The sequence below is a fragment of the Antennarius striatus genome, chromosome 5 (assembly GCF_040054535.1).
Source record: "Antennarius striatus isolate MH-2024 chromosome 5, ASM4005453v1, whole genome shotgun sequence".
Taxonomy (NCBI): domain Eukaryota; kingdom Metazoa; phylum Chordata; class Actinopteri; order Lophiiformes; family Antennariidae; genus Antennarius; species Antennarius striatus.
Window position 1 is genome coordinate 7,890,164 of NC_090780.1, and position 66,238 is coordinate 7,956,401.

At 41.7% G+C, this 66,238-nt stretch overlaps 2 protein-coding genes across 3 annotated transcripts; one reads left to right on the top strand and one right to left on the bottom strand.

Annotated features, from left to right (window-relative positions):
- The first annotated feature begins 374 nt into the window (after nt 1–374).
- Nucleotides 375–19,372, top strand: soat2 (sterol O-acyltransferase 2). Of its 2 annotated transcripts, none has more exons than XM_068315724.1 (16): nt 375–486; nt 1,705–1,829; nt 2,811–2,863; nt 3,081–3,220; nt 3,316–3,369; nt 4,334–4,441; nt 5,074–5,356; nt 6,415–6,490; nt 9,899–9,983; nt 10,450–10,495; nt 10,794–10,923; nt 11,329–11,426; nt 11,897–11,995; nt 15,978–16,113; nt 16,481–16,626; nt 17,497–19,372. In XM_068315724.1, the coding sequence occupies exons 2-16, from the start codon at nt 1,760–1,762 to the stop codon at nt 17,545–17,547; spliced, it is 1,575 nt and encodes a 524-aa protein (XP_068171825.1). In that variant the 5' UTR covers nt 375–486; nt 1,705–1,759; the 3' UTR covers nt 17,548–19,372. The 2 variants fall into 2 exon arrangements, with proteins under 2 accessions (XP_068171825.1, XP_068171826.1); XM_068315725.1 differs by having other exon boundaries at nt 17,500–19,372.
- Nucleotides 19,373–20,859: 1,487 nt separating this feature from the next.
- Nucleotides 20,860–32,478, bottom strand: igsf8 (immunoglobulin superfamily, member 8). The gene is made up of 8 exons (XM_068315722.1): nt 32,344–32,478; nt 32,038–32,191; nt 27,689–28,069; nt 25,838–26,299; nt 24,359–24,537; nt 23,415–23,667; nt 22,852–23,298; nt 20,860–21,997 (listed from the first exon to the last, which is right to left on the bottom strand). The coding sequence occupies exons 2-8, from the start codon at nt 32,090–32,092 to the stop codon at nt 21,870–21,872; spliced, it is 1,905 nt and encodes a 634-aa protein (XP_068171823.1). The 5' UTR covers nt 32,093–32,191; nt 32,344–32,478; the 3' UTR covers nt 20,860–21,869.
- Between the last annotated feature and the right edge of the window lie 33,760 nt (nt 32,479–66,238).

Sequence of the window (66,238 nt, forward strand, 5' to 3'; positions counted from 1 at the left end):
GAATTATGAATGCTGCATGTCTTCAGCAAGAAATTGTGATAATAGTTAACTACCTGTAATTTAAAAATTTGCACAAAATGTACACTATTCTGACATGGTAGTTATGAATAACCTTTTGACATTTAAAACCAAATAATATTTCTAACTGTATGAAGTAGAAGGTGTTTAAAAATCAATAGCTGAACTCAAGCTATGAATACAGTTTGCAGGAGCAGCCCCTCTCCCTGAGAGGACTTGAAAGCAAACTCTATGTTTTGCTGCAGAAGAAGAAAAACGGGTGTGGATAATTCAGGGCCTGTCCTCCCCAGGAGCAAGAGCCAAAAGGGCAAAGTGTAAAATACCAACTGATAAAAGGAGAGACCAGAGAGAAGGAGAACGGAGTCACAGTCACACTCATCCACTCCAACAACTCTCTATCAGTGGGACTCATTAATTAAAACATCTCCTGTCCCCCTGTGGACCATCAGTACCTGAGACGAGGAGACCGTGAGTATTATACGAGACAGTGTTTAGAATGCACGTCACGTCTGCTTCACACATCTGTGTCTGACATGTGTCATCCAGATTGTCCCAGTTTTGTCCAGATGCAGCTTTAAAAACGGCTCAAATGCAGCATTAACACTATGATGGATGGATTATGTTGTTCTCTAATTTTGTAAACACAAAGAAATAAATCAAAAGCAAGAGATACAACTGCTGATAACAGAGGGATTATGTACATTTCATATGTTGTTAAAAGAAATTGTAATTTAATAAACGAACGCTTGAAACAGTGTACAAACTCTAAATTTGGGATATTTTTTTTTTCAACTCCCAAATAATTTTATTACCAGGCTAAAGGTGGTCAAGTGATAAAACATTATCTCTCACTTTCAACTTAAACCAAAAGTGAATGAAAACTTTAGGTTAATCAGCTCAGAATATTATAAACAACAAATAAACAAACCCTTTGACCTATGAACTTCTGCATGGTACAGGCAGACCAGCTTTACCACGTGTTTGTATTTTTTAGTTTAACTTACTATGACTGGTGATAACACCCTGCCTGTGGAAGAAGGCAGCAGGTAACCACAGTTCAAACCTCCTGACCCTCGTCTGTATTCATCCTGGTTCGTGCACTCCAGTTTAGGATTCAGGCGATTCTCTCCCCTCCTTGGGAACTCATTGGGAATATTAATACTTTGCATGAGGCAACCTGCCAGCAATGGGCATGTGACCTCATTTAATCTCTCAATTTGTAGTTCAAGATTCTCAAGTCTGCATTGTCAAACTTTGACAAAGGGTATGTTTGATCAAACTATGTGAAAGTTCCTGTAAAGGCCTGTAAGGTTTATGGTTGAAGCATGTTGTCCATCTGTTGACTGGACTCACTCATAACACCTGTCACTGAGGCGTCTCAGCCTATCAAAGGAAAAGCATCTGAATGTTCCTGCTGTAAATGATGAAGCATGGATTTACCAGGAGCGGAGCCGAATCTCCATCCAAACTGTTGAAAGCTAAAATGGGTCACATGGGGTTGTGTGCTCTCCTGTTTGAGTTCAAAGGGATCATAAAAAACTCTTGATTGTTCAGCGCCATTCTACGGTTGTCGTGACCTGGATAATAAACAACCTCCTATCATTCACTTATCACCAGATACCAAATCAGCTTCTAATACTGCCATTTATCACGAGCGTGAGACTAACCTACTCTGTATACGCGCAGGCGTGTTTGTGTGAATCCCAGCAGAAAACTGTTGCAGTTTGGTCCAGAGGGAGCCATGAGGTCCACAGAGGGACTGCATCACCGGAACATTAATCCCCTCGAATCAGACGAGAGCTCCAGTCCTGGTATAATGTGTTTTTGGTGGAGATGTTTGTATAATTACTGACAGGCATGAATACATTTCCGTTGGTTTTTAATTGGAATTCCATCATAATGAAGGATTTCATATCTTGAAGGATTCCTGCGTTTCTTATGAAGCACAACGTGAACAGATTAGAAAGATTTGAATGTGGTGTTGGGCCTGAACAGTGAGCAGAGCTTTCTCTCTCTTGATTTATCTAACCAGGAAGAAAAAGGTTGAAGGCTCGTCTGACTGCAGTGCAGAAGTCATTTCACAAAGAACGTGTCAAACAAGAATCAGAATCGATTTCAACTATTTCAGAGCTATGAATGATTTCGATACTTACTTACGAACCTATGGTGTGTCAAGGGTGTCTTACGTATGAGGGGCCGTCAAGGGCATAATTCAGAATAAATGCTTTCACAAACACTACAGCAATGTTATACTCTCACAAACACAACTGAAAAGCTCTCTCACACACAACTGAAATGTTCTCATACAGACTACTGAACATTTCAGTAGTGTGTGCGGACTTTTCAATTTCAAAAGTGTGTGTGCGGACTTCTCAGTAGTGTATTTATTCGGAATTATGTTCTTGACGGCCCCTCATGAATAAATGTGCTTTTAAATCAAATCTCTCTCTCTCTCTCTCTCTCTCTCTCTCTCTCTCTCTCTCTCTCTCTCTCTCTCTCTCTCTCTCTCTCTCTCTCTCTCTCTCTCTCTCTCTCTCACCCTTTTGTACTTTGCTCCACCCATGTTATTATTGGACATGCACCCACTAGTCTACTCTTATAAAGCACAAGATGAAAATATTTTAGCTTTTTTTTTTAATTCCTGTTTTTGCAGAAGTTGAGCCAAATGTGAAATTACCATTTATGTCAACTAAGTCTTGTCTTACATATTCCTTGCTTTTTTACTTCATACAAACAATTGTAAATACAGTGTGATGTAGTGGTGATGCCATTGTTACTCTTCTCTTCTACAGTCTGGGCCCATGTGCAAGAAGATGATCAAAGACAGTGGCAGAATAAAGCACAGGTAATTCATATTGTCCCACCTCTTCCTCATTCAGTGGAAAGAGTGAATAAAGACACTGAGGTCTTACTGGGTAAACAGGATACAGCTCAAAATGACTTCTTTAAAGTATGCACTTGTGCTTTCCTTTATGTGTGCAGTATGTATTATATGAACAAACAGAGAAAGTCATAACCCAAAGAGGCTAAAACAAACATCGTTTCTGTGTTTCCTGCTGCAGAAAGTGAAGGTGAAAATCCTGGACCAGGTCCAGGGTCAACTAAGTCATTTACTGGATGAAGCTCTGACTGAGTCCGTCCAGCTTTTCACCCAAATCCAGCCAGCAGTAAATGGAAAGGTGACAAAAAATCTCCCATCCAGGTGAGGAGGAGAAGGAGACAGACATACTAGTCACTGAACCAGGAGACATGTTGTTCCTTTGTAAGTGAATGCATTCTTGGTGCCATTTGTTTCAGATCTCATAGAATGAATGACGGCAAAGTTTTCATGGCCAGACCATCATTGTTGGAGTAAGTCTGAAAATCTGCCTCTATTTCTGCTTCAGAAAATATAATTCATGTGAGGTGCAGACCAGCATAGGCTTATATGAAGGGGGAGCAAATAACCACTGATAAGGATCTTCAAATGATTTTCCTGATTAATTTACTTTGGTTCATAAAATGTCAGCAGACAGAGAAAAACAACAATTGCGGTTTGTCAAGGGGACATGTTCAAATGGGTTCATTATTCATTATTATGTAGAACAAAGAAGAGCTGCAAATACTGGCCTTTTTGTTCAAAATACTTGATAATTACAGTGAATAAGTTTGATTTCCTCACATTAATTAATTAGATTAATTAATTTCTCTGATGGAACTTCCTTAAGGGATAAATAAAGTTATACTCTATTAAATTAACTGATCAGTCAACTAATATGGATGGATTTCCTAACTAATGTGATTCCAATGTAATACACTTCATCCTCCATGCTGACTGACCAGGAGCTATCTATACATCCATCCGTCTTCAACCGCTTATCCGGGGCCGGGTCGCCGGGGCAACAATCTCAGGAGGGATGGCCATACTTTCCTCTCCCCAGACACCTCTGTCAGCTCCTCCAGGGGGATCTTGAGGCGTTCTCAGGCCAGCCAAGAGACATAGTCCCTCCAGCATGTCCTAGGTCTTCCCCGAGGCCTCCTCCCTGTAGGACATTTCTGGAACACCTCCCCAGGGAGGCGTCCAGGAGGCATCCGGAACAGATGCCTGACCCACCTCAGCTGGCTCCGCTCAAGGCAGAGGAGCAGCGGCTCTACTCCGAGCTCCTCCCTGGTGTCTGAGATCCTCACCCTATCCCTAAGGGTGCACCCAGCCACTCTACAGAGGAAACTCAATTCAAGATAGCAGGATAGCAGAGATGCACCTGAACACAATGCAGAGATGTTTTATGGTAGCATTAATTCAATGTCCGTTTCTGTGTCTGCTCCTCCTCTTCAGTGAACTGTTTGAGATCAGCCACATCAGGACTATCTACCACATGTTTGTCGCCGTCTTCCTCGTCTTCTGTTTGAGCACGCTGACAGTCGACTACATCGACCAGGGCAGGTCTGTGACTCTGACATTATACCCCAAGACACTTCTGACTCCTCTTATCTTCTGATTTCTCCTCCTTTCCCTCACTCTCTACTCGTCTGGCAGCAGAAAGATAGAGCAATCAATCCCGTGGAGTATTTCTCGATTTGGCTGCTGTTGAAAAGCAGGGTTTAACCCTTGTGTTTCTCCTTGAGAGAGCCAGCAGGCATAAGCTCATCATGAGTAAATTAAACAGCACAGTCACCTCTCCTGGGAATTGATTTTAACAAGAATAAATCAATGATATGAAAAATAAGGAAGTCACACTTGCTGTTTTGATTTAACAAATCCTTTGGCATCCCTCTGGCTATTTAAAATCTATTATTATTGCCAGTGGGGTATTTTACGATGACCGAAAGCAATGGCGCAATTCTACTCCTCACAGTTCTACGATGTCTGTCATGTCATACTTTAACATTATTAAAATGGTTATGCAAAACCCTGTGTGCAGGAGAAATAGACAACAATGAAAAAAGCTCAGAATTACTCACTTGCCGTATTTAATGTTACATTTTGCATTATTCTTAAGTTAACATGTATTGGTTGACAATACATGTATCATATCTAACATTATGATCATATCTGACATTTGTATGCAACCTTAGGTTGGTCTTGGAGTTTGACTTGCTGTGGTTTGCCTTTGGGAAGCTGGGGACGGTCACCTGGGCCTGGGTGGTGATGTTTGCCTACACCTTGCTGGTTCCCTACTACACTCTGCGGTTCTGGGGATCTTTGTACCACAGAGTCTCTTACAAGATCGGGCTGTCCCTCAGCATGGGACTCATGCTGTCTGCTGTGCAGACCTACGTCCTGGGGCAGTTCCCCATATATCTGGTGGTGCACTACCAGCTGCCGCCGGCCTCACGGTTCATTGTGATCCTGGAGCAGGTGAGTGTGTGTGTTTCAAGAGTCAATTGTTTTAATTGATGCATAAGTGCAAATGTTTTGTGAATGTCACGGAGCATATTACCTATCCTCCATCAAAGAGAATGAACTTGTTGCACAACTACACAACTGACTTCTGACTTTGACTGTCTCAACGCTGCTGGGTGAAAATGTTATCTTTGTTATACAACAAAATCTGCTACGTTATAGAAATGTTCTGCGAAGGATGCGCTGGTCTCAACTCTTAGTCATAGTCATAGTCAACTTTATTGTCAAATGTACCATATATGCACGATATACAGCACATATCTTAGTAGGGATTTTAAGATTCATTTTGTTTGTTTGTTAGATAATATTTTTACCGCAGCGGTATCAGTATTTACTAGGCCCAGATTTACTAGATCTTTCCTTAAAATTGTATATATGTACAGTGAGTTTACAACACATTCATCAGTGAGTCTGATGTTATACCAATGAATAAAATCAGTACACACTGCATGCATTGACACATGGGAGTAACCTTGCTTGATTTATCATTATTCAGTAAAGATGAATTAATTATTTTGGTGACTCTCATGGACGCCTTCAGTCTTTTGCAGTTCTCAGATGTATCAAAAGTATTGCAGCATATAATATTATCTGATATATTTCTGCACTACTGCTCCATGTAGCAAAGGGAATAAGACAGTTCAGACAGCTTATCTAGATTCCAACAACATACACATTAAACTTCTCTTTGTGGAACATACAGAATATCACTTATATCCTGTTAAATATGACACTATCAACTTTATAGGAAAAACTAAGACCCTTTAACTTCATCGTACAGAATCATAGCTGTACAGACACAACAGTATCAAACCTAAAATTTTCATTTAGTAATGAGTGAAAATTCTCAAAAATGACTAAAAAAATTATACTCTACTTAACTCCTTTATGTTGTGAGAGACAAGAAAAAGAGACGTACATTAGTGACACAGACAGTGGTTGTTCACATCTTGACTGGTACCGTTGTTCTACAGTCGTCCGCCACACACAATAACTACATCAATTTTCCCCAGATTCGATTCCTGATGAAGAGCTACTCGTTCATCAGAGAGACTACCCCTGTAGTTATGAAGAATACCCCAAAGGAAGGTACTGTATTGTTTTCATGTCAGGTGGATTTATTCCTCAGGCAGTATAATTACTCAATGGGACACTCTGAGACAGCAGAGAAAAATGGCTGAAACACACCTCCCTGTGTTAGTAGAAAATGATTCATGCTGAAGTTAGCACCAACCACAAATACACACACGCATACGGATATTATGGGAGCACAAAGTGTCACCACCTGTTTTCAACAAAACAGGTTCTAGAGAAGGAGGTGAGGCAGCTAAACCGCTCTACCTTTCAAAATAAGTTTAGTGGTGCTGCAGTTGGGTTTTCAAATTTTTGTATTTGTTTGTCAGTCAGTCAGTCATCTTCAGATTACCACCGCAGCGGGTCACGGGGAGCCGCAGCCTATCTCGGCAGCATAGGGAGTGAGGCGGGGGACACTCCGGGCACGACGCCAGTGCACCGCTGAGCCACACACAAAGACATACAACCACGCACACACACACTCATTCCTACGGACAATTTGGAACGTCCAATCAACCTGAAGCGCATGCTTTTGGAGGTGGGAGGAAGCCGGAGAGAGAACCCACGCAGACACGGGGAGAGCATGCAAACTCCGCACAGTACGGGACTCGAACCCGGGTCCACAGTGTTGTGAGGCAGCAGCGCTAACCACTGTGCCACCGTGCCGCCTGGTGTATTTTACTGTATTTTTCAACATTAATTTATTTTTTTTGGACATGTTAATAAAACAATTTCACACCTTCATCACATTTACAACATCAACTACAACATCCGAAAAAAAAGGGCTGACGGGTAGAAGCCAATAGGCTTGTGAAATTCCATCCCCCAGAATCAACAAACATCGCTCTCATTACAATATGTTGTCTACAAGCTCAGACATTAAATGTTTTCAACCAGTTCATTCATTGAATTTTGACAGACGTTCATACTCTTATCCACTTACAGATATTAGCTGTGGTGGGGTTTCGTTTTTCTTAAGGACAGGAGACAGTGTAAAATACAAGATATTTATTTGTCAATTCAAATCATGTATAGGTTGAGTAGCAGTACAATAATATCATCAAAAGGTTGAGTATGAGTCCAATAACATCATCGATGATATTGACAGACAGACAGGTTCAACAAACAGACAAGTTCAACAAATACTTATCTAAGCATGATGAGAGTTCTGGGGACAATGAAAAAATCCTCCAGTGTGTTGTTGCAGAGTACTCTGGGTACAGGAAAAACTTCAAGTACAAACTAAAAAATGGATCACATCTCTTTTTATACTCTAAAGGCGTAACTATTGGAGGTGCGAATCAGTTGTTTAACTTCATTCCCTCTGCTCTCCACTAATCTTTCCCCCAGTTTCAGTAGGTACATCATGACCTCAAGAAGTTAGCAGAGACATCTAGTCGACAGTTTCACATGGCTGATGACATAACCTAATCAGTCACGCGGACATTTAGTGCATAAAAATTATTAAAAGATACTGACATTTACGCAAACACTTCTAAAAACAGATTACATTCTTGCAGAATCTTTCATGACCTCGAGACTTTCTCCCAAGTGCTGAAAGATTTGACACACACACTCTACATTTTTGGGTCAAGAAATGATATTATTTTATTATATTATTATATTATTTTATTGTATTATTTTATTGTATTAAAAACTTTCCACCACATAGCCTTTGTCCCAGATACAACCTAGAGCACAACCGTGTTTACATTCTTCCTAGGAACACAAGGTTTGTTAACATTATGGATAGTCAAAGCAAGAAGGTGACCTTGCCAGTGTTCTCCACAGGAATATAATGATCATAGTAACCTCATAGTAACCTTTCAGCGGACAAACAGTGTTTATCAAAGAATTAGCCAGTTTGTCACAGACACTTAAACAGTTTCATATTCCATTATATTGTCTACAGATATCAACATACTCTTTAAAGTCTCAAACTTAAAGGGACAGTAAAGTTTATTTTAAGTGACATATATGTTATTCATCATTATGAAAAATGGTTTTTCAACTGTTATATGGAATCCTTGACATGGCCATGGTGTAGAGCTCCCACTATTGAAGTTATTCTGTTGTACTGATCATTGGTATAATAACAACTATTGTCCATCTTTATTGCTCGTATGTCCCCAACTCCTCTGCACTCCTGATCATCATTGTTTTCTTCTGCTCCAGAGAAAGCCCCTTTGTTTTGATGAAGATCCTGCAGTTGTTCATCCAGGCTTTGTCGATCAGCCCATTCTTCTTTAGTTGTCAAGCTTTTTTAGCGACATCAGCATTCTCCTTTGTGAGATTCTCATTTATGTCGACATTTTTTCTCTTCAGTTTGAAGCCTTGTTTTGGAAGAGCAATTCTGTGTTTATGATTTCGGAATTTTATCAGCACTGCAGGTGGTCTCCTACCTCCAGATGGTAATGGGTAACATGTCTCAATCTGGTTCGGATCTATAGTTATCTCCAGATCCCTCAGTTGAGAAATCACTTGTTGCTCCACAGTCTTGATGTCAGCACTGTGCTCAGTTCCCTCTCCTCTTCCTCTGACCACAGCATGTGCGTAATTCCTCAGCTTGATTTTGATGCCAATGATGATCACATCATTTATACTGATGCTTTGTTCCAAATCATCCATTCTTTGTTGTCCCTGTTCTAAGACAACAATTCTTCAGTCTTTTTCATTTATGTCTTTCCGCACTTTCTTCATTTCGTCCTTCATTACTTCCATGGCGTCCAGCACTGGTTTAAGCTTTTCTTCCAACCTTTTATCAAAGTCACTCCTTAACTTATGAAAGTCGCTTTTTAACTGTTAAACTCTTTCATAGAAGAGACCATCGGGTCTAGTGTATCCTTCATATTTTTTCCCCTCCAATTTTCCTCTTCCTCTCGTCATTTTGCAGAGTTAGTATGAGTATAACATAGCCTGACTTTGACTCTACCAAACTCATAATCACAGGTGAAAGCCGTCTTTCTCACCATCGTCAGTGTTATGATAAAAATATGTAGTGTTGGATCCACAGCCAGGGGCTGCTAAGATATTGGTAATTCTAATCATGGTGTGAATGCAGTTTTCACAAATCAGGACTGAATTATTATTAAGCGTCACTTGTATTCATGAGAGAGTATTAAAGCTCCTCTGAAGTGCAGCTATTTTTGTCAAATCGATTAAAGCTCAGATACAGACAAGAACATAATGGCTTAACAATTTCATCATAAACTTATTGCTATTTAATGTGAAAAACAACCATTTGTAAATAGGACTCTGGAATGGCACAGGAAATCTCTACAGCTAGAAAGTAAATGTTGCTTCAAATGGTGATGAAAGAAATCACTTTTTATCAGAACTTTAGACATTTGATCATCTATTACAGTATTTTGAACCAAAAGTTTTCTTTAAAATTAATTGCGCTAAATTGTGTTTGCTTTTCAGGACTAAGTCCCACATTCCCAACGTTATCCAGTTATCTGTACTTCCTCTTCTGTCCAACGCTCATCTACAGGGAATCATATCCGAGGTGAAACACACCCCTCTGGCCTGGAACCCATCTTTCACTCGCATGATAATTACTGTATAGTCCATCAACATGCTATCCCTGTGAAAATCACCATAAACTAAATCATCCAAGGATTTGAAGAAAATCATTTGCATTTAATGCAGCTCCCGATCCCTTACAAAGCATCCTACCAAACAGAAATATGAATTTAGGTTAAATGGTCCAAGGCATCTTCATGTTGAAGCAAGGAGCTAGCTTCATGTTGAAGTGTTAGTGAAGCAGCATGGACTGTTACAGTCCATGCTGCTTCACTAACACACTATCATTCTAGAACATTTAAACACAACATAGATATTTTCAGTCAAAAAAGCTAGTGTCACATCATGCATGATTGTGTAGATATGTTAAACTACTACAGTGTTTCACATTCTTTACAGTTCACACCCCATGTTTATTAGTGTTGACATATTTTGTCAATTCTCCACAGGAACTCCCACATAAGATGGAGATATGTTGGCGTCACAGTTGGTATGGTGAGATGAGACTCTATTTGGTTTGTTGAGTTCATTTTCATTATCTTTATCTCTGTGTTAACAAAGTCGATTGAATTTGAAGCTTGAAGACGTATCGCCTCTCACCGAAGAGCCTCCGTCTCTGGGTTTTGGTGGGATGACAGAGGACACTAACAATCCCATTGCTGATTTTTCTAAAGTCCAGTGACTCCTTTCAACATAGAAATCTACTAGGACCCAGAGGACTAACAATGCCAGTGTAATTTTATTTATATGTGCTTTATATTTATTCATTTACATGTTACTGGTCATTCTGTAGATCTTGGGATGTCTGTTTTACGGCTACTTTATCCTGGTCCGTCTTTGCGTGCCCATTATCAGACCAGAGACCAACCAGCCTTTCACCAAACGAGCATTTGTTCTGACAGTGTTCAACTCAATTCTACCAGGTAGTGTAAACTTTGTTCTCCAACTATTTAAAACATGTTTTCCGGAAGCTATGAAGGGAATATTAAGAGGAAGTTGTGTGCAAAACAAGCCTAGAAATCTGGACAACATCTCCAATATTTCTGCTTTTATAACCTCTATTATCTTGTCACTAGTTAATGTATCACTTAATGTGGTAAAAGAGGCCTCCAGAGATTGTAAGTGTGATAAGATTGAAGAAGTTAGTATGCAATCAGATGCTCCTTTCAAGACGGATGTGTTTATAACTCTCCTTATGTGAATAGCTTATTAAGTAAGAAGCGATATGAGGGCATCAGTGTCAAGTTTCCCTGATGTGAAGCTGGAGCAATGCCCAGAATAAAAGTCTTCGTCCTCCCCTCCTCCTCCTCTCTTTGTCTGTCCTACAGGTATAATGCTCCTGCTGCTGTGTTTCTTTGCATTCCTGCACTGCTGGCTCAACCTCTTTGGGGAGCTGCTGCGTTTTGCTGACAGGATGTTTTACAAGGTGAATGTTGCAAATGATTCTGAATGCCATCAACATGAATGTTACAAATTATTCTGAATGCCATAAACCCTCCTGTAAGCACATTATTTCAGACATGCTCACCTGGGATGGTAAAACGGCTGATAAATGATTGAAGCCAGGGGGCAGGATGATCCCAGAGTCGTTTGATCCAGTTTTCTATGCAACAATTCTGTACAAGAGACAAACACATGAGGCTCCTGGCCAATTCTCCTCACATTTGGTGTTCACGGGACTGCTTGACTAGAAATATTTTTAAATAAAGTTTAATATTTTTTTGATTTTGTGTAGAAATAGTCAAACAAAATTTTAAGCACATTTTCTTTTCCTGAAATTTTTTTGAAAGTAGATTATGATCTGATTGGCAAAAATATTTATTCTATAACTCCGGTCTAGTCTCCACTCTGTTCCCATGTTTATCCACACATTCATTATGCCTTATTGATTTCTAGGACTGGTGGAATTCAACATCTTTCACCAACTACTACCGAACCTGGAATGTGGTGGTTCATGACTGGCTCTATTACTATGGATACAGGGATTTCCTCTGGGTGAGAACAGTGATGCCATCCCTCCAACCACTTTCTTGTAGACGAGTCGATTGCAATCGTCTCCTCTACAGCTTCTTAGCCAGCTAACGGTTCACAGATCTGTTGGAGCCTATCTCTGCTGGCTAAAGGCAAAAGACGCAGTACACCCCGGACAAGACGCCAGGTCATTGTGGCGCCACACATAAGACAAACAACCACTCACGAACACATCTACAGACAATTTTGCAGTGACCAATTCACCAAAGCTGCATGTTTTTGGAGGTGGGTGGAAGCCAGAGAACCCAGAGAGAACCCAGGCAGACATGGGTAGAACACACACACTCCATAAAGAAACGGATGGAACATGCGACCTTCTTGCCCTGAGGGAACAAAGCTATCCACTGTGTCTCTATGAAGAGTGAGCCCAATATAGTAAACAGACATTAATATCTCTTATTCTTTTCCTTTCGGCTTTTCCCTTCAGGGGTCGCCACAGCAAATCAATTGCCTCCATCTAGCCCTGTCCTTTGCATCCTCTTCTCTCACACCAACTACCTTCATGTCCTCCCTCATTACATCCATAAACCTCCTCTTTGGTCTTCCTCTAGGCCTCCTGCTTGGCAGTTCAAAACTCAGCATCCTTCTACCAATATATTCACTATCTCTCCTCTGGACATGTCCAAACCATCTCAATCTGGCCTCTCTGACTTTATCTCCAAACCTCTCACATGTGCTGTCCCTCTGATGTACTCATTCCTGATCCTATCCTTCCTGGTCACTCCCAAAGAGAACCTTAGCATCTTCATCTCTGCTACCTCCAGCTCTGCCTCCTGTCTTTTCCTCAGTGATGCTGTCTCTAGACCAAACAACGTTTCTGGTCTATCCACAGTTTTGTACACCTTTCCTTTCATTTTAGCTGAAACTCTTCTATCACACATCACACCTGACACTTTTCTCCACCCGTTCCATCCTGCCTGTACACGCTTCTTCACCTCTTTTCCACACTCTCCATTGCTCTGGACTGTTGACCCTAAGTACTTAAAATCCTCCACCTTCTTGATCTCTTCTCCCTGTAACCTCACTCTTCCACTTGGGTCCCTCTCATTCACACACATGTACTCTGTCTTACTGCGGCTAACCTTCATTCCTCTCCTTTCCAGGACAAACCTCCACTTCTCTAGCTTCTCCTCCACCTGTTCCCTGCTCTCACTACAGATCACAATGTAATCTGCAAACATCATAGTCCATGGAGATTCCTGTCTAACCTCGTCTGTCAGCCTGTCCATCACCATAGCGTACAAGAAGGGGCTCAGAGCTGATCCCTGATGCAGTCCCACCTCCACCTTGAACTCCTCTGTCACACCTACAGCACACCTCACCACTGTCTTACAGTCCTCATACATGTCCTGTACCGCTCTAACATACTCCAGACTTCCTCATACAATACCACAGTTCCTCTCTGAGCATCATGTCATAAGCTTTCTCCAGATTTGCAAAAGCACAATGCAGCTCCCTCAGGCCTTCTCTGTACTTCTTTATCAACATCCTCAAAGCAAACATGGCATCTGTAGTACTCTATTTGGCATGAAACCACACTGCTGCTCACAAATGTTCACTTCTGTCCTTAGTCTAGCTTCAACTACTCTTTCCCATAACTTCATCGTATGGCTCATCAGCTTTATTCCTCTGTAGTTACCACAACTCTGCACATCTCCCTTGTTCTTAAAAATGGGCACCAGCACACTTCTCCTCCATTCCTCAGGCATCTTCTCACTATCTAAGATCCTGTTGAACAACCCAGTCAGAAACTCTACTGCCACCTCTCCTAGACACTTCCAAACCTCTACAGGTATGTCATCAGAACCGACTGCCTTTCCACTCTTCATCCTCTTCAATGCCCTCCTCACTTCCTCCTGACTAATCTTTGCTACATCCTGGTCCACAACAGTCACCTCTTCTAGTCTTTGTTCTCTCTCATTTTCCACGTTCATCCACTCTTCAAAGTACTCTTTCCATCTTCCCATCACACTACTGGCACCTGTCAATAGACTTCCGTCCCTATCCTTAATCACCCTAACCTGCTGCACGTCCTTCCCATCTCTATCTCTCTGTCTTGCCAACCGGTATAGATCAGTCTGTCCCTCCTTACTGTCCAACCTAGCATACAAGTCATCATAAGCCCCTTGTTTGGCCTTTGCTCCCTCTACCTTCACCTTACGCTGCATCTCCCTGTACTCCTGTCTACTCTCCTCAGTCCTCTCAGTGTCCCACTTCTTCTTAGCTAACCTCTTTCTCTGTATACACTCCTGTACCTCCTCATTCCACCACCAAGTCTTCTTATCTACTTTCTTTCCAGATGACACACCAAGTACTCTCCTACCTGTCTCCCTAATCACATTAGCTGTAGTTGTCCAGTCATCTGGAAGCACCTCCTGACCACCCAGAGCCTGTCTTAACTCCTTCCTAAAAGTCATGCAACACTCTTCCTTTTTTACCTTCCACCATTTCGTCTGCTGCTCTGCCTTTTCCCTCTTCATCTTCCTCACCACCAGAATCATCCTACACACCACCATCCTATGCTGTTTGGCTACACTCTCGCCTACCACTACTTTGTGGTCACTGATCTCCTTCAGATTACACCGTCTACACAAGATGTAGTCTACCTGTGTGCTCCTACCACCACTCTTATAGGTCACCCTATGTTCCTTGCCTCTTCTGGAAGAAAGTATTCACAACAGCCATTTCCATCCTTTTTGCAAAGTCAACCACCATCTGTCCTTCTGTGTTCCTCTCCTGGATACCAAACCTGCCCATCACTTCCTCAACACCTCTGTTACCTGCACCAACATGTCCATTGAAGTCTGCACCAATGACAACTCTCTCACTTCTATGCATGCTCTGCATCACTTCATCAAAGTCCGACCAGAATTTCTCCTTCTCCTTCAGCTCACATCCTACCTGTGGAGCATACCCATTAACAACATTGAACATCACACCTTCTATTTCTAGCTTCAGACTCATCACTCTATCCGACACTCTTTTTACCTCCAGGACATTCCTAACAAACTCCTCCTTCAAGATAACTCCTACTCCATTTCTCTTCCTATCTACACCATGATAGAACAACTTGAACCCTGCTCCTAAACTTCTAGTCTTGCTACCTTTCCACCTGGTCTCCTGGACACACAGTATGTCTACCTTCCTTCTCTGCATCATGTCAACTAACTCTCTACCTTTTCCTGTCATAGTTCCAACATTCAACGTCCCTACTCTTAGTCCTATACCCTTGGCGCTTCCCTTCTCTTTCTTCGTGCGAACGCACTTTCCTCCTCTCTTTCTTCGACAGACAGTAATGTCTCACTAGACTTTATACCTCCTCTAAAACCCAGGAATCCACTTTGATTCAATTAAGACAAACAGAAACTCCTTTTAACCAAAATCTATAGGAGAAGAAGACGAATTATACTTTAATCATCCCTGTAGGCGAACTATCACACACACACACACACACACACACACACACACACACACACACACACACACACACACACACACAAGTGGCAGCCACATAGTTCCCAGGGAATAGCTTTGGGGGGGGGGGGGGTTTGCTCAAGGGCACCTCTGCAGTGCTCAGGAGGTGAACTTGCCCCTATTTGGATTCACACCAAATGATGCTCTCATGAAAAATATCCTGGATTCATTGCTGTATTTGGATCAGTACCACAATTTAATGAAGTCTCTATTGGCCCCAGTCCTCCATCCTCCCATCAAGATTAATTTAATTTGTTCAGTAGGTTTTTTTTTTGCTGCTTACAAGAAACAGACCCATTTGAAAACAATATGCCTGTGGGTTTAACCTGTGTTTCCACTGCAGCATGTCACCCGATGAAGTGCGTGTGGTAGTTTAACAGTTGTCCTGCAATTGCGACCCGTATTTCCCGCTGAGCTGACCCGGCCTCTGAACTCTGATCCAAGCTATCCCTCTTCTTTCTGATCCTTGCAGCTGTCGAAGAGGAGATTCCGAACAGCTGCAATGCTCTCCGTGTTTATCGTCTCTGCTGTTGTCCATGAGTACGCCTTGTCCATGGGCTTTGGCTTCTTCTGTCCCATCATGTTCTTTCTCTTTGCCTTCTTTGGAGGTGAGAGTTATGTTCATTATCTGGGGAACAATCTCCACAGAAAAAATACTGGCATCGGATTCTTTGACCTTGCTTTTAAAATAATGATGTGCCACAGAAATGCTATGTCTGAATTTTCTGTTCATTGCTTAAATATACAGAAATCCTCTCTTCCCCACTGCTTTCAAGTCTTCAGAGTTAAATCTGTAATTGTTCCCTTTCACAAGCAGTTTTAATAGGATCGACTCATTATATTTACAGAAAGTAGACTTGTGTATTATGTCCTTTTCCTCTGAGCTTCATCTGGCAATTATTCACAGCAGCTCACGCCTCAAAATTGGGCACACAAACCCCAGTTATAACATTCCCTTGTGTCTTCCTTCCTCAGTGGTGTTCAACTTCACCATGAATGACAAGCGGAAGAGCCCTGTGTTCAACGTTATCATGTGGATGTGTCTCTTCATCGGTCAGGGAGTCCAGGTGTGTCTGTATTGCCAGGAGTGGTACGCAAAGACACGATGCCCTCGGACAGGGGTACGTAACCTGCAGGCACTTTTCTTATTTTAGTTTGACTTAGTTAGTTTTCTGGCCTTTACCTGTAACATGAGTTTGATTTGATTGCAATAAAATCATAAAATGTGATTAAATTAAAATTAAGAAAATGAATTGTGTTTTCGCTCAGCTGGGCTGCACAACTCAAAATCTTTTATACAGACATAAGGCTGTACCATATGGAACAGCTTGAATGGGTTGTATTTATTACAGTGACATCATTGGAAGGGACTTTGACCACTGCGTCAAAGGAAAACTGTCCCATAGGTGACCGAACTTGATATATAAATAATATTATATCTCCAGGTTAAAAGAGTTTAACGTCAGGGACCTATGTCCAGATGAAGCTAAGATTTTTTTATGCATCCCAGCTTTGTGGTGTGTTCTCATTGCTGTTACCACACAGTGTCAACACACACAAGCGCAGAAACTTGTGTCAGAAGACAAAGCACATGACATACATTGAAGTGGGACAATCACATGCTGTAAGAGATGTACAAGAAATCTGACATGTATTTGACCCCTTATATAAAAAACCCAACTGTTTGAGGCCACAGACATGAAGAGGTCACGTGACAGATGTGCACAGAGGTACTTAACATACTGTACTTCTACTAAGAACTGCTGCATCTCTTCATGTGCAGCCAAAGCGTGTCTAAAGGAAGCAGCATCATTCATGGCTTAATGCAGATAAATGCTACCTAAAAATATAAGTGTCATTCCTGAAGTAACATTTCTACAGAATAATGAATGGACATTAAATTATACAAAGAACATAAATGAAAACACGATCACTAGGAGAAGGAGTAGAGATGTGTGAGTATTTAAACCACCTCCTCTACTTGGCGTCAGAAGGACAGTCTCCTGGAGTTGCTGACACCTCGGTCCTGGTCCTGCAGATGAACTGGACGTCCTCCAGTGTTGGAAGGATAAACAGCAGAATGATGGTCCGGGCATCTTGATGGACATCAGAGGGAGCAGGGAAGGACAAGTTGAAAGACATTGTGATATTGTTAGTGTAAAGACATCTTTTGGTGATTGTTTTGTATTGTTTTATTCAACTTTGATGTATTTCAAGTTTTATTTGTAGCGTCAGTTTTCATGTTATGAATAATTCATGATGTTTTTTTTAAATGCTGCATTAAAGTAATTGTTAAGTGTTAATATAAAATAGTACTGCAAACAAAGTGTTGCATATGAATCAACATGAATTGCCTTGTCGTGAAAGTGTCCATGCTTTGTGTGTCTGGATCAAACAGATGACAAACGTGTTTATCAAGGATCCTGTGGACAGACTCTTGACCTTTGGACAGCCTGACTGTTTGGCAGCTGTTACTAGTTTTTTGTCATAACAAAGGAAAACCACCTGCATTTCCTGTACAGAGAAAACTTTCCAGTGTACGTATGTCACAAGTTATAAGAGACATTATTTCTTAACAGATTATATATTTGTTATTCTGATTAAGCCCTCAGTTACTGTAAGGCCATCTTACATAAGCTAAAACATTCTGTTGATATTCTCCTCTTCCAGCAGTCACACATTTTTTATTTTTATTACTTGTAGAAAATATGTCACAGGCCAGTTAGCACGGCGCCTGGCTTTCAGTGTGTCGCATATTTAATCTGCTCGACGCTCAGGTATGTCAGACAGGTATGTTGGCCAATCCCATGACAGGCAGTGTTATCAGCCTCTCAGAAAGCCTCTGTAGGACTGAGTGTGTTCCTCTGATTTCAAACAGGAAGCAGAGGATTAACATCGCTTCTGTGTTTACGTTACTGATGTAATGCTCTGTAAACCGATATACTGTAATACCAGAGGAGCTCAGAGAGCTTTTAGAGGCAGAGTCAGCAGTAGGGTCGCATTTGATTGTTATGTTTGATACTTTCTTGCACAAGAATTGAATAGCTGTATCTTTTTTTTTTAGATGTTCTGCTGTTAAACGTTGTCTTTGTCTCTTATCTGACATACAGTACCTACCGTGAGGGATCTGAGTACATGTGCATGTTAACTCCATGTCTCTGTGGGTTCCCTCCAGATTCTCTGGCTTTCTCCCACCACCAAAAACTTGCAACAAAATTGTTGTGGATGTGAATGGTTGTTTGTCTTTCTGTCCGCTCCTGTGATGAATTGGCAACTGAAACCCTGCCTCTCAAAAGTCAGCCTGGGCCAAAAAAAAACAAAAACTCCAGAAGTTGAGTTAGCAGGAGACTACAGGTTCAACTCAACTAGTGGACACAGAAACTAGCTTTAGTTGTAAAACCCATAGGACCCTGTGACTATGTAAACTAAATTATGCAAATTAAAGCTAGAAAATGTTATTTCTTGAAAAGTTTGTCAAATGTAATCATCACATATACAGTAACAAAAGGGCGGTCACACACTTGATTTCACTGGCTGGGGTACGTGTCCATGTCAGCCATTAATAAGCCAGAAACAAGCTATAAGAACCAACAACATAAATTTGGAAAAAAATGATTGAAGTTTGAGACCATAGATCAAAAATGAGAGAAAAGACGCTAAATCGTCTGTGTAGTCAGCTACTCATCATCAGTGTGTTAATCAGTTACCCCATTGAAAATTGACCCACTGCTGAATTACAAATGCCAATAATTGCAAATCTTAGGACAAGTATGAAAACGAGCTGGAAGATCTAGCATGAAATGGAGTTTTTTATATTTGTCATGCAATCTAAATGATATAATAAATGAAGCAGTAACAATTAAACGGATAAAAGGAGAGCTATTGCACAAAACACAGAACTAATTTAAAAAATTTAATAGTTCCTCATTCAAACTACATAAAAAGAGTTGCTTAAAAGTGTTTTTGCCCTTCGTTTGTCATGGGGCTCATTTAAGCAGGAATGTCTCGACCCAATATCACCCACAGTGGTCGGCATCTCCAAAAAACAAGGCCCATTCTGCATGTTTACCTCTAAAAGTGTAACACAAAGTGCTGATAGTCAACTGGAAATGAAATGCAAACCTCTGCTTGGCTGATCCTCGTGTGGAAATCAAGTAAACCACAAGAAATATTTGGTTTTTTCATCCTATACAGATGGAAAATATGCACAAATAGCAGACAGAATGGATTACTTTCCTCCACACAATGTCCACACTACCCCGGCTGTCTGCAGTTTTCTGCAGACAGCCGATATGAAAATGCCAAGTTCCTGTCAAAGCAGAAGATATATAGTGATGTAAAAATGAGTGCAAGTGACTTTATAAATCCAGAGTGGTTTAATGGTTTATCAACCGGCATGTTTGCCAAAGCACCATAAGAAACAAACAGAGCATTGATCTGCCTTAAACATTTCATCGGCAGCAAGTTGCAATCAGAACAGTGGTTTTAAAGGAACTTAAGACAATCCAAACAAAACATAACACCTTCAATAAAGGGGTAGACTCAGCAGCAGCTCTCATACTTTGCATGCCATGTGTAACACTTTTTATAGCTGGCCATATTTCTCAGGGAACACACATTGAAATGAATCGAATGTTAGTCACACCAGCGGGGGGGGAAGGGCAGCAGGACACACTGCAGCTGTAAACGGGGATTAGAGGTGAACACGCAGACATGCACACGCTTCTATCAGAAATACCAGCCAGCGCCAACCTGCTGCTGCTGCTGTGTGTGTATGCGTGCAAGTGTGTAATCGTATGGCGGATGGGTATGTGAGGGGACCAAATCAGCTTTGAGAAGCTGATCTGGAACAAAGATGCTCTGGATGTGAGCAGAGCTACGATTTTATTGCCGAATGTTTGTGAACGACGTAAATAATCGAGGGTTGAAATAGCACAGGTTAGGAAGGATGGACAGATTTATCAAAAGCCAACAAGGAGGCACAAACCAACCAAACCGTAGCACAGCGCAGATAAATATAGAAAAGTGGGGGAATACAACCAGAACTAATCTTTCATGAACGTCACTCTCCTCCTCCTCTTTTCTACGTGTACCCTACTTTCAGAGAGCACACTCAAACAGCTAACTTTTTTGTGATATTCTCATTAGAATGGATTTTGCTGGTGTTAAGTGCACTATAAGTCAGCAGGGGTGACAGTAATAAGGGTGACAGAGACCACACAAGCCTAACAACTGTAGGTCGGGTTCAACACATCTGTCAGGTCAGATTACAGCACCACTCGGGGAATTTTCACCTCAGGGAAACATATTCTACACAACCATTTTTCTGTTTGTCAGAGGAACAAAGAGACAAATTCTTCTCACAGTATTTTTTTTTTATCAGTCACTTGACAAAAGTAAAAGGATGCATTAATTGTGCACAACCAAAAAATAAACCTCTTGCTCAAGCACAGTAAAGAAGAAACTGTTCGGCTGGAAGAAAATCAAGTAAAAACAAGGAAAACAAGCGGCTTTTGGTCCCGTTTGTGTTGAAGTGCTACAAATGATCAGGACAGAGTGCTGTAGAAAGTTAAAACTCAGACTTACATGGTCCTGCAGCATTGCCTTGCTTTAATTACGAAAATTAAAAAGCTAAACTTAAGTATTTACATGTTTGATCTCAGTGCATAATAGATGCTTCTTCTGTTTGTCTCTATCGAACCTGTTGAAGTCTGTATAGCAGACTCGCTAAGGGCGAAGCATGAACTGCTGAAGGAATGCTTGTGTTTAAATCTAGTCCTGACCGGGTCCAGAACCAGCACCTCCTCCATTAAAAGACAGACTCTGTTTGCAGACAGCCTGGAGCTGGACTGCCGGCTTTGCTGCTCATGTTAAGTTTCTGGTGACTAAACTGATCTCATCATCATTCATGTGACCATCAATGGTACTGGGTAATCTTGATGTTTGTACTTAAAAAAAAATGTTTTAGGAATGACCGACTGGAACATTTTTTTTTAACAATTTGTGAAAATATATACACATTAAGATGTTTTTTGTATGGAAATAAACGCATCAATAAAAACATCTGAGAAGCAGAGAAGAAATAGGTAATGTTGTCAATGAGAAGATGGGACTTTTCTGGCCACTTGTCTGTTTGATGCTTTCAGTGATCTGTAGGTGCTGATTTCAGGGAAGGTTCAGATATAAAAATACAAGAGACTACAAACAAAATTTTTTGGCATTGACAAACAGGTCAGAACAGAAGCTCGTCGAACAATCGGCGGGCTTTCTGTCTCATTCTTGGCTGTTTCCTCCATTGTTTTCTGTACATCACTTCTTCAAGAACTTCTGGCTTTCTGGCGGACGTGCTGGAAAGAGCGGGCGCCTACTTTCTGACGCGCTGCCTCGCCAGTCGCTTCATGAAGCAGCACGTTACTGTCGCGATGATAATGACGCCCACGAGCAAGGCAGTGGAGACTCCGATAACCAAAGGGAGGAGGAGGAGGTCAAAGGCTGGGGGACAAGAGAGACATGTAATCTTAGCTTCATTTAGTCTCAGTGCAAAAAGGGGTCTATTATCTGTGTTAAGAATTATTTAAACAATTGAAGTCCGTACTGTTAATACACTGTGACTGGATGGGATTAAAATGGATAAAAATAATCAATTAATAATCTCCTCTGGCAGACTCATGTCCACAGTCCTTTTAGTCAAGCTATTATTTAGCCATTTTTACTTTTATATCATAATCGATCAAGAAAACCATCGACAGAAAATTAATCAGAAGATTGTTTCAGCCCATTAAACATCTGATAAGTTAATGTATTGCTTAGCTTTGTTTGCAATGAACAGAAGACTGACTATCTCTGGGGTTTATAGCTAAGATGATTAATCAAAACTATAATCGGGGAATTCATTGATAATTAAAACGGCTATTAGTGTCAGCTCTGCTTGTAAGTAAGTAAAGCTTGATCTGGAGCCAAAAGAAGAAAGTCCTACAGAATTTAATCGCAGCTACATGGGGCCTTAACAAGTGCCACGAGGTGAAAATCTACCTATTCAGGATGTAATTACAGAGGAGCTGTGATCAATAACCAACAAGGGGAGGATGAAGAGAAAAATCAATGTACTTAAAATGTGTAGACACCCCTCTAGGTCAAGAGTAAACTCTGGAAAGATGCACACACTACCTTCATCCTGTGATTGATGAACACCTGATTGATGGATAAATATCCATTGAAATAGTTTATCCCCCCCTTAAAGCCCGACAGCTCACCCGGCTGCTGTGCTGAGCAGCTTTCAGATCACTAAAAGAACCTCGTCTGTTTATTTATTACTTGTCATCAATATAACGGTGTGAGCAGCTCACCTCTGGCGTACAGGTAAACCGTTACGGTGTTGGACTCGGCTCTGGCCCCGGTGTTGTACCAGCCTCCATGTGGGTCCTGACCCCACGCCTCAGCATGACACGCGTACAGGCCCTGATCCTCCATCGTAGCCGCGTGGACCCTCAGCCTGTAGCTGACGGCAGACAGCCGGTCGACGCTAACCTCGCTACTGTTGGCGTAGACCTTTGCTACGCCGTCATGCATGATCGCAGCAACAAGCTCAGGGTTTTCCCTGACGGGGGCGTCTGTCGGACTGACGTCGGGTGCTGGATTCTTCTTGATATTTGGGATTGGCCACCGCAGCCACTGCACCTGTGCCTGGGTAGGGCCTGTGGTTGTGATGGTGGCGTTGCAGATCAGGACGATGGTGTTCCCTCTTTTTAACAAGGGGCCTCGAGGGAGACGAGCCGCAGCTGAAACCAACACGTCTGTGGATGGAAGCGGAAACTGAATATACTGTATGTAGGCATCGCTGAAGAAAGATGAAATATATGAACATCATCTGCGGTCAATCAGATGCTCCCAAAACTGCAGCATCTCTCACCTTTGGTCTTGAGGTTGACTGTGACTCCATCAGACCTCTGGGTAAGCGTTGCAGGAACGGAGGGGCCGGGGTTTCTTCTTCCAGCGTAAACGCTTACCACACACCGATACACCCCTGAGTCCAAGGGGCGGGCTGAGAACAGCTTCAGGGAGTATCTGCCCTCCGCCACTTTCTCCAGAGAGCCCGCACTAGACCGGCTGAGGTCGTCCCCCCAGCTTACAACGCCATCTGGGCTCATCCGGGCCATCTCCACCTTCACATAAAACACACACGTTTTTGTTTACTACAAGCACTTATAATGAAGTTGTGAATGCTTGATGTTATAGCAGCTGTGTCCTAAAGCGCTCCATAGCTCAGCGGATTGATGATATTAATGAAACATTCATATGAGTGAAAATATAACATCAGGTGTTTCACTTATTCACTTAAATGTCATTTTTCAGCGCTCGGCCTGCAGCACATGAACGCAACACACATTAAAATAACACAATCAATCAACAATTTGAAGTGAATGACCAGAAACAATAATGTAACTTGACATAAATGCCATATTTGTGAGTGTGATGGATTAGCTATTCGTCTCTGTACCTCAATCAACCTACATGTAAGATTTATTATAGAAAGAATCTTTTAGTACATAAGCAGAAAACTGACATCCTGTCAACTGAATCTCACACTGCAGACTTTAAGTCATAAAAAAAGGAAAACAACATTGTTTTTAATAGATTTAAATTCAAACTATATATCGCTATTTTTAAATAAAAAAAATATTACTTCCCTCTTTTTTTTATGTGTTAAAGAAAGAAGTGATTCATTCACTTCAGTTGTGCTGTCCAGATGAAAACACACTGACTCCTCTACATTATCCTCCTATGCAATCTGCAAGCGGAAGCCATGTAAATTTTTCTTTTTACAAAGTCCAAGGTGAGGATAAAGACAAATACCTCAACGCCCCCAATTCCAGCCACATCGCTGCTCACAGACCCTCTCCTCATCCACTGGACCAGCAGGCCTGAACTGACTTCAGACGGAAGCCCCGATACCTCACAGGTCAGGACTAGAGGGGAGCCGACCTGCAGGGTCACCTCGCCTCTGGGCGAGGATGTTACACTCAGAGACTCGGCTGGGAAATGGAAAAGAAGAACAGAGGTACTCTGGTAAGTGAAAGCAAATCCTCCCTTTGTGGGAAAACCTCTAACAAGCACTTGAAGTGTAATGACAAACATCGCACAGGAGTGATTATCCTTTCTGTTAGCGAGGCATCCTCTCTTGTGCATCATATATTTAATGGACGAGAAAAAGTGGATTAACAGGGCTCACGTCCCATCACAAGCATTTTGTACGACTGATGCATGACAGAAACTCTAGGGCCGCATTCAAAGACACCGATGAAGCATTACTGGATAGAAGAAGATATACACACTGGTCCAGTGTGTGAGCCTCAAGTATTGCTTATGTGAACATAAAGCTGTTCAATAACACACACATTATTTTTATACACAAAAGGAGACAGATCAGAATGTGGTGTTATCCAAAGACCAGAAAACACAAAGACAAAACAGCTAATTAATAATCCTGCTGGAGCTAAAGAGAATAAGGCTTCAAGTTTACTTACATCACTTCAAAAGTTTAGTTTGTTAAAATTTAGTTTAACTACTTTAAAACAAATATTCTAAAAAATCAGGCAGCTACAAAAACTGATCAAGTTGAAACTCTGCTGGGGATGTAGCTCAGTGGAACACCGCATGCTTCACATTTTTGTCGCCCCAGCATCTGCAGCCCTACGGGGACACAATCCAGTGTCAACTGTAGGAAGGACTGCCAAACAAATATGAATGTCCATCTACAATAGTAAAAGAATGACATGCTGTGGAAACCCCTAACGGGACAAGCACAAAGGAGGTTATGTGGTTTGAAAAACTAATATTCTTACCCAAGTGAAGATAGCTGTGAAAAATCAATAATCATTGGCATATTAGTCTGACAGACAGTCATCTCTTTCCATACAGGAAACTAAGGTGGTGGAAAAGATTAATACTTAATATCTAAAAAAGCTCTGCAGAGCTGAACAGTCCCATTCCAGTCAGTTATTGATCCAACAAACAAGCTAAGGAGTAGACGACAGCCATATATCCACTATCAGCTGACCAATCTGTCAGTAGGTCTGGAAGTAACACACATCCAACCTGGTGATACATAATATCACTACAGGTTGAGGCAGGCTGGTGCTGCTGGGAAAGAATGAAGAGTCCTCATCTGACATGTAGAAACCAAACATCAGTTTCTCTATTTGTGTCTGTTGTTTCGTAACCAGACCAGCCAGCTCCGTTTTACCACCTTGTGCAATATGTGTACATCAACCTAACCTGGGAGTTTCCCACATGATGCCACAAACAAAAGCCCCGTTTCAGCGTTTCACCAACCTAGCTGCCGAACAGTCAGGTTCCCAATGTCCATCGTCCTCTGTGCGATCTTCTGCCACGATCGATCGCGGTCCCGTATCCACTGGGAGGCCTCGCAGTAATACGAGCCGCTGTCGTCCGGCTGAACCGCCTTCATCTTCATCACGTACACGGCCAATCCGGTGTCCTGGTTCCTCTTCTCCAGGGTGATCTCTCCGTCATCATACCTCTTCTTGAAGGAGCGTCCAGGAACGACCCCCAGCATGTTGTCAATGGCGATGATCTCTTTAGCCGTGTTGACCTCGGCTCCCGTTACACTATCCAAACCCTCTCTGTCGCTGCGCTTCCCGAACGTGATGGACACATGGGTGAGCTCTTCTGATTGGATGCCGGCAGAGCAGGTCAGAGTTAGCTCAGCCCCCTCTGGTACAGGCTGGCCGGTGAGTGTGCGGGAATAGCTGATTTGGAGAGTGTCTGGGATCACTGGGAGGACAGATACAGACAATTACATTACATCAGCGGGCTACAAGAGCCAGATGGCAGGGGGAAAAATAAGTCGAATCTAATATGTATGACCTGCATCTGTTTGTTTAGACGTTTCTATGTTTAGAACAATAAATCATTCACTGAGGCTGCTGAGGGAAAATGAACGCCGTCACCACCCCTGGCTCTGGGCTTTACTGAGAACGGAGGATTAGTTGACTGATATAAAGATAACACCCTTCAGTATCAAAACCAAAACCCAGTATCCCCCCTCACATTTAACCTCAGTAAGACTCAGTAAGAACATGAATGTGGTAAAAATATTTTTGATTGGTTGAGCAGAGAAACAAGAAGCATGACAGTGGAACACACCCTCCAGATGGTAAATTTCAATATAATGGCTAAGGGTTAGAACCAAGTGAAACACAGAATGGCTTATCAGTGAATGATATCAGGCTTCTGGATTATGAAAACTTATATAAACTTGTATATATAAGTCTTACAGCAGAGATAAAGAGCTATATCTCATTGAATCCTCCTCCTGCAATACATTTAATTAAGACAAGAAGCTGATGCTCGAAGACGCTGAATGCTGCTGGAGCCGTAAAAGAGCTTAAATTCTATCGACCTAAGCCGGGCTCACGTGAGCTCAGGAGAAGCAGCTGTGTAGCATAAATAAAACGACAGGCCGCTATAAATATTATCCTGCTTCTCACTGAGAAATCCACAAACAGATGAAGAGTTGAATGAGGAAATGTTTAGAAAGTGGGAATGAGGAAATGTTTGGGAAGCTGTGACCAACACTATTTATCCCTGACAGCTATTGATTTAATACCTAGTACATTTGGGGTGGTGGTAGCTCAAGTCACATGTCTGAACAGCTTTGGGGCGACTCTGACATCCAAGAGCCAATCAGAAGTACAGATGTTCGGAGTCAGTTTCTGACAGCTGACATTTTCATTTTTACCAGAGTAGGACAGAAGTGGAGGCTGATCCTGTTGTGTTTTTAGACTTGATCCAATCAGACTTCTGGGATATTTTACAATCATCAGCCTTCAGTTTTATTCAGTATTATTTCTGCATTAACTGCATTTCTATTTTCAGTTGTTATAAGAGGGGATATTAGTATTTAACACATTTTTCAATACTGATCTGATTCCATCTGCATAACTCGATCATTGCTTCTTTCTCCTTTAATTTATTTTACTATTTTTATTTACGTTCTGTCTTTTATATTTTACATTTTGTCTTGATATTTTCTATCTTTCTTTCCATGAATAACCAAAATAACTAAATAATTAACAGACTACAATGCATCTTGTAAGTCCTGTTGTCTGAAACATAATTAAACATATTTCTTGGCGATATAGTGAGTTTTAGATATCCTACCTTTGACATGCACTGTTGCGCTGTAGTTGCCCTGGAAGGTGGTGTCCGTGCTCGGCGTATAGCACTCAAACTTCCCCTGATCTTCAGCTCGAAGCCTCTGGATGATCAGCCGGACCTTGTCCCCAGAGTCCCTCTCTACCCTCACCTCCCCATTCCTCACCCGGGGCAGATAGGGGGCATAAGGAAAGCCCTTGTCTCTGGTGGACACAACTCCCATTTGCCTCCCTCCAGCATTATCCTTGTAAAGGAACCACTCAAAATCCTGCGTACGTGGCCCTTCAAAACCCGACACGACACAGGGCAGGGAGAGGGGGAACCCTGCAACGCGGTAGAGGGGTCCAGGGGGAAGGGTTACATCACGACACACAGCATACTGGAACACTGTCGATGAAAATGGAGAGAGAGCAGAAAAAAGCAGTTATGGGTGAGCAGGAGAGACAACAAACAGAGGTACATCACAGCAAGCTTGTTGGATGGACTCACCGATCAATACTGTGAACTGATGACCGACTAACAGGGGATCAATACGTTACATAGGTTAGGGTAATAAATAGGCCTGGCTCCCTCTGAATACAACAAGCTCAATAAATGAATGACACTTTTTATATTAGAGGGCTTCCTTCAGCTCATTAGTTCATTTCAAAGCAGGATTCACTGCAGGAAAAATGGATTCCATTCTTCGACTCAGTCTGGTTGGCTGAAGCAAGCTTACTTACATGAGTCACAGGCAAAGAGAAACACAATGGATTAAAATGCCTATTGATCATTTAAATACTAAATGAATCAGCCTCATCACATGCCAGGAAATACTGATAACAGTGAAAATAACTGCTTTTTTGTTTGACCAAAAATCCAAAAAGTCATTCCTACCTGAACAAAGTCAACATTCACACTAATTGGAAGATGGACAAGTTTGGCAATTTCACTCCAAAAAAAAGGCTTTGACAAATTATATTAAATGCTGTTTCAGTTTTAGTCCAGGACTAAATTATTAATACATTAACACATTTCAAAAATCGTTTCCAGTTCTGGAGACCTGATCTTGAGCAGAACATCTGCCGTTTCGTCCATCTGGCCTTCCAGAGGTGCAGCAGGTTCGCTGCTCTTCATTAATGGGTCTCCATGAAGCAGGTCTGAGCATCGTTCTGAGCAGCTGGTGTGTTATTCTATTCACAAAATATTTTGCTGATGACTTATTGTACATTTAATGTGCAAAGCAAGAAAGCCCAAAGGTCTCTGACAGCACTGTTTTGGAATGAAGCAAACCTGATATCTCCAAACTGCATATCACACTGAAACGGGGTGAATCGACTTCCCTCAGGCCACAATGAAATCTAAATGCACTCTGTGGCCTCACTGTTTAAGAGGAGCCCACAGATTTCCTCATTACGCGCATAAATATTCAGTTTGACGGCCTTGGCGGCGAGAGCAGCCGGCTTCAGGTTAAAACATTATTTTTTCACTCGTTTTCTGTCTGCATAGTCTTGAACTGTAAGATAGCAAAGGGGTTATCAACATACAAGATCTGTCTTTCAGCCGCAGGCACTCCCCATTCCAAAAGAAACTCTAATGATAAGGACAGCGAAAAATATTCCCAGGCTGATAGGGAGAATTCAAAGGTGATATTAGAGGTAAATTTAACATTTTATAAACAATCACGTCTTTGGGCTCCGAGACCAACACCTACGTCTTATCTACAGGTTACATTTTCACAAACAAGAAAAAAGGCAACTGATAACCGACCCAAATGCAAATATGGAGCAACAACAAAACATGAACATAAGAACACAGTTAATAACACTTTATATCACATAAAGATCCTCATGCAAATCAATACTGACTTGAAGAGTTCTGATACCAGTATTGCAAATATTGATATTCTATATTTGGAGTTGTGTCCCCATCTCTCAAACAAACACAACATGCATTTCCTACACAGACTTGCTGGATGTGGTGACCCGCTTCACCAGCTTTCTTTTTAACTGTTTGTTTTATCTGTCAGACAGAAAACCAATGCCCACAACTGATTAACTAGAGGATGAGTTCCTCTTCCTCTACGGCACACATCTGAGTTTAACACCCTTCCAGCAAATGCACTGATTCTGTGGCCACTCCTGTTACATGGAGGCCAAATACTGTAGTGCTGTTATTAGCATGTAAGTGCTTCCTGTTTGGACGTACAGTCATTAAGAACCACATTGGATGGACGTACAGTCATTAAGAACCACATTGGATTTAACTTGAAGCAACTACACAGTTGTTTTAAGGGTAGGTCATTAACGGGACCTTCTACAAATGACGAATCAGGAGGGAAAAATTCATCGGTTTATTTGGTGGTTGGACAAAATATCCTGCTGATATGCGGAATCACAGACCAGAGGTGTACATCTACGGGTGTGTGTGGGGGGGGGTGAATAAACACGTAAACACAGTCCATCAATGCACAGGGTGTCTGTGCATTGATGGACAGGAAACACTGGACTTCATCAGATATTTATTCAGGTTTAGTTGTAGAGGATAGCCAACCAGAGGAGTCCCTGAAGACGATTATTGTTAAAGGAAAAGCACAAGTTTGTCGTGAAGGTATTGAAAAAGGCTGGGAAATAAACACATCATCACAAAATGCTCGTGGAACGTGATTAAGCTCACGTTACATTCAGCAAACGAACATCCACAAAGCGAAACTGAACACAAGATCAACACCAACCAGGATTTACGTCACCTGAGGCTGATGACAACCTGAACAACCAGAAATACAAGATGGGCGCGCTGTGACGCTCCCCACCCGTAACGGTGAGTCACACCCTAACACAGCCGGAGTTCTCTCATGGTCCCGCCGTAGTCCAATAACAACACGTCCATGGATGATGACATGGGAGACTAGAGGGAGGCTTAAGAGGATCAAGTCCTAATTAACATCGGGCTCAGAGTGATAGGGTTGAGGGACAATTGTCAATAATGTCTGGATTAGACATTCAGCAGAGTGATTCTGTCCAATAAAGGCCTTCGACATTATCATTATCAATAATACTGAACGCAGGGAGGGGCACTCTACAGCGTCAGATATTCAGTGTTACCTTAAGGTGACCCACACTGTTAGACTTAGTGTTTCAGGAAAATCGGGAATGACTGAATTTAGAGGTTGCTGTTTCTCACCAGACAGGAAGTGTGTGAAACACTGTAATCTAGAAGGGAACAAAAATTTGTCCATCAGATGAATATAAAGTACAGTATGCGAGGTGATGTTCTTCAGTGAAACAAAAGTACTTTCATCTCGTACTTCAGAGCATCAGTTACAGTTACGAGTAAACTGACTGAATCCTCGTTGTATACTAAGTTTAATGGAACAAGTTAAAGGAAACGAGCAACAAGCACATAAGAAGAACAGTTTAAACATCTCGGGACAGAAGATGCTCTAGTGGTTTACTCCCTAAATATGACACAAACGACTTCTTTTTTTGCTGATTATTACAGACTCGAAATGATTCAACCCCTTCATAACAAAAACCTCTATGGACTCTCATCCATTCCTCGTCGACAAAGACTTGCTGTTCTGAAATATTCATAAAATGGGTTTTCTATGGAACTTAAGTCAGGCAACTAGAGACCACCCCAGAATAATCCAGTCTCTCTTTTGAAGTCTTGGTGGACTCGGATGTGAGTTTAGGATCACCTTCCTTTTTTGAATGTCCAAACTTCATCTCAGTCACATTCTCTTCTAGGATATCCTGATGCTTGACAGGATCCATCTAACTCTCAACGGGCTGAAGGCTTCCAATGGTCAAGAACAGAGAAGCAGCAGCGGGTCGACTCTGATCCGTACCTCACAGCTCATTCTTCCTCCTCAGGAAACACACTACAGCTCTGTTTCCACGGGAGAGCGTCCAAAATACTGTGGCTCATCTAGATGGTTTAGATCTACTTGAGAAAACCATTCTTGTTGTTTTGGGTCGGCAGTGGTGAACGTTTTGGATTTTTAATTAACCTGAGGCCAGTCTGTGACAGCTGATTTTCACTTGTGTGCTTTCATGAGGGACACTCATGTGATCACCTCCATGTTCATCAGGAAGTTGGATGACTTCAGCAGTTAATTAAGTGTATTTTGTGTTGAATGTAGAAATTAATTGAATTGTTTGATAACTGCACACAGTAATATAATATTTTACCAAAAAAAAAAGAACCTGACGAACCCTAAAGGTTTCATAACACAATGTGACAGAGCCCTTCAGAAACGGCGGCAGCGATCATGAAATGACGCTGCGCGCTGGAAATGAATGGAAACGAGCTCAAACGCGTCCGTGTGACAGATGGCGAGGCGCTCATCCACGGCTCCCACGGAACACACTCACCCCACTGGAGAAGCGCAAACAGCGTCGTTTTCATGGAAGCCATCGAGGTCTTCATCTTCCTCCGCGCTGTCCTGCTGGATTAGAGTGATTACGATCGGCCTCTCTGTTTTCCGATCGCTTATCGCCGATCATAGTTCAACAATAGAGGAAACGTCTGCAAACAAACCCGCAGACACAACCGGATTATTTTGGGGGGAAAGGAATCACATTATGCAACAGTCGTCTGATTACACAGAGGTTAGTTAGTGCCACCGACCTGGCTGCTGCCTGTCACAAGTGTTCGCCCACAGCTGTGGACTGACTCACCTTCTTCGTGCACACGCGCGTTCCCGTCCACGCACACCACTGCCGTGAATTCCAGGTCGGGTTCGGATCACAGCGCCTCCGCAGACACGCCGTCCAGTCCGGCCATGAAACGCTCAGCATCACGGGGGGTTGGTGTGAACCAGTGTGTATGTCTGTGATGAGAGGGGAGGAGCCTGTATGCAAATACCGCCCAGAGAAGAAGTCCAGCTGGTGCCATTGGTCAGAACGCGACGGTGACATTTTTAACCAATAATAATAAAGGAGATGCGCCAATGCAACAATCCACCGCCAGGGGGCGGCAGGGATAAACACGAGGGCCGCTCTGGGTGAGAGTGATGGGTACTGGTGGGGGGGCATCAAAGAACACTTTAATACACCCAATCCTTATTCAAACTAAAACTCAGATACTTCTGCCATGGAGCAGTTTATATAGTGTTAACAATCTTTATAATTGGCTGGATTCAGATTTGTACTAAATCGCACAAACACAGATACAAACCCCCTAACAATTCCTGGTTTTTCCATCAAGATTAATGTATTATTCCATATAATATTCTATTGTGATTTGTATATTATTTCCAGAGAAATTAACGAAAATGCAAATTGTGTCCCACACCTACTGTATATTCCCACCAAGCTTTTCAAAATCTAGTCAAATAAATGAACTAACCGAGAACAAACACAGGAGCAGAAACCAAAACCTCGGCAGAAACAATGAAAGTATCAATTCAACATAATTCAAAACATCCCTAAACATACAAATCTTGTTCTCAAAACCACATTGATGGATTGGATCGTTACATTGCCTGTAATGTAATGTAATATATCCTGTTTAAGGTTTTTTTCAATTTTTTCTTATGAAGAATTTTTCCAGTCAATAAAAACCCAAAACATGTAATTGTTTGGTTTGTCAGGAAAAAAATCATTTAGCATTCTAAATGTACTGGACAGGAATCCAATGTAAATTGGAATCTGTTGAAAGCAGCAGCAGCCAAACAAAAGCATTTTGTATTACATGTTGATAAATGATTGCTTTAGTTGTAAGGGGATGTAGTGGTTAGAACTACTATCTCACTGCAAGAGATCCTGGGTTGAGGTCAGATAAAAGATGTTTAAGTTTTAAATCAGTTTTAAACATGTCAGCACCAAACATCAGCCAAACTCACAAGAAAAGATTCGTTCAAAATTATACCTCATATAAATTTAATGTAAAATAGTTCATTGCATACTTTAATCCAGTAGCACTGCGCTGTTGTACATGTTTTAAGCCTACAAACCCAATAAAAGATGACATAGTTGTGTTTCTATTGGTTTTTGTCTTACACTCAGTCATTTTTACACTGAATTATCTTTTTAGAATTGCAGGTCTTATTTAGGTAAACTTTAACCCTTAGATCACACTTTAGTGTTTTTTGTCTGACTTTAGTCTTGAAGTTGTAAAAAGTAGTTCAGAGGGAGCTGAGTTGCTGTTTGGCAGCTTCTGAATCTATGATTTTACTTTGTCCTTTCTGTTTGACAGATATTATCCCAAAATCCTGAGTATAAATGCTTTTTTTTCTCAACAGCGCAGCAGCACAGGTGATTGGCTGAATAACCTAAATGGGGAATAAATTAAACAGATTTGGAATTATGGAAAAATGCACCACCCAAATGCACCACCCAAATCCACCACCCAAATCCACCACCTAAAACAAATCTATTTACAGACAGTCAGTGTTAAACCCCATTGTTTCCTGTGAGATAATGAAGCCTACGGGTCATGTTAGTGAAGTCAAAGAGGGGAGTAGGAATATCTGAGGAATACTGTACCGTCCTCACAGCTATTCCAACTCCTGAAATTCCTAGTTGGGAAAAAGAAGGAGGTAACTGGAAAGCAAGGAAGAAGGAATAATAATTGATTTCTTCATTCATTCATTTTCTAACCCCTTCATCCACTGTCATAGGTTGCTGGAGCCAATCCCAGTTGGCTAGGGTGTGAGGCGGGGGACTCTCCTGGCAGGATGCCAGTACGTTGTGGAGACACACAGAGACACAGACAAAGACACACGCACACACTCACACCTACGGTCAATTTGGGACCAGCCAATTAACCTGAAGTGCATGTTTTTGGAGGTGGGAGGAAGCCGGAGAACATGGGGAGAACATGCAAACTCCATACAGAGTGGGACTCGAACCCGGATCCGCCTCGCTGTGCGGCAACAGCGCTGCCTGCTGTGCCACAGTGCCACCCAAGAATAGTAATACCTGATAAAGTGAAAGTAATTTAGTTTTAACAAGCTTTGAAGGCTGGTCATCAGACTCTGCAGCAGTCCTTTTCTTGATCTGCCACCAGAAAAGAAGTTGGAGTGAGAGGAGGAAGACACAGAGAAGAAGGGGTTGTGACAGGGGGTAGGAGTTAGCAGAGGGACAGTGGCCATGTAGGAGGAGGGGTGGTGGTGGTGGAGAGAAATACAGAGATGGAGGAGGAGGAGGAGGAGGATGAGGACAAGGATGAGGAAGAGCACAAGGAGGACACAGGGAAAAAGGGGTTGTGACAGGGGGTAGGAGTCAGCAGTGGGACGGGAGGAACAAATGGAGACAAATAGAGAGTTGGAGTGGGAGGTGGATGTGGAGGAAGAAGAGGAGGTCGAGGATGAAGAGAAAGAGGACACAGGGAAGAAGGAGCTCTGACAGCAGGTAGAAATTCACGGTTGGAGAAAGTGCCTGTAGGAGGATGGGTGGGAAGGAATGGAGACAGATAGAGAAGGTGAGGAGGGGGAGGAGGGGGAGGAGGGGGAGGAGGACGCAGCTCATTCTGGGGGACTTGAGCAGTTGTAGACTGAAGAGTTTGTTAGCATCACTCCAACAGTGGACCTGGTTCACAAAGCAGGTTTAGTGGAAAACCTGGGTGAGTGAACACTGAAGTCAGGGAAAACTAGGGTTTTCGGTTTCACAAAGGGAGGTAACTTAACCCAGAGTTAGAACAGTAACCCTGACCAGTTTCATGAAGCAAGGTAAACTGAACCTTTGGGTTTGTTACCGCAGTAACAGACTTCTGAAGCTAACCTGGTCAGGAGCAGGTTTTATTCCACTAACCCAGGGTTTCTTCTGACTCCGCCCCCTTTCACCTCAGCTTGCGCGGCTTCATTTCCTAGTTCTGGCGGAGAGTTTTACCAACATTCGGTTTAATAAATTTCTCCGCATTTCAGAGGCAAACATGGAAATGTCTGTTTGATGAGGATCCCGTTTGTGAAGATTCTGAATTCCTTCACAGAGAATTAAATATTTTTGTATCGCGTTCAGATGTCCCATCATATCCAGACAGTTCTCTATATGATCGGTACCGGTTCACATCCCGATCCATCACACACAAACACACACACACACACGCACGGACGCACGCACGCTTGCACACATGCCCACACACACACGTTCGTTCATTTGTCCACCAAATATCTTGCGCAACTGTTGCAGATAGAAAGGTGAAACAAAAAGCAGATGACTGTACTTGAGCGGCAAAGGGGATGAAAGTGAGATGCTGACCTTGACCTTGAGAAAAATAGATCACAGTCAAATTTCAACTTTTGTACACTCAGGAACCGAATAGAAAGACGAAGGAGAAGGCCAGTGTGAGTAAGATCCTAGATCAAACCTTGTGCTTTGATCTAGTGCTTCAATCTACCTATGCACGAGCTTTGATCGATTGGTCTTACATACACTGGCCTTCTCTATATGTACTAGTCTATGCACTAGATTCTAGTGCATAGAGTGGATCAGAGTGGCAATCTTCTAGTGACTAGAAGATTTTTTGATTTTTTTTTGATTTTTGCAAAAACACTTTAATCACACTCAAACATTTTGCAATTTTACATTAGATGAAGCACTAAAGTGCTTCAGAAGAAGATTTTTTGGAAAAAAACTTCAATCACATTTAGAACATTTAGAACATTTTACAATTTTTCATTAGATGAAACTTCAAAAACACTAAACACCAATAAACAAAGGGAAATACAAAATAAAAATTAGTACATTATAGCAGGAAGTTTGCAAAAGTGAGGTGGTCATCAACGAAACTGTCTAGGACATTTTTGTAACACCAGGTGTTCCTAAAGTTATTCAGGTCTTTTGTCAATTTATAGAAACCAAATTCTAGTTTTAAGCGACATCTGATGTTACAGCAAAAAACAGTAGCTGCTTCTTGAACAGTATTGTTTTCAATTCCCCTCTTCCTGGTCACATTAATTGCAAGTTTTGCCTCTCCAGAAATAAAATTTAAAAGCTGCCACTTTCTCTGATTCGATCTATTGTACCCAGCACCGTAGATGAATTTCCTGATACTAAAATTTTCACTGAACAAATTAAAAACAATCGTTAGAAGAGTGAAGAGCACTGCAAGTCTCCCACACTCACTGAAAGCATGAAAGACTGTTTCACGAAGGGGACAGAAGGGACACTGGCTGGACACCGCAGGGGTGAAAACAGAGATAAAAGCATTGGAACCGATGGCATCATGTAAAATCCTCCACTGGAGGTCAGCTGTTTTTTTCTTGAGGGGAGGTTTGTTTAAAGTCTCCACTGTGGGTCAGGCCCATTTCCCGTCATCCTGTTGGCCCAGATAGTGAGTGAGTGCTCTGTTACACAGGTTTTTCTTGTTGATTACTTTTACACATTGATTGTACAGTATTTTTTCGTTGGCCGTGTGCAGGCTGATTTGTCGTTCATCTCCGAGAAGAGGACCCTCCAGTTCTCCTAACAGGGGACTGATGTGGACCTCAGGGAAAGGATCTTTGCTGTCCGGCACAGTCCCTGTACTATAGTCCAGGAGGAGGCTTCTCTCCTTCCCGGAAAGTCAGTGACTAGAAGAAGATGTGTAGCAGTCGTCCAGTGGCATTTGAGGCTGTCGGAGTGAGGCCTAGCTTTCGTCAGATGATGTTCTTTTTATTAATGGTTGATAAAAAAAAATTAAAAAGAAAATAGATGATCGACAATACATTTTACCTGTTTCATCCTGATATGAACATTTATGAGCTTTATATGTGCTGTATTTAGTATGTAATATGCAGTGCACTGTATTACAGAGGGAAGAGTTCTGGGTTCACTTGTTCACAAGATAACAACAGAGAGCACCGTTACCACATGCACACTTAGGCACCATCAAACTGTCAGAGCTCATCTGATTTCATTTAGGTCAGTGTGGTGAAAATAATTTCAGGGAGCGAATGGACTTCATTATTTCCTCTTACCAGCAGGCGAGGTCGTGACATTAACAGGAATTTGACACATAGATGTTTTTAGAGTGACACACATTCAACCTGCGAACTGTTGTCAAGATTGGATCATTTAGAAAAAGTTTCTTCTTTATTTTTTTTACTAAACACAAACAAACAAATGTACAAGCTATATTTAACATGGCATGAGAACACATAGCAAGAATGGCTAGCTGTTATTTTTTGTCAGAGTACAGACTAAAATTGTATTCTAAGACAAAGGGAAGGGCAAAAATGTTTACAGCTCAACCACAAGTCTAACATTTTGTAAACTTTTGTAAACTACCTTAAACTAATTTTAAAGCTAGGTAGGAGAGCTCTGGCCGTAATTCTTCCTTTTGCCACATCCTACCTACAGTATGTGAGATATGTTTTTATTCTTTTGCAAAATACAGATAAAAGCTGGGCATTGAAAACGAAATCAGAGAGGCAATCTGCTACACATATTTCATAGTATACACATATGCTACACATATTTCACATATTCATATTTCAACATGAAGCAGGGCCACACCAGTTATTGAAAAGATGTTGAGGATTCAATGTGTAATTTCTATACAATAAACCTTTTGGTTTTTGTGTTTTTGTCCTCTCAGAGTTGCTTGTATTTTAATGTCAATTTTTGCAGAGAGGCTTTATTTTTAAAATGGTTGGCAATGTTGAATATTAAAAAGAAACATGTTACACTGAATAAACTTACACAGTTAAGGTGTTCGGTAAAAGGTTATGCATAAATTATGACCATGTAAAGGGAGTTTGTTATTTATTTCTCATTCTAAAAGAAGTTGTAGTTTATAGAAGTTCATTTTTATTTTTTCAAAAAAGGCCTTATTTCAAAAAGGTCACACATTGTATTAAATACAATGTGTGAAATAAGCTGGGCACAAAAATGTTCTTGTATACCAAAGACAGGTCCATCATAGAAAGTTTGGGAACCACTGGTCAACACCGACATGACTAATATTTCAAAGTTATTCATTCAAACATAAATACTGTATAAGGTATTATAAGTGAAACTATAGTATGTGTGTAGTTTAGTATAAACTTCTAAATAAAAAAGCAAGATTCATGTTATCATTTTTCGTGCATCATTTTTGTTAAAAGCTTATTAAATCAGAAACCTTCCCTGTGACTGCATTCCAAAAGTATAATGAAGTTAAGTGGGACATTCAGCCGAAACAATATCAATTCCATCCATTCGGTCAAAGGACAGCGTGGTGCACAGTCCCCACTGTGACACTGCTACAACCCACTGGGATACTCAGTCAGTCATTAATATATCTGTGCGCAGTGAACATACCTGTTACTGTACATGTTTGGACATTTATTACCATTTATAATATTTGTGTTTTAATATAAGTTTATAATTGGGTCTGTTTGTTTTTAAGCTTTTGTCACGTATCTGTGAATTGCATATGGAAATAGAAAAGTTTGAGACTCAACCACAAGATGGCGACAATCAATTGCGACAGACATCCATACTGACATCAAACTGAATGCCAGGAAACAAACCAAAATAGGAAGGAATAGAAGAGGTTCTACTGTTAAAATGAAACCAAATACATCATGAGAATACCTTTTTGTGAAAGTGTGTGTATGCGTTCATATACAACTTCCATCGTTCTTTTGTAAACCATCGACCATCCACACAGTATGTTGGGTTTCTGTAACAACTACGTTCTCAAGCTGACAGTGATGTAAAACAGTGATAAAACCCAAAGAACATTTCTGTGGCTTGCAAAGGCAGTGGTGACGTTTCCACCATCTCTGTCTCTTTTTTCATTTCCTTCAAATGAATTGCAAGAAATGAGTATAATATGTTCTTTAATTATTTTTCCACACTTGAAGTGGCGTCAGAAGAAATATTAAAGCTTAAAAAGATGTGGTCCTGGGATTGTAATGGACTGTATGTAGAGTGTTAACGGTGGACAGGAGTCCTTATTCTGCTTATTCTGAGGATTTCTACCATCAGAACGCACCTCATTAAAGGTAGCAGTTGTCAGCCATGCTGGAGTTTCCTTACCTTTCCTCCTCACTCCTCTCTCCTCCTCAGTTAAACATACATGGAAACATGGGTGACTTCACAGTGTGGCTCGGCAGAGAGAGGGGAAGTCATTAGGGTATTCTGGGTTAACAAGGCGGCAAGCTGGATATGCAGACTTCAGCAGGAACCCACATCATCACTGAGGGATGGCACTCATGCAGAGTAAACTTCCTCAGCTGTATAGCTTCCAATATATCACAGTGAGAGTATGACGTAGCTTGATCCACTTCCAGGGAAATAAACCTCCAAGAGCCTCATCTTTCCGGCACTGGTTTTGTTGCACACATGTCTGTACATTATTTGTAGCACACAATTATACAATAGCTGTTCTTTTCTTGTTCTTAATTTGTGCACACTCCAAAAGTTTATTCTATGATTATTCTCATGCTCATCACACGTCCTTTTAATAGTCCCAGTCAGTGACTGAAAGTAAGTGGTAATATCTACATAAAAATATTGACCTCAATAATATTTTGGACGTAACATTTTATGCATATGACGTATGATGCATTTGATACTATACCTTAAGCTGAATATCAGATAGTCCAAATTATGTTAATTTCAGCCTATTGCAACAATAAAATGCTGCTACACAGCAGAGGTCTCAATGTACAAAAAGTCTCCATCCGTTATTCTTGTAAACATATAAAAAGAGCAGCTCGAAGAAACCTTTAAAAGTACAACTCCGTGTTTTCTTTCTCTTTCTCTTTGATGTGTGGCTTCTCTGCTTTTACTTTATGATCTATGCCTGAAGGTTAAATCTCTTTTGGGGTTTCAAGTTGTTTCACCTCTCATCCAAGCAGTTTCTTCACAACCTCTTGATTTTTGGACACTAGAGGGCAACAAATAAGATGAAAACACAACATATACACTTAGACACCTTAGGAAGTTGTTATGTCAGGTACTGCAACAAAGAATTGCTGCATTTGCTTTCTTATATCGTACTTTATTAATCCCAAGTGGGAAATGCTTTTTATATTCTAGTATATTACCCACACATACAGGTTGGAGCCAACACACACACCGAGGGTCTGTAGACATGGAGGAGACATGGTAGAGGGAAGGGTAGTCACGTGGCGGCGCCCTGGGGGCAGTTTGTCGGGGTTCAGTGCCTTGCTCAAAGGCACTTCAGCAGTGCTCAGTAGGTAAACCGACACCTCTCCAGCTACCAGTTCACACCCCATGCTGTGGTTCACCCTCTGGTCCCCAAGCCAAGTCCCTGTGGACTGAGCTGCTGCCACCTTAAACAAACATGAAGCACAATATGCATTTATTAGGACATATTTCCCTTAATGTACAAGATCAATTTTCCTTTTAGACATATAGTGGTCTCCACAAATGCCTGAGGGAAACTTGTGCATCTTGCCAGTTGCTTGACTTGCCTGCTGCTGCTGGAAACTGCAGGAATCCCTGAAAACCGGAATAATACTTAAGACGTTAAAAGCCTTTAGAGCTGAGGGGAACTGGAGGGTCAGTTTGTAATTCTTTGTGGGTTGGTCAGTACAAATAGCCCCTTTCACATTCACTGTTAATCAGAATTCTGCACTACAATGGATGTTCTTCAATGTATTTTACCTGCTACTCTCATACTTGCTCGTCTTCTCTTCTCTGTGCACTCACTCCCACTCTGTCTCCTTCAGTGCCACGACAGACTAAACTGTGACCTACTGGAGGCCGCCTCTAATTAGTTTGTCCTACAGTCACTGTAGTCAAGAAACACCCCTGTCTTTGGTGGGACTTCACCACTGTCACACTGTGTGTGGCATTGGTTCACACATATTGGCACCATTTGTTCATTCATCTTGTTCATGTTGCTCTGACATTATTTTCTTTGGTGCAGACAGAGTTTCTGTTTGTTTTTTCGTTCACATCTTCTTCTTCTTACCGTGTCCTCTGTCAGCCATGCTTTTTGACTTTGACTAAATCATTCCTCGGCTTATTTCTATCACACATAGGTATAATGAACACAAACACATACAGGTATTGACTGTAGATTATTCTTTCACAAGCCCAACACATGTGCGCATGTTCCACATGGGGTCCATTTGTTCTCCAGTTCTGTCAGCAGTTTTAGTGTGCCATTACAAGGGGACACACACTCAGCCAGTCACCGTGACGGGACAACCGTCGCTAGACCAAACAAAGCGCAGGAATAGGGACGACACCTAATTTACTGCTGACAGGATATTAATAAATTTCACTCAAAGGGGCTTTGGTTTTGTAGGTTTCTTCTCTTTATTACAGAATGCATCAACAATGTTTGGCTAAGCAGCTGACCACATCGTTTGACTTCTTCTGGTCACCGTCTTGGATTGTAAATTTGTGAGGTTGATCAGGCAGTTTTTCTTGGAACAGATGACTTTCGCTCTTAAAAAAGACATAACACTCACTCACACACACACACACACACACACACACACACACACACACACACACACACACACACACACACACACACACACACACACACACACACACACACACACACTCATGAATACATGCAACATCAACATACAAAGTGTGTGTGTGTGTGTGTGTGTGTGTGTGTGTGTGTGTGTGTGTGTGTGTGTGTGTGTGTGTGTGTGTGTGTGTGTGTGTGTGTGTGTGTGTGTGTGTGTGTGTGTGTAGAAACCACATGTAACATCATACTGTGTTTTTAAAGTTTTATGTTCAGCTACATGATGAATACAACCAAAAAACTGGACAGAGGAGGTACTTTATTGTCCACAAATATGACATAGGTACAAATCCCTCAGCTATAACACAAAATACCTCTCGTGTGTGTGAGTGTGTGTGTGTGTATGTGTGTGTGTGTGTGTGTGTGTGCGTGCGTGCGTGCGTGCGTGTTTGTTTGTGTGTGCTTGTGTGTGTGTGTGCGCAATCCTAGCAGACATGTAGTGTAAAATGTTAGAAGTGGTCTCCCTTGGTGTAAGTAGCAAGACCAGAGGATGATTTTAGCTGCTGCCACACCACAGACAGACAGACAGCAGATAGAAAGTCTAATGGGCAATTTGGTGGACATGAATAGAGGATGGAACACAATAAGAAGAGGAGAGGGGGAGGAGAAGAAAGGGGAGGAGAGGAGAGGAGAGGAGAGGAGAGGAGAGGAGAGGAGAGGAGAGGAGAGGAGAGGAGAGGAGAGGAGAGGAGAGGAGAGGAGAGGAGAGGAGAGGAGAGGGCACAGGGAGGCCAAAAGAGGAAAGAGAAGGTCTCTAAGAGGGAATTGGAAACATATGCCGTTGTCTGACTGCTGGTCTTTCCCCCACCGCCTCATTCAGACAACCGCACACAACAAAGACGGGAGATGGGCCAGAAATGGTGTGAGGCTGAGTGCGAAGGTGATGATACATTGGCCAGTGTTTTCTTCCAGACTGGCAGTGTTTTATGGAAACAAGATGGCAACCAGCAAGCACTAAGCAAATGCAGATGACACAGTGGATTGTGTATTGTGTTGAATGAAAGTAAGAATAGCTGGGGTTTCTTTTGTGTATAGTTGTCCAAGTACGGTATGCATACATTGTTTATTGACAGAACGAAACCAAAAAAAATCATTTACGTATTGTGTGAAGGGGAATAACAGCTGTCGCACAAAGCAATGAAGGAGCCTGAGGTTTTATATGTAATAAAATATACATAGATCATGTACTCATGGACTGTCTTTTCCTTTTTAGAAGGGCTGAGATAACAAATGAAGCTCTAGTGAGAGTTCAGAAAGGAAGATTATCCCTTTAGATACTTTAGCATGTCATAGACAGCAGTTTTAATATCCTGCTGTTATTGCCTGGGGCTGTCAAATCAGATATCAGCTGTCATCAACAGCTGGTTGCCTCTAACTGATAGCATGTGAATTTCAGTGTTAGTATATCATCATGCTCCCAATGTATGATTCTCTGTATCCCAAGCTTTTCATACTCCTGTTATGCACACCCTCCACCTCCTTCAATCACACAATCAGTCTATGCAGATCTGACAAGTTTATTTCATCATCCTCAGCAGAGTCATCAGCCACCACGACCAGCGTCTGGACTCTATTCTATATTTGTCCCCCTTATCACTCCATTGGATTGCAACTCATCAGTTCAGTTATGTGACACAGCAAATATGTCTCAGATCATCATGCAACAAACTGGTCAGGCAGAAGTCAGATGTTATTGACAGAGAGCTACGAGACAAAGAAAGATGTCGTCATCGACATTTTAAGCTCATTGTCCATTTAAATCTCAACATTCAGGGCATTAAACAGCTCATCATAGTTTTGTTACATGACATATTTTCAGCTTTATTGAAACCTTTTGAAAGTCATAATAGATTTCATTCATTCATTCATTCATTCATTCATTCATTCATTCTTTTTCTGCTCTGCTTTTTCTGCTGGAGCCTATCCCAGCAAAAGTAAGGGGATGAGACGGTGATATATTCCAGACGCATTATCAGTGCATTGTGGAACATAGTAACTTTTAATAATTTTATGCTTCATCTTCTGGTTAAAGCCAAATAATTTGAAATGATAAATTTAAAAACAAGAACCCAAAGTAAAGTAACAATTACATGATTTTGTCATGATTTTTGCAATACTGGTATGCAGCAGAACAAACTGACATTGTTTATTACATTATAAGAAGTAAGGATGTATGAGAGTTGTTGTTTTTTTTACCGTGTCAAAGAACAGCTTCATTTTAAACACTGGATATTGTGATGTGAACACATTATTACATCCCGCTTCAAGGTTGTGATGTTCTGTATTGTAATTGTCAGTGTTCGTCCGTCCATCCGTCTGTTAGTCAACCAAATAACTTTGTAACCGTTGTAGATAGAAAGATGAAACAAAAAGCACATTACTCAGGTGGCAAAGGGGATGAAAGTGAGATGATGACCTTGACGTTGAGAAAAGTAGGTCAAGGTCAAATTTTGACTTTTGTACACTCGGGAACTAGTATGATAGACGAGGGAGAAGGCCAGCTTGAGTAAGACCGTAGATCAAAGCTAGTGCTCCTACTCAAGTAGGTCAGAGCACTAGCTTTGATCTTTGACCTATGCAAATAGATCAGGGTAAAATTTTCAATTCAGGAGTGTCGCAGGAAGTTGCAGCCTGTGACTGCATTGGTTCTAGTTGTTCATTTGTTCTATGTATACTTGTTAATTTGATTAAAGAATTTCTACTCTGACAATTCATAGTTTATTTTGGATCAATAATTTAGAATGAAGTACTAATTTGTTGACATGTATTCAAAGCAAAAGACCAACTTGGTAACACACATCTTTGTTTTCTATGTCATTACCTCAGTTTGGTTGCTAAAGTTCCCATAGTGGATGAATTATGTGTTATACATTTGAATAAAGGCATTAACAACGATACAAAACATTATTACTGTGGAGGGAGTTGGGAGCTTGTTAATCTGAGCTGACTTGTGACAATAATATTGCTGTGTCTAAACTAAATTAACCCATGAAGTATTTTTGTTAATTTATACAGCTAGCTGGTTGCAGATAGTACACTATCACTTCCTTCAAATAAACAAACATCACCTGACTATAATGATTAATTCATGTGTTAAATACTGTATCACATCTTATGAAAACTGCTTCTGTCACTACCTCAGTATTTGAAATTATTGATCACTTTAAATCTCAAGATTACCTGCAGAAGCAGTTCACTTCTTTTCTGTAATATTAAGGAGTAACTTTTATATTGCAATGAAAAAAATCCCATTAGCATCAGAAGAATGGTCTTTGTACCACTGAATTACTGTAAATTATTCCTCTCAATCTTTTGCTTCACTGCATAAAGCAAGAACCAAAGGCACAAATGATAAATTATTCATGTACATTTGAGCTAAATTATGCCAACCCCCTGTCTACAAGCATGTGTGCATAAATGCAGTTAGCTGTAAGTCGCCCACCTGTGTCCAGGTTTTGATTTTGTGCATGAACACTGTGTGTGCACTTTGCACGAGTGTGCAGCTGCAGTCCATGCTGTGATTAAAGTCAGGGTCCACAGCGAGAGACTAAGAGGGTGTAAGTATCATCAGCGCGGTGATGGTGGTGGTGGTTAGAGGAGGAGGGGGTCACACAGAGAGACAGACGCCAGCATTGGTTTGGACCTGAGCCTGAGGGGGACTGTGACTGATGAAGCGTGGAGGAGCTGGGGAACTATAGAGAGGAGAGGAGAAGAAAATCTGAAATATAGATGAATGGTATAGGGGAGGGGAAGGCTGTAGTTGCAGTGAATAAGCTAAAAGGGTGAAAAGAAGCAGCAAAGAGGAAAGATATGAGTTACTTAAGTTTGAAGGAGCTGAGGAGGAAGAGAGTAGAAGGAGGGGGGACAGAGATGAGGAATACAACGAGGAGGAGAAGTGGGAAGGGGGAGAGGGGGCTCATTAACCAGTGCGAGATTGGAGCCTCAGTGGCTTGCTCGCATTTAACCACACTCGTCCTTTGATGAGGGCTGGATCCTCAAGCTCAATCAGTCCCACATGAGTCCAACTGAGAGGGAGACGGAGGAGCCAGAGACTGAAAGAGGGAGACAGAGGGGGTGGTGGCAATGATGAAACCAAAGGAGGGATGGGAGACAGGAAAGGAGAAAAGAGACTGGAAACGGTAGATGTATAGAGGAGGAGCGGAGGAGAAGTGACAGCCCAAGGGGGAGCAGAGGAGTAATGAGGGAAGGTAGCGTCAGGATATGGCTAAATGGACGCTCACAAAGAGCCACAGTGAACTGCTTTTGGGTCGTTTCCTGTTGAACAACAAACAACTGTCTGGGGTGAAATTGTTTTCATAATGCAAAAATGTGCGAATGGATACAAGAATCATTGTGAGGGAAGATTCTTAATAAGGAAATACGCAGGAAGGTAGTGACTGTGCATATATCGCATTTGTAGACCAGCCTATGTACTGCATGCTTGAACATCTGTGTGGGGTTTTGTTTGTTTATTTGTTTGTTTGTTTGTTTGTTTGTTTTTTGTGTACTGTGTTTTAGTTTTTTAAGTATTTCTGTGAACTAAAGGCAGAACAAGTGCAACTCTGTAATGCAGATCTGCATTGAGACGTTCTGGCTTCTGCATGTGTTCCTACATACAATCCTAGGCTGTTTTAAGTGTGGGCATGTGTATATTCATGCACGTCTGTGAAAGGTAACCTAAGAAAGCACAGCAGCAAAAAACAAGTTTACAAAGAAAACACATTTGACTTCGACAACATGTGTTGCATGTAGAAAAATACTAGATTTTTTTTCTAAAAAACCTAATACATGTATTGGGCTTCGATAAATGTACATTTATTGGACTCCAAATTGAGGCCCAAACAAAATTTTGGCCTTCATGGAAAACAAATTTGGGACTTTGTGGTAAACAATCAAGCAAATTCTGCATAATTGTCGGAAGCAGTAAAAAAAATAAGAAAACCTATCTTGCAGTAATTCAAAAAGTGGCAAGATTCCCAGAGAATATAATTGCTGCAATTTCCCCAACATTTCCACAAAGTGTCACCAAAATCTATAAAGTAGTTTTTCTGTAATCCTGCTATAGATAAGAAAACAGCCACACGAAGGAAACACAACCTCTATGGCAGATGTATTAATTAACAAAACTGAGAAAAAGAATTGAAAACAAAGAAAACTAGTACATAATTGGCAAATCCCAAACTTGGGAGATGGCCCATAAAAATTAATGGCAATATGTGCCATTTTTCTGTTCAATTATTTTAATTTTAGGCAACAAACCTCATGATTAGTAGATGTATTAGAAAGAGACCGCGGTTTGGGTGTAAACAAGTTCTTCTGTAGTGAACATTAGTGGAACTTCATCAAAACTGTTACAAATATTACATCCTGCTTCAAAACAGTGATGGATTGTAATTGCCAGCTTTTCTGTGTTCGTCCGTTAGTCTGTTAATCCGTTCATCCGTCCATCTGCCCGTCCGTTAGTCCGTCCGTTAGTCCACCAAGTACCTTTGCCACTGTTGCAGATAGAAAGATGAAACAAAAAGCACATTACTCGGGCGGCAAAGGGGATGAAAATGAGATTATGACCATGACCTTGAGAAAACTAGGTCAAGGTCAAATTTTAACTTTTGTACACTCAGGAACCGGATAAGATAGAAAGAGGGGAGGGGGCCAGTGTGAGCAAGACCATATATCAAAGCTAGTACTTTGACCTATGAAAGTCGGTTAGAGCACTAGCTTTAATCTCTGATCTATGCAAGTAGATAGCAAGGGTAAAATTTTCAATTCAGGGGTGTCGCAGGATGTTGCAGTCTGTGACTGCATTGGGTCTTGTTCTGTTCTGTTTACAATGAAGAATGGATGATCAAGGTCAAGGTGAACCAGCACTGACTGCTGGGTGGAAATGATAGATTAACAGCAGACTCCCGTCTACCGTATTCATCTAAGTTCTCCTTAGTTAATTCTTAACATCCATTGCTGAACCATAGGGCAACTTTGTCACCTGAATGAGAATGTATTATTCATTAACACTGAAACCACAATAAACTTTATTGGTATCAGTGATGGCTGATGAGTGGAGCAAGTTATAAGTCTAAATGTCTTCAGCAGACTTTGGTGTCCCCTGGAAACTTCTGTAATTTTATTATACATAAAATTTATTTCTGGGTCTCCAAAGCTGTTTTATGACAGAAAATGCATCGGTCAGATTGTAGGACCGCCCTGGAAACTGTCCACTTAAACCCCTCACTATTATTTATTTATTTCACATTTCACATGTCTCTCTTCATGTGAACAACCAAATTCACCACCTTGAATATCTCTGAGCAGAGATGGATGAGGCTACAGCGACATACAGCAGCTAAGAGTTCTTGGAGGGAGATAACTGCTTCCACTAAGACATTAAAATAGTGACTGTAATTGTTCTGAACATTTAGAAACACTATCATCCTATGACATGGGCCTATTTCATGCTATCTTAGCCTTTACGGTCCACTTACCTTTTTTTTCCTGGGCTTTCAATCATATCGTAGAGGTGTTTTCTGATCTCAGCAGAACAACACCATTTGTCTGTCTTCCAAAAACATTTCACAATGAAAAAATAAATGTTTTGTGATGTGTAACCTCTCTCAATAAAACTGATTCTGGCCGTCCACAATACAGTCACCCTGGTTCCTCCTATATTCATGTGCTAGTAGCCAGAAGAGTTTGTTCGAAGACCACGTGATGCAACGAAAAAGTTAGCAGGCTGAGACATTAGGATTACTGCTGTCAAACTTGTTGTGTAAGACTTGCATCGTTTCAACATTTGCTCATGCTATTTTTGTTTGTCCCACATTCCAGTGTGGCCCGTAAACATTTTTAAAAAGGAAACACTTGAGCTCTTCACTGAGCTCTTTGTCACTTAATGTGTGGGAGTTTGTCGGCCGCCGTACCTGACGTGTGTGTGCATGCGTTTAAGGAAGAGAGGATTTATGTGTGTGTGCGCATGTGTATACATGAGCATGTGGCTGATCGGGTGACTGGCGTGTGGCATGGCGTCACTGCTGGATGAATGTGGCAGCATTTAGTGGTTCAACCAAATACTCAGGTCTCTCTCTTTCTTTCTTTTCCTTTCTCCTCTGCTCTCTCAACACCACATCGGCACCATAGGGCCACACAATCATTACCCAATTACTACGTCTCTTGCATGGGGCAGGATTAAGCTCACTGCCCCATCTGCCTCCTTCCTTCTCCTTTCAGATCTACAGTCTTCTGCAGGAACCAATTAATGGCAACAACCATGAGGATCACAATTAGCGGGTCCTTCACTAAATCAAAACATGCTCCTCTCAGTGCAGTGTAGCTGTGCTGCCAGTGGACGTTAGCAGTGATTTACTTAATTAAAGGCTATCAAGCTGCCTGAATTATTTTGTCCCATTGGAGCAAACTGACATGTGAGATGAAAAGATCAACGAAGAGCAATATCATCCCGAGGGAGCCAAAATCTGTTTTATATGACATTCTGCTTCTCTTGAGGCAGGGGGGAGGACAGCAGCAGAGATGTAATTGCATCCATGGAATAATAAAAGTGGATGATGTTATCTGGATGATAACCTAAAGGCTGAATGTAACTCTAAACTCTCCGGTTGAATCCCCTTTACCACTTGGCAGATGTATAGAACTGAGGTTACTTTATTGGTTTCCCTAATTGGTGCCAGTTTCCATTTTCATTTCCAAAAACTACAACGGCGTAGTGTTGTGTTCACTCTGTGCACATCCACGCTATGTGCGCGTAAAAGAGCGAGACGCTGGGAGATATAAAGAGAGAGAAAGAGAAGGGGTGGGTAAAGAAGAAAAGCAGAGCCGGGGGAGCCGAGAGACTCTTTGCTGTGCTGCATGTGTAAACGTATGCAGCAACTCTGTGATGACTGTTTGTGCCTTGTTCTGTTTATGTGTGTATAATGAGTCATCAGTGATTGGCCAAGTTGATGTGGTCAGTGATGGAGGCAGAGGGAACACTTTACTGTAAGTGCATCAATGGAAAAGAACCTCTCTGGGAGGGAGGAAGAAGGGGAGGTAAGGATGGATGGTGGCGGTGCAACTCTCCAATTGTATATTACACATTCTCAAAACTCACCACAGTTGAGCACAAAAGTCACCGTAACGAAGGAGCAGAAAAAAGAATGCTTTAGGTTTGGATAAACACACGTGCAGGGGGTGCACGGGGTGCAGGGGGAGTAAACAAAGAGGGGTTTTTTTCTTTACTTTTTTTTTTGATTGGATGAATGCATGATGAATATGAGAAGGGGGATGGAAAGTTTTATGAAACTCATCTATGCTATGCTGTGTGTTGAAATTTGGTTGAAGAGAACACATCTTTTTGCAATGTGCTACTCAAACAGTAGCTCCTCGTGATCTCTCACTGCTCATCAGATGCTTTCATGTTTTTTCTGTTTAAAGCAAGAACACAAATACACCCTGGGAGGGGCGGATCAGCCACTGTGACCCATTATTCAGCAGCTCTTCCCTGTAAATGTGATAATTATATGCTATCCAATTCACAGAACAGCACAAATATGCAAACCATGTTGCTTCTGTTTATTCTCCCTGTAATTCCTCCTTATTTCCTTCAACACTTAGTTAGTGCATTATAAACCATCACAGTTACAACATTTACTTGTTTCTTATGTGAACCATTATTGTCAAGTGCTTCTCCCTCTTGTGAGCTTTTGAATTGCAGTTTACAGCACTTGAAAGGGCACTTGTTTCAGAAGATTGGACTCGAATTCACTCAATGACCAGGCATCCACTTTCTTTCTTTTCTTTCTTTTATGTGGAATTCGTTAGGCCAGACAAGGGAAAAACCTTCCAATACAAACACGAATAAAAATTCAAAAAAATGTAACCCAAAACCACAATCAAACAATACACCCCAAAATCAAATACGTAATTTTTAAACTAATTTTAAGCCATTTTAACTACTAGAAATTAATCCTGAAAATAAGTAGAAAATACCCACAATTAAAGCACCCTAACAAGTTAAATAGATTTTGAAGCATGGTTCGACTCTTTTACCCTTACAAATTTTGGCCGCTGTTAACTTCCATAAATACAAGCATCACAATTATCAAATTACTTTTAACTAGAATCTCCTTTAAAATGCACATTTTTAATTTAACTTTTCATCCACATGATATGAAATAAATGACATTTTACCCTGCACTTTAATCACATGACTTCTTCCATAAATTTTTCCGGCTCCTTCTTCCTTCTTTGAAACAAGGTTTAATTCTGCAGTCTGTTCTTCCCACATCCAGACAATGCAGCCATTCCTTCCCACAGTTCCCACAGCTTCTGTGTGAGTGTCTCCAGCTCCTCCGATCACCTCCACCTGTTGCAATCAATCTCCAGCCTTCCAGCAGGGAGACACACCCAGACCTGATACACCCAGGCAGAGGTACAGCCCACAGCTCAGTGCAACATGGAAACCACTGGGGATCGCACACAGTGAACTTGTGGTCTGAGCAGGATTGGGGACTGAAGGTCCCTTTGGATGCTGGAGACAGGATGCTTAGATGAATGATGATTGGATGCTGATGTTGCAGGTTTCACCTCAGGGATACAGGAGCTTGCCAAAACTCTGTCTTCATTGAAAGCCTGCACTCTACCACTACAAACCAGTAACTCATTTTCTTCCTCTTTGCAGACTGCCAGCCGGTCTACTGTAGTGGTTGGAAAGGTCAAGCCCTCTTGTGCAGCAAGAAAAAGGTCTCTTAAAGCATTTTGGTGCTTTGTTACAGTGATGACCCTGGTTGACGGAACTGACTCCCACTTTGGAGTTCCCAAGATCATATTTTTTACCTACAAAGCATTTTACTGCCCTCCAAACCTGGGCGACTGTCTTAACCAGGTGAGTCCGTTTGCTGAACTATCCTTCATCCACCAGGTTTTGGACAGCAGAAGGCCTCCAAAGCTCCAGACTTGGTGGCTCTTTCTTCACCTGAGTCCTTGTGAGTGCAGCAGTAAAAGATTTCTTCTGCATTTTCCCAACGCTCCCTCTGGCAGTTGCTGATACATCCTTTGCAGACTTAACCGGCCATTCATCAACTAATTGACCAAGGAACTTTGGTCCTTGCTGCCATGGTGAATTTTCATCCAAATCTTTTGGGCCAGCCTCACAAATGATGATGTCAACGATGTTCAGTGGTCCAGGGATCCACCACCAACCTGAAGTTGTGTGCTGCTCTGGATTTCTCCAATCCTATTGGAAAAAAATGTCTGGAAGCCATAGCTCTCACGCTGAATTGCACCAAGGGCTGAAGGACTGCTTGGCTGTCCACAAAATGGTACCACTGCCTGACCTGAATTTGTCCATGTTGCTCAAAGTACTTCTTTAAGCGGGCGGCGAATACTGCTCCACACAACTCTGCCTTGACTGCTTTTCCTTTGTGGTCTAGAGTAGTCGGTTTACCTTTGGACTCCACAAGCTTCACCACAGAATCACAGGCCTACTGCAGATACAAGACAGCACCATAAGCATGCTTGCTGCCATCAGAGAAAGTGATTGCATCAGGTTCAGTCGGCACGCCTGCTGGTGTCAGGGCTCTATGAAACTTCACTTGCTCAGTTGAGTGTATTCTTCAATGAGGCTGATGACATCTTCTCTGAGCTTTCCCAATAGCGCAAGGTCCTGAGTGCCTTTGATGGTGCTATACTTGGGTTTAGCCTCCTGAAATGCTGTCCAAACCAAAATGGCTCCTTTCTGCTTTACAGGTGTTGACAGGCCAATCCGGTCATACAGAGCAGAAACTTGGCTTAATAACTCTTGGCGTGTCAGTGGATTTGTGAGCTCTCACCTGCTCCAGTTGAAGGTCCTGGCCAAGTCTCATTTTCCTCTTTCTCATGTCATGGTTGAGAAGTTTATCCCAACCATGACATGAAGCTTGTCATCATCTGGAGTGTAGCCGACGCCAAGAGGTTTGTTGTCCTCTTCTTTGCGTTGATATGGCTGGATCACAGTCTTTGGAGTAGCTATCTGTTCCTGTTTTACGACAGGCTCGCCCCTACTTTGATCAGAGAAGACCCACGGCTTCAACTCGAACCCTCCTGCTTTCACGATCTGCTCCATATTTTCTGTGATGACTTTAAGTTGGTCCAAGCTGTCATGAGAGGTCAAGAGGTCATCTACATAGCAGTCTTCCTGTAGCACACGACGCTCTTCCTCGAGATGGCTGAACTGGGGAAGATAAGCCGTCTCTCTCATGAAGAGAGACAGCTTGTCTCCAGTGTTAACTCTGGTGACTGCATATTCACCCAGCTCCCCCATTTCAGAGTCGTGCCACAGGAACCCATGCAAGTGCACCTCTTGGTCATCGAGCCACACTGAGTTGTAAATTTTTTTTTGTGTCTCCCAAAGCAGCAAACCCTCCTCTCCGGAACTTGAGAAGCACAATACAAATGGAGTTGAGGACGTTAGTGCCCTTTAACAGGAGATCATTAAGACTCACCTCTCTGCACTTTTGACTACTGTTCCATACCAGCCTCACTGGAGTTGTGGCGGAGTGTGGGTTGGGTTCAATGAGGTGGCTGATGTACCACACTGGATCAGTCCATGCGTGAAGGATGTCTTTAGACAACTTCATTGCGGCTCTGCGCTCGACCATCTCGTGAATTTGAGCAGCATAGGCAGCCTTCAACCCGGGTTCCCTGGCCAGCTGCCTCTCTATCCTCAGGAATGTGGCTTTAACTGCATTCCTGTTCCTTGGTAGTGTGGCTGGATCTTCTGCCCATTGGTACTTGGCATGCCAGTGAGGCTTCTCACTGTAGTCATCATCACCTAAGTATGTGAGGCCACTCTTTACCACCTCCAGCTCTCTTTCTTCCGCGAGGGTAATTTCTTTACCGCCTGGTTGACAGGTTCCACAACGACAGCCCTCACATCTTGGGACACTTGAAGAAATTAGATGTAGCTGCACAACTGGATCGCTGAAATTGGTGTTAATTGGGGATAGCTGGCTTTGTTGAGGATGAAATGGGACTATGTGGGTGTGTTCTTCATAACAGCAGCAGTTCCCATACACCTTGTGACGTGCGTTCTTAATGTGTGGGCTGATACAGTGATCTCCTCAAACAGCTCAGGATGGGTGCCAGCAACTGTCTTTCCCATTGGTCTGTCCCACAGCACGAGGTCCCCCACTGTGCGGATTTTCTGCGGAGCCAGCTGACCTTCCTTATGACTTACAAGGAGGTGGATCTCTCTTGGTCTGACCAGGTCACTGAGTGGGACATCTGAGAAGAACTCTTGCAGTTTTTTGGCGACACACGTCTGTGGACATCTGCAATGCTGTCTCAGCCATAGCAAATGAGCTGGTGGGACTTGAAATTGCCTCTTGAGGTGCTGACATGGATCTTCAGAAGGCACTGCTTTGTTGTGACAAAGACTGCCATGCCTCCTACGCCATGGACCACAAACGTGATGTCTTTACTTCAGAGATTGAGCCAACCTGCTGCCTCATGAGGAATGTAATTGTTGTCAGAAGCTAAGTCAATCAGGGTCCCAATCTTTGTCCAGCATTATCTGTGGCCTCCAAAAGCATCATGATGACAGGCCACTCCACTTGGCCGCTCTCTGCCAGAAGACTTGAGTGATTCTTTGCAACATGGGGGATGCTTGCTGTTGAGTTGCAGAATGCGTTCTGACATTGCTGGGCCAATTCAGGTGAGAGCTTTCTGAAGATTTCTTCCTGGGCCTCGGTGTAATTCTTGTTGCCTCCTCCCTCTGACTGCCCGTGCTCCTCTTCTGGGCCACGTTGCCTCTGGATAATTCAGCATTGGGACACAGTTGGTGGTATGTGGCTCTCTTGTCCTCACACAGGATTCTTGCACAGGAACAAAGTTTTGCAGTGAATATCATCATCATGGACCTTCAGACATTTCAAGCAGGTTTCCAGTTTTTGTGCTTCATCCTTCTTCTCTGTGAGGTTAAGCACATGGAACTTTTTGCAGAAGTACAGCTTCTTCTTACGCTGTATGTCCCCACAGACGACACACCATCAGAGGTAGCTACTCAGCTGGTTTGAGGCTCTGGTTCTGGCTTGCCTTTGCTCAGGTTGGATTTCTTTGGCTGCTCTTCATCCCTCATTTGGTACAGCTGTTCATAGATATTCTTGGCTCTTGAGGAAGACAAAAAGACTGTCAAAGCGTTTCTCTGGTCCAGCACTGATCCTCTCAGCTGCATAGAGAAGCTACTCTTTCTTCAATGCATCAGGAAGCTTGCTTTCAATTGACTTTGTCACCAGATGATTTTTTAGAGCGCCTGTGTCACCAAGGTCATTCAGGTCTTCAGGGGCTTTCTCAACAGCTTGGATGAGCTCAACAATTTTCTTGGACTGGTGACCTTTGACAGCTGGAAGTCTCTGAAGCTCCTCAACTATCTCAATGGCAATTGCAGTTTGACTTCCAAACCTGTTCTCCAGAACCTGAAAGATGTTGCCTGCTGTATTGTAGTTCATCAATCCAAGATCCCTCATTATTTTCTCATCCAAACTGTCAAGAAGCTGGACCTTTTTGACCTATTTTGATCCAGTGGGTTCCCCTTGCCTCTGAAGGGCCTCCCAGTCTCTTCTGCAGTGATGAAAGTCTCACCTGATGCCAGTAAACTTGGGGAGGGTGGTTGGCTTCAGTCTAATGGCCGATGTTGGGTAGTTGATGGAAGCTGCACTCACAACTCTTTCAGTGTCTTCTTTGGCTTTTGCTTCATTGAACTCTGCCTTTCTGGACATTAACTTGGGAATCACCTGTTCAAGCCCTCGCACATGCAGCTGGACTTCTTTCTGCTCAGGAGGGGCCCAACAGTTCCACTGTGTGCGCAGCTCTTCTGCCCTCTTGACCAGTCTTTTCATGCAGTCAAACATGAAGTCAAAGCACTTTGAAATGTGTGTTGCCACAATTCAGCGCTATATAAATAAAACTTGATTGAACTTGATTGATTCCCGCCACGTTCAAAGGACGTTACACTCTACTTTCTTCTCCGCAGTTGTTACTGCCATTGTCAGTTCCTCTTCTCCCAAGTTCGCCCAGAGTGTCTTCTGGATGAGGTCCTTCAGCTCTTTCAGTTTCATGTCACATTCATTTGCAGTTTTCCCAACATCGGCCTTTTGCTGCTCGCTCAGTCCACAAACTCCCTCAGGATCCACATCCAGCTCTGCCTCTGCAAGTTACTGGGCCTCCACATCATCATTGGCTTCCATGACTTTGTTGGCCTCAATTATGAGCTTTTTTAAACTGTCTCTGAGTTCCTCCTCCGACATTATGGCGTGTATTTGGGAGAATTGCCGCTTTGCAGATGACCTACTGGCTTTAACCTGCTCCAATGCCTTTGAGTCAGCCATCTTCTTTCCAGCAGGACTGGGTAGGATGATGTGCACTGTGTTACCAGTCCTCTGAACCTCCAGGCCTGGCTGGTTTATGTTCAGGATTCTCGGTTCCAGTCTTCACTTTGGGTTTTTCACTCTCAAATGCTTCTCCCTCTTGTTAGGGTTTAAACTGCAGTTTCCCACACTTGAAAGGGCACTTGTTTCAGAAGATTGGACTCAAATTCACTCAATAACCAGGTATCCACTTTCTTTCTTTTCTTACTTTTATTTGAAAGTCGTTAGGCCAGACGTGTGAAAAACCTTCCAATACAAACACAAATAGAAATATAAAAAAATGTAACCCAAAACCACAATCAAACAATGTACCCCAAAATCAATTACATAATTTTTAGACTAATTTTAAGCCATTTCAACTACTAGAAATTAATCCTGAAAATAAGTAGAAAATATCCACATTTAAAGCACCCAAAAAAATTGAATACATTTTGAAGCATCGTTCGACTGTTTTACCCTAACAAATTCTGGCATCATTCAACTTCCATAAATACAAACATCACAATTATCAAATTACTTTTAACTAGAATCTCCTTTAAAATGCACATTTTTAATTTAACTTTTCATCCACATGATATTAAATAAATGAAATTTTACCCTGCACTTTAATGACATGACTTCTTTAATAAATTAGATTTACCCCTGACCACATGATTAACCCACAGCACACTGCAAACTGCAAAGATGCACAACATTTCTAAATGCTCACGGGCTCCTTCTTCCTCCTTTGAAACAAGGTTTAATTCCACCGTCCCTTTTCCCTACATCCAGACAATGCAACCGTTTCCTCCCACAGCTCCCACAGGCTCTACTTATTGTCCGATCATCTCCACCTGTTGCACTCAATCTCCAGCCTTCCAGCAGTGAGACACACCCAGACCTGATACACCCAGGCAGAGGGGGTGGGGCCTGCAGCTCAGTGCAACAATTATTTAGCAGCATGTGCACAATTATATCTACTTTTTTCCAGATGCATTTAGCAAAAATATAAAATAGAAATCTATTAGGAAATGTTACTTTTAAAGAGATAGACATCCTTCAGGTAAATCAGTGTATGTTTGAGTATGCAAAGCATACTTGTGTGAGTGTGTAGATGAATGTCTGAGCAGCCATGTGTGTTCTGCTATGTGTGTCTATGTTTATGTGAGTGCTGATAGGCCGAAGTGCCATTGTGCTGCAGCGACCACAGGGCCCCCCCCCACCCACCCACTCACCACAACAAAGGGCAATTAAACGCCGCTGCCTTGCCAGCTGAGGAGCTGACCGCCAGCCACACTTCCACAAACAGGCAGATCTGTTTAAAACCAAAGGGGAGAGGCAATAAAAGCCAACCTACCGGGAGCAACAACCCTCCAACCCTCTTGTGCTGATTCAAACCAGAATGTGACTGGCTGGCTTCACTCTATCATTCATTGTCACTGCTTAGGCCACAGTACAATCAGATGTGCACTTTTACACGTAAAAAGCAGTGATATATCACATAATGTTAATGCATATTAACCGTAAGGGCAAGGATGAGCGGCAGCAGAGGAACTTTGACGACAAATGTTGAAGCATTGCAAGTTAAGCATGAGAACAATGTTTCATTCACAATTTTTGTTTTCTCTGTGTTGCAGCCTTCTAAGTGTTTGGAGCTAAGAATCCCCTTCAGGCACGTTTCCTTCAATGACAGGCTGCTTTGCTACAGGATGAACATAAAGTTGTGCTGTGTTTGTTTGACCTGCCCAAGATCCTTTAAAGGATTAAAGCCTTTCCTTCACCACATTAAAACAGTGGAAACGATGATACGCTGCTCACCAGCTCATTTTATTCTGTTGGCGTCAGTCATGCCAAGAACCAACTGACTGCAAATACTGTGTCCGTATTTACTTTAAATGTTATGTTGGAAGTCATTCTCATATGCTAATGCTCAGAAAAAGTACTGTTACAAGTTTTGCTTTTAATGTTTTAATTAAAGTAAGTTAAGTTATTTTAAGCTAAATTATTTGATATTGAAGTGTTACCGATGCATTAATTTGTACGATTTTTTTATTTTTTTTTTGCTGCATTATATTTTACACATCCACTGAGGATCCTGCCATTTAAACCTTTAAGGTGGTTGATGAGTATCACACTAAGACTAATAGAAAAATGTAACATGAAGTTACAGTTAAAAGCAATGAGTTGAACTCTAACATAAACATAACAAATAGAAATAGTAAAACACAGTAAAGTACATCAAAATTAGGTCTGCAGCACACAGAAGAAATATAGATAGAAATATACAAGCAAAAAAACGTCATTGAGGTTTTATAACACAAAGCCAACCAAATAAAGAAAAAACAAACAAAAGCTAGCAAAGTCTAGAATATAACCCCATTCTTCCTCATGATTCTCCTGTCATTCTCAGGTATGCTATAGCCTGACATGAACTGAACCCACGAGACATTCGGACGGTGCTTTTGAGCATTTTCTGTTTTTTTTTCTTGCTTGTGTTCCTGCTATTTTAAAATGTGTCGTAATAATAAAAAAAATTACTGTATCTTTACAAAAATTGATGAACAAAATGAAATAAAACATTATCTATATTCTATATATTCTTTTCATTTTTTGTGGTTGAATATACTGTACATCAAAAAGTTTTATCACATTACGGTAATCTGGTTTGACTTAATGTTCGGACATTTGTTTAAAACTGGGCTTGTATGAAAACCAACAGCTATCTAAAAAGTTCAATAAATAATTTCAATTTTAACAAAAATCATTTAATAAGACCCTTGATCAAACTAGTATACAGAATAGTGCACATATAAAGTAGTGCTTTTTTTTCTATGCCTATTAATGATTTTCTATTTGTGTATTCTTGATTTCTTGATGGGTTATTTATTAATCTTTGTATTTGGTGTTGTACTACTTTCTATGTGCTGGTGCTTTGTGTGTTTTGTGTACTCACTGTGCTGTGTGTGAAGGAGAAATTAATTTCCCTGATGGAACCTCCTTAAGGGATAAATAAAGTTATACTCTACATGGACAAGGCCAGTGTGAGTAAGACCATAGATCGAAGCTAGTGCAGAGGTAGATCAAAGCACTAGCTTTGATAGAGAGTCTCACACTGGCCTTCTCCCTCGTCTTTCTATCCTATCCGGTTCCTCAGTGTACAAAAGTTTAAATTTGACCGTGACCTACTTTTCTCAAGGTGAAGGGCATCACCTCACTTTCATCCCGTTTGCCAACCGAGTAATGTGCTTTTTGTTTCTTCTTTCTATCTGCGACAGTTGCCAAGATATTTGGTGGACAAACAAACGAAGGAACGACCGGATGAACACACAAACACTGACAATCGCAATACATCACCGCTTTAAAGCAGAATGTAAAAAATGACAAACATGCATGTGGTCGCTTCTGGTCGCTTCCAGTGTTTGTCAGAATTTCATGAACTTCTGTCATTCCAGTCATGAATGTACTCTTGCCTCAGTTATTTCATAAATTTTTTTGTCGTAGCTTAGTTCTCTGTGACCCCAGCAGGGGGCAGGAGCACAGGGACCTGTCATGGCGCGGCGGTTGAGCTTGTCCTAGCCCTGGTCTTCCCCAGCCAGGCTCAGCCTGGGTTCAGCGTGGGCCACATCGTGGTGTCTCTGGTCAGGCAGCCTGGAGCCCTTGGGCACTGGCAAGGGGTGCGGGCGTCCGGGAGGGGCCCCCTCAAAAGCCATCTACGAGGGGCCACACCCACACAGCCATTACGGTGGAGGCTGTTCTGGGCTTCTCCCGAGGCCGCCTGACATCCATTTTTAGAGCAGGAACAGAGTAGACCACATGCTGTGGCTTAAGGCAAATGGGGGGAAGGAAGGATTCTTTATTTTCAGCGAAAGCGCTATGGACTTCAGAAGAATTTCGACATTTGTGCTACAGTAGTCGCAGTCAGTGCGGAGACAAAGATCGTGTCTTAAACTGAAAAACTAAAATAATAAAGTATTTGAGAAGAAACACCCTCACCTTATTTACCAATTAAAAATTTGCAACCAAATTTTGTGTAGAAGCACAAACCGTTTCATTCCATTAAATTCAGAGAAAGTACACCATTTCTCCCAATCATAAAAGAATAAATCAACTTCATGTATTAAGTTTCAAGATCATGTGAAATATGTGAAATATGGTTGATTCAGTCCTGCACCAGTGTTTTTCAGGAGAGTGTGTGGGTGAGGCGTTGGGTGGTCTAAAGGAGAGACGACTTGTATAGCTTCCTCTTGCACACATGTGGTGCGGCTGGGCCCTTTTGTTTTGATTTTGGGGGTTTTAGGTTTTAAGTAATAAAGTCCCCTTTAGGTGTGCTTATTTTACCTACCTATAATGTCATTCTATTTCTGTATTATATGCCCTGCCCACACCCCCCTGTTTGAGTCCTTACTGCCTTTTTCCAGCTCCAGCCTGCTGCTGGAACCTTTTGCATCTGTCATGCACAGATTTTGATGTCTTTGAGGCCTGCTTTAATGTCTTGATCCCCCCTCTCTTCTCTTGATCAGTATCACCAGGAAGTGCCCACATCAGTCTACTCTCCAAAAGAGGAAACACAAGTCAAGAGCACTTCAGTACCACACAATCACTCAATAGACAGGGACACCTGATACTCCTGGTCACTCATCTAGGTCTCTAAAACCAAGGCTCTCTTTGGACTAACTTGAAGATATTATTCCTGTTCTGCACTACAATGTCTCAAAAATAAATAGCTGTTTCAATCCTCCAAACCACATTGTTATGGCACTAAGGCATCAAATGTGAAGCTTTGAGTGACCCTCTCTTAGAAGCAAAGCAGCCAGAGAGGCTTTGTCCTTCGAGTGGTGACGAAGTGGATTCAATGAGGAGCAAAAAAGAAAATCTACACAGACAGAAACACTCATACTAATAGTGATTATACAAGTTGCAGCACAAGGTTCTTGTTTGCATTTTTGGAGGATTCATCAAGGAAAGCCTTTAACAGGAAAGTGCAAATGCAACCGTCTGACACATTTAGAGGGAAATCTCTCTTTGATGGAACAACAGACATCTGTAGCAAACATGGGCAGCAACTTTTTTTGTAAGGGGTCCCAAGTCAAATAGGTTGAACTACTGATTAAACCTGTAACAAGGTATTTTACATAAAGTTCTTATTATGTTTATAAAATATAATCTGAAAAGTAACTTGTAACTGCAGCTGTCAAAAATATTTGTAATATATAGCATATCATGTTTAAATTTGAAATATATTTAGTGAATTTCTTTCCACCACTGAATTTAGAATACTATTACATTTAAACTGACAATCTATCTATCTATCTATCTGTCTGTCTGTCTGTCTGTCTGTCTGTCTGTCTGTCTGTCTGTCTGTCTGTCTGTCTGTCTGTCTGTCTGTCTGTCTGTCTGTCTGTCTGTCTGTCTGTCTGTCTGTCTGTCTGTCTATCCGTCCATCCATCCATCCATCCATCCATCCATCCATCCATCCATCCATCCATCCATCCATCCATCCATCCATCCATCCATCCATCCATCCATCTATCTATCTATCTATCTATCTATCTATCTATCTATCTATCTATCTATCTATGTAATTAGGACAAATGCTCAGAAATACAACAATATTAACATATTTTTAGCAATAAGTTTGTATTATGCAAAGAATTACTGCACATATTTTTTTAGAGCAAATTTAAGATTATGTTTGTCAGTCACATTTATGATGTGGCAGTACACTGGTTTTTAACATTTGTAATGGCTTCATGTTTTTATCATGAGAAATTCAAATTGACTTTATCTCCAAAAACCTCTAACATGTGCTGTCCCTCTGAGGGAACAACATTGTGTTTTTGTAGATCTGGAGAAAGCTTATGACAGGGTGCCCAGAGAGGAACTGTGGTATTGTATGAGGAAGTCTGGAGTGGCAGAGAACTATGTTAGAACGGTGCAGGACATGTATGAGGACTGTAAGACAGTGGTGAGGTGTGCTGTAGGTGTGACAGAGGAGTTCAAGGTGGAGGTGGGACTGCATCAGGGATCAGCTCTGAGCCCCTTATTGTTCGCTATGGTGATGGACAGGCTGACCGACGAGGTTAGACAGGAATCTCCATGGACTATGATGTTTGCAGATGACATTGTGATCTGTAGTGAGAGCAGGGAACAGGTGGAGGAGAAGCTAGAGAGGTGGAGGTTTGTCCTGGAAAGGAGAGGAATGAAGGTTAGCCGCAGTAAGACAGAGTACATGTGTGTGAATGAGAGGGACCCAAGAGAAAGAGTGAGGTTTTAGAGATAAGAGATCAAGAAGGTGGAGGATTAGGGTCAACAGTCCAGAACAATGGAGAGTGTGGAAAAAAGGTATGTACAGGCAGGATGGTACGGGTGGAGACAAGTGTCAGGTGTGATGTGTGATAGAAGAGTTTCAGCTAAAATGAAAGGAAAGGTGTACAAAACTGTGGTGAGACCAGCGATGTTGTTTGGTCTAGAGGCAGTGTCACTGAGGAAAAGACAGGAGGCAGAGCTAAAGGTAGCAGAGATGAAGATGCTGAGGTTCTCTCTGGGAGTGACCAGGAAGGATAGGATCAGGAATGAGTATATCAGAGGGACAGCACATGTTAGAGGTTTTGGAGATAAAGTCAGAGAGGCCAGACTGAGATGGTTTGGACATGTCCAGAGGAGAGATAGTGAATATATTGGTAGAAGGATGCTGAGTTTTGAACTGCCAGGCAGGAGGCCTAGAGGAAGACCAAAGAGGAGGTTTATGGATGTAGTGAAGGAGGACATGAAGGTAGTTGGTGTGAGAGGAGAGGATGCAGAGGACAGGGCTAGATGGAGGCAACTGGTTCACTGTGGCGACCCCTGAAGGGAACAGGAAAAGAAAAAGTTCATCAAAAGAAGGAGAGCAGAAGTTATTTCAGGATGAGGGGAGTAAAGAAGACCGCTGGTCACAAACACGACACATGGAAGAGATCACACATTGTATGGAGTGGGATTTACACATACGAATAAAGCAACTTAAAAAAGAAAACCTCAATTTACTCCCTTTAAAAACAATCCTGTCTTCTTGGCAGAGCTCCACTAACGAGTAATGAGCTCCCACCCAAACCTCAGCAACAGCTGCTGTAAGGGTCTGGGGGCACTGACTAAATATATATGAATCAGTGATGGAGAGGAGAAGATGGCGGACAGTCCTGTGGGGGGCGGGTTACATAGTCACATGATAAAAAGCAGATATTTGACCAGCAGGATATTGGTTCTGGACCTCCAACTTACACACAACATTCTGCCATCTGGATGCAACCATACTTTGTTTATTCATTTTAAATGCACATTTACTGGTATACTGGTGTTTGTACACATCTCCCATTATACTGAATATTTAGGAGTGGTTTTAGCGTTTCATGTTGGATAAAACTTTATTTTAAGTTTTCTTATACTTAAATGAACATGAATAATAATAATAATAATAATCTTACATTTTTTGAGAGTTGTTGTTTTTTCACACATTTGAACTCTTTCCCTGCTATAATACATTTAGTGACTGGCTGCCCATCCTATGAAGCTTTACAAAAAACAGAAACTTATCCCAAAACAATTATCCAGTAAAAGCGCAGCAAATTTACATTATGAATATAAAGAAAAGTCCTTCTTTGTGAATTGTAGGCCCAATGCCAACTGTGCCTTCTGTCCAGCGTTTCCATAAGTCAATTCAGATGCAGGCAGTTCTCTGTGAAATGACTGGTGTTGAGGCTTAGACACTTTTGCTTCGGTAACCTACAACACATGGCCTGACCTCCGCTCCTTCTCGCTCCAATTTATGTAGCTTTAAGGACATATTTACAACCTCAAGGGTATAATCTTCAATTTAAAATTTTTCAACATTTTGTGCATAGTTCTGCATGGGCTTCCTCCTTATCTGCTAGCTTTTTTTTTTTTTTTTGCCTAGCTAGCTTAGAGGCAGTAGTCTGAATGGATAGATTCTTCTGAGAACAAAACATGACACACTAGTATTTTTACTTTGAAGTTAAAGTAAATTATTTAGTCTTAATGTCAAGCTTAACATCCTTCCCCAAGATAATATATTTTTTAGGTAAAGTTATTTCTGTCATCATTGAGTAGACGCCACCAACACAACAACCAGAATATAAATCCCAGCGAGGATAACATATCGCTAATGGAAGGTTTTATATGAAATGCAATTCATTTTGCTTATTTAGTGATTAAACACAGATCCTATCTGCGCCACACTGCATGTATCTATGTTGCTTCTCGTCAGACCAGCAGTGTCCAGTGAAAAACAGAGTTCACCTCAAAGTCCCTCTCATTTCACAAAGTACTGCATGTATAAAGATATATTGACAGACTGTCATTGTGCCATCCTGAGCAATTGCATGCATGACGCCTGTCAGGGTCATTAGGTGGCCACAGGTCTTCTCGACAGACGGAGAGATTACAGACCAGATCTCAGCTTGTATACAGCAAGAAGGCGGTGGAATGAAGATTTGTTTGGGAGTAGACGGACTTCTGTGTTTCAAGAGCTGATACTTGTATGCAATCATGTTAAGCATGTTGCACAACTTTTCAAAGTTAGAGGATAATGTTCTCATTCCGCAAGCAGTAAAAATTCCTTAAGGAGGAAAACTAGACTTGCCTGGAGGTGATCGGCCAGATTGTAATTACTTGTCTCTTTAGAGCCCATATTCAAAGGAATTGTAAGAAATGTTGAACTTAATTTTTCATTTTACATTCAAAAAAACTGATTTCTCTGTTTTCTCATTGCTACATGTGATGACCTCCGTGTTAGATAACTGAACATGTTCTCTCTACCGGTTGAAGTGCAGCCTGTTTATGGCTGAACTAGTCAAAGCCACCAACATGAGGCGACCACTCCAGCCAGGCAGGTCATTTTATTAGAAGCATGTTGTCGCTTTTTCATGTCTGACTCAAAGAGGACGAGGACACCAACATCTGACTCCATGATCAACAGCATCAACAGCAGTACAAAAAAACACAATATTCACTATAACCCAGTCTCTCTCCCTCTCTCTCTCTCTCTCTCTCTCTCTCTCTCTCTGTCTATTCGTTTTTGTCTCTGTCTCTCTCTCTTTCTCTGCTGTCCCCCGCTTCTCTCGCTCTCTCATTTTCCGTTGAAAAGCTCTGATTCTTTGACCACACAGCCTGGAAAAATAGCACAGAGTCATGCTGCAAGGCAAGTATATCCCTGACCCTGATTCCCTCTAACCACATTTCCATCAGCAGCAAAGTAAAACACATCTAATCATTTCAATTTTCCCCCTCCGTCGCAGTATTATTAACATTGTTAATTTTCTGAGGGTTGCAGCCCAGAGGGGAATGTCAAGGGAAATGCATTATGGTGAGATATTCCATTGATCCACCATTATACACACTTACTCGGTTGCTGTAATAGCCTAACGATACCAAGAGGCCAATTTAAATCCAATGTAGAAAACAGAAGAGTACCCTTCCCCCCCAAAAAAGAACTAAGCACGTCAACATATAGACATCAGAGGAGTTCCCTTCTTTTGTTTCATGCTTGTATTTTACCGCCGCGCTACTTTCATGACACAAGCAAGACGGAGAATCTGGCAAACTTTTCACTGCTATTTCAAGAAAAATGTCTGCTGGATGAACTTACTGGTGGTAAACTGTACAAAAGGAAGTTGTTTGAAGTTGTGCATGCCTGCACTGCTTGGGGTACTCTGATATTTAATTTCTTTACAGAGTAAAAATTGGTCAAAAAATAAAACAATAACAATACTGATACTAAAAGTGA

Coding starts and splice junctions, on each gene's coding strand:
- soat2 (XM_068315724.1), top strand. CDS start 1,760: ATGAGGTCCACAGAGGGACTGCATCACCGGAACATTAATCCCCTCGAA. Junction 1,830..2,810: donor AGACGAGAGCTCCAGTCCTG/GTATAATGTGTT, acceptor TCTCTTCTACAG/TCTGGGCCCATGTGCAAGAA. Junction 3,221..3,315: donor ACAAAAAATCTCCCATCCAG/GTGAGGAGGAGA, acceptor CATTTGTTTCAG/ATCTCATAGAATGAATGACG.
- igsf8 (XM_068315722.1), bottom strand. CDS start 32,092: ATGAAGACCTCGATGGCTTCCATGAAAACGACGCTGTTTGCGCTTCTC. Junction 28,070..32,037: donor GTTTGCGCTTCTCCAGTGGG/GTGAGTGTGTTC, acceptor TTTCATCGACAG/TGTTCCAGTATGCTGTGTGT. Junction 24,538..25,837: donor CCTGACTGTTCGGCAGCTAG/GTTGGTGAAACG, acceptor TCCATTTCCCAG/CCGAGTCTCTGAGTGTAACA.